Source organism: Azolla caroliniana, unplaced genomic scaffold (assembly GCF_043228905.1).
Source record: "Azolla caroliniana isolate FFs.n. ecotype wild unplaced genomic scaffold, voAzoCaro1.0.p SCAF_12, whole genome shotgun sequence".
NCBI classification, from domain to species: Eukaryota; Viridiplantae; Streptophyta; class Polypodiopsida; order Salviniales; family Salviniaceae; genus Azolla; species Azolla caroliniana.
In genome coordinates, this window is record NW_028230447.1 from 2,059,336 (window position 1) to 2,119,428 (window position 60,093).

The 60,093-nt window shown below is 37.1% G+C and overlaps 4 protein-coding genes across 6 annotated transcripts; 2 read left to right on the plus strand and 2 right to left on the minus strand.

Annotated features, from left to right (window-relative positions):
• The first annotated feature begins 10,051 nt into the window (after nucleotides 1-10,051).
• LOC147856789 (katanin p60 ATPase-containing subunit A1-like) lies at nucleotides 10,052-16,115 on the plus strand. Its single transcript, XM_087328398.1, has 7 exons — nucleotides 10,052-10,877; nucleotides 11,674-12,166; nucleotides 12,832-13,032; nucleotides 14,181-14,425; nucleotides 14,510-14,669; nucleotides 14,799-14,891; nucleotides 15,146-16,115. Exons 1-7 carry the CDS (start codon nucleotides 10,759-10,761, stop codon nucleotides 15,422-15,424), a joined length of 1,590 nt encoding a protein of 529 aa, XP_087184524.1. The 5' UTR covers nucleotides 10,052-10,758; the 3' UTR covers nucleotides 15,425-16,115.
• Nucleotides 16,116-18,348: 2,233 nt separating this feature from the next.
• LOC147856790 (uncharacterized) lies at nucleotides 18,349-25,921 on the plus strand. 3 transcript variants are annotated; one of them, XM_087328674.1, is made up of 9 exons: nucleotides 18,349-18,490; nucleotides 20,574-20,753; nucleotides 22,005-22,080; nucleotides 24,220-24,352; nucleotides 24,503-24,620; nucleotides 24,685-24,776; nucleotides 24,871-24,940; nucleotides 25,030-25,113; nucleotides 25,198-25,921. In XM_087328674.1, exons 1-9 carry the CDS (start codon nucleotides 18,431-18,433, stop codon nucleotides 25,309-25,311), a joined length of 927 nt encoding a protein of 308 aa, XP_087184800.1. In that variant the 5' UTR covers nucleotides 18,349-18,430; the 3' UTR covers nucleotides 25,312-25,921. The 3 variants fall into 3 exon arrangements, with proteins under 3 accessions (XP_087184800.1, XP_087184801.1, XP_087184802.1); XM_087328675.1 differs by having other exon boundaries at nucleotides 24,229-24,352; XM_087328676.1 differs by having other exon boundaries at nucleotides 18,391-18,490; nucleotides 20,653-20,753.
• Nucleotides 25,922-27,645: 1,724 nt separating this feature from the next.
• LOC147856791 (lysophospholipid acyltransferase LPEAT2-like) lies at nucleotides 27,646-38,000 on the minus strand. Its single transcript, XM_087328691.1, has 14 exons — nucleotides 37,167-38,000; nucleotides 31,390-31,570; nucleotides 31,249-31,308; nucleotides 30,998-31,161; nucleotides 30,845-30,908; nucleotides 30,023-30,091; nucleotides 29,839-29,934; nucleotides 29,694-29,738; nucleotides 29,365-29,435; nucleotides 29,103-29,169; nucleotides 28,964-29,014; nucleotides 28,757-28,867; nucleotides 28,290-28,337; nucleotides 27,646-28,210 (listed from the first exon to the last, which is right to left on the minus strand). Exons 1-14 carry the CDS (start codon nucleotides 37,871-37,873, stop codon nucleotides 28,073-28,075), a joined length of 1,872 nt encoding a protein of 623 aa, XP_087184817.1. The 5' UTR covers nucleotides 37,874-38,000; the 3' UTR covers nucleotides 27,646-28,072.
• A 4,833-nt stretch (nucleotides 38,001-42,833) lies between these two features.
• Nucleotides 42,834-51,221, minus strand: CHR24 (chromatin remodeling 24). Its single transcript, XM_087328496.1, has 21 exons — nucleotides 50,949-51,221; nucleotides 49,429-50,099; nucleotides 49,186-49,316; nucleotides 49,027-49,081; nucleotides 48,807-48,944; nucleotides 47,992-48,099; nucleotides 47,859-47,914; nucleotides 47,287-47,377; nucleotides 45,781-45,918; nucleotides 45,622-45,699; nucleotides 45,324-45,533; nucleotides 45,158-45,229; nucleotides 44,987-45,067; nucleotides 44,787-44,905; nucleotides 44,589-44,700; nucleotides 44,400-44,468; nucleotides 44,192-44,286; nucleotides 43,970-44,110; nucleotides 43,812-43,877; nucleotides 43,621-43,732; nucleotides 42,834-43,535 (listed from the first exon to the last, which is right to left on the minus strand). The coding sequence occupies exons 1-21, from the start codon at nucleotides 51,172-51,174 to the stop codon at nucleotides 43,236-43,238; spliced, it is 3,069 nt and encodes a 1,022-aa protein (XP_087184622.1). The 5' UTR covers nucleotides 51,175-51,221; the 3' UTR covers nucleotides 42,834-43,235.
• Nucleotides 51,222-60,093: the final 8,872 nt, after the last annotated feature.

The window sequence follows — 60,093 nt, forward strand, 5'->3', positions numbered from 1 at the left end:
TGGTTTGCTTCTTCTAAATGTTTAATGTTTATGCATACGAGAGATATGTGAAGGCATTTCCCATAAATATTTTTTAAAACAAAACATGTGTCTAGAAACCTTATTTCCCCCTCGTTAACTAGACAACTATGTTGGTACGTTACCCAACCTCAAGTCTCATAATTGTGATGGCATATGCCAATGTGCAACCTAATGGTCAAGCCACACTAGCCCTCTTTTTCGTAGTAGGCCCAATACAAAGCTTGTTATGGTGTAACATATTATATAAAGGAAAACGGCTTTGTACTAGGCCTAGTTTCATTTCAATCCAAGTCTGTCGAAAAGACGGGGGAGGTGAAAGGGGTTCGATGTGGGTGTGGCACGTGGTACCCCAACCATAGCTTCTAGGCGGTGTAACTCACGTTCCATGAACTTCTGAATTGCTTCTACACCACGTTGAGTTACTTTGAAACCCATCATTTGAGGGCGTTTGGTTGTTCTTTGGTTTTCTGCTTCAACAAGGGAGAGGCCGAGTGGTGCAGGTTTGTCCACATTCACCATCTCCCCCTGTCCCTGAAAAATTTCATTAGTTACATGTTGGTGAATATTAGAAAGGTTATTGTTAACGTTTTGTACCTTATTCTCTCGATGTTGTTTTAGCTCTAAGATATACCTACCTAATTTCTTTGTATCTAGAGTATCTAATAGTTTAGAGAGGGTGGGAGAGGGGTCGAGTATGTCTTGGTATTTTCCCCTTATCTCAATGGAAGTCGGACACTTGCATGTAAAGTGATACTCATCTGAGTTTATCTCCATGTGACATAATCTACATATCCTTTCCTCGTTAGAGACTTATTAGTACGACCATTCTCAATCTCAAGTTGGTGAGGTGATATTGTAAGGTGTCCAATGGCAACCCTTAATGCATTTGGTTCGAAAATATCTAGATATTTTGGTTGTGTAATAAAACCTAACTTAGAGAAGTGCATGAAGTGTTCCTCATAGTACACCATTTTAGATGGAAGTGGCTCTATTGGGTTGATCCATATTATATTGAGTGTAAATTTGCCATATTTCTTGGCTGTAAAGAATCGGATATGATTCTTGTGTAGCGGAAGAGATGTGTGTTATGTGTATGTGTGAGAGGAATTAGAGAAGAGAATAGAAACACAAGATAGATAAGCTAGAGAAATGAAATACTCAAGAAGAAGATGTATATTCACAAGTAGAATGAGAAATACAAAATGTAGCATTACAAGGAGTCACAACCGACTACTTTGAAGTATGAGGAGGGTGCTTTATATAGAGTCACCCTCTCTCTTCATTAACTTACAACAACCACTCTCTCTCTCTTGGGGAATGTGAAGACTCATAGTCATGGGGAACACGTAACTCATTAGTTATGTGTCATAGAATATGATTCTATGACACATAGTTAATGTGTAGAGAGTAGTGGTGTGACTCTTGACCTTTGAGTAATCATGGATTCTCAAAAGGTGTGTTCACACATTGTGCTATGTTGAGCTTGATTCTCAACACGCCCCCTCAAGCTCAACTCGGGTTGGTTACTTTCAATTGATGTCCGCTTCGGCTCATACCCGATTCGAACGGTATCTGGTTCTCGTTTGTACTTGAAAGAGCGACGATAGGCTGCTTCTTGCTACTCCATGAAATCGCTACGCTGTCGAGGGAGAAGACAAATCCGGAGGTCGATCGTCGATCGGCTTTGTAGCCAGCCCAATCCGCGTCTGTGTACCCTTCGAGTCGTATTTGTGGTGGCCGAATTTTCCGCAATATCCGCATTCGACCGAGCTTTATCGGTTCGGACCGGAATGGAAGCTCCCCCTTCTTCCTAAGGTTCCTCAATGGCTTCCGTCTTTATGCCGAAATTGCGAGTTGTTTTCGTAAGTCGGGCCTCGTCCGCCTCGTCCTTGGCCGAATCGGCCTCTTCTTGCATGACCGCGTCCTCTTCCTCCGTCTGAATGCGTGTAGAGAATGTGGCCTTCCGAGGCGTTGCTCCTCGTTTGAACATGATTCTTTTCAACCAACAACATGGATTGAAGATCAAAGAAGGAGGGCATATTCTCCCGTGCTAGTACGACGGTCTGCATCGCGCCGAATTGTGGTGCAAGGCCGCCGAGACATACTTGCACCATCTCGTCATCCTCCACGTTTACGCTTATCGAGCCGAGTGAATCACAAAGGTCCTTGATCTTCAAGGTGTAGCTCGTGACAGACATATCCCTTTGTTGGATATTATTCAACTCTTGGTGGAGTTGAAGCTTTCTCGCGGTAGTGTTGACCCTAAACCCTAAATCTTTCGTAGATTCTCCCACGCTTCCTTCGGCGTCTTGGCTTCTTGAATGTACCCGAGCATGTGGTCGTGAACACATGTCGCCAAGCAATACATCACTTAGCTTGCCACTTGCTCCCACGTTGCATAGTCGGCATCTTCCGGGTTGGGCCGATTTTCTTGTGCTCCTTTGATGTAGCTCCAATAGCCTTGGCCGACAAGGTATTGGTGCATCTTGTACTCCCAACATGCAAAGTTGTTGCGATCCAACTTCTCGCTAGGGAGAGCGCTCCCCATTTGAGTATTCATTGTCGATGTAGATTTCTTCCTTCTTTTCTTTTCCTTCTCTCTCGAACACGAGCTATGTAGTCGCACTACGATAGTGATGAGCCGGTTCTTCTTGAACATCAGCGTAGAGCACAACACACGATCACGATGAGGCGAGTGGGCTAGATCGAGCTACCAAATCGCTCTAATACCATGTAAAGAATCGGATATGATTCTTGTGTAGCGGAAGAGATGTGTGTTATGTGTATGTGTGAGAGGAATTAGAGAAGAGAATAGAAACACAAGATAGATAAGCTAGAGAAATGAATACTCAAGAAGAAGATGTATATTCACAAGTAGAATGAGAAATACAAAATGTAGCATTACAAGGAGTCACAACCGACTACTTTGAAGTATGAGGAGGGTGCTTTATATAGAGTCACCCTCTCTCTTCATTAACTTACAACAACCACTCTCTCTCTCTTGGGGAATGTGAAGACTCATAGTCATGGGGAACACGTAACTCATTAGTTATGTGTCATAGAATATGATTCTATGACACATAGTTAATGTGTAGAGAGTAGTGGTGTGACTCTTGACCTTTGAGTAATCATGGATTCTCAAAAGGTGGTTCACACATTGTGCTATGTTGAGCTTGATTCTCAACATTGGCGTATTACTTTATTATAGTCCCTATGAGAATTTAAAGTGTTATCGGTCTCGCGGTTGTACATAATGGGTGGTAGATTAGTAATGTCTAGGCCGCTTGCAAGAAGCTAACTCACCACAATGCTATACCAAGAGCTAGCATTTCCGGACTCATATAGTGATCGAGATGCCTTAAAAGCTTGACGAGATATCCTACCTTGTGGTTGGCTATTTATCATGTGAATAAAAACTACAAGTTCGGAAAGTGCTTCTACTAACATCACGGGTAAAGTGAATCTGCTTGTATAATGTCATGTGGTACTGTCGATTTGCTTCAGAGTTGACGTGATAACATCGTCACCTATGATTTTTCTAATTGCGTCCACATGAAAGACAATGGCCATGGAGCCCAAATCACCGATGCATACATGAGGGAAGGGGACATTAATGAGTCGAAGAGCCACCCCTTAGTTCGTGACTCTTGAAAGTATGCATGGTGACATTGTCTCTCTAAGAGTGAGAGGGATGCATATCCTCTCGTTAGTCGATCTTTGACTGCCTGTGTCATCAAAAATTTACCTGAGCGAGCACTAAAAGTGACACCAAGATATACATATGATCCAACTACCTCAATTGGTCTATTAGAGAGGGTTAGGTGACATTTAGTCATAACTCGAGAATATGTGTGAAAGATAAGGACTTTAGTTTTTCCTAGATTCACTACCAATCCTCGTTGTGCGCAAAAGTCATCTTAGACATTAAGGTGCCTTAGGTCATGTTCATAGTCAGAGAGCAAAACTATGTTGTCTGCATAGAGCGGGAGACTAACTTGCATACCCCCAAGTACTTCTCCGTTACCTCCCTTGCGAGCAATAAAATTAGTGATCTCATCAATCTAGATCCCAAAAAGAGTCGGTGATAGGGGGCCACCTTGTTTCACATCAATGGTGCTAGTGAAGCAATCAGATAGGCCACCTGGGCATCGTACGTACTCGAGGACTTGCTCATATAAAGCATAAATGGCCCAAATCATGTCATCTGTGTTACCCCGTACGAGATGTACGGAGAGTCAAGTGTGATGATCGAGGGTCGAATGTTATCATGATGTTGTTGTGTATGTGTAGGAGGCATAAATGTAATTGTGAGTCTATACGTATGTGAACACATGCACACGTGTGTGCATGTGGATGGATACGAGGAGGTGTGAGTGAGTGTCCAGTATGAATGCTCAATGGGGCTTACACCCCTATGTATCTACCCCCTCTTGTACTATTTAACCCCTTTGGGGAATGAATGAAACATGAATGAACATTTCTCTCTCTCTCAATCTCTCTCTTGTCATCTCTCTCTTCTATCTCCCCTTACGTTGAACCCCCTTGGGAGGGGGGTGGAGCCATTCTTGGCACCACCCCTCACCCCGCAATGCTTCTCAATGCACATGATCTCTCTCGCCATCAATCCCATACCATTCACCATCTCCACCATTCCACAATGCTTATCTCCATCATCACACCCATCATTATAATCATGCTATCATAATCGTCATCCCTAACCCTAAAACGTACAACACCTTTTGGCGACCACTAAGGCGACCCCCCTTTGGAGACGGAGTCAAAGGATGATACGCGTCGATGCAAGACATAGTGACTAAGCGGTTAGAAACGATGACGATGTGCGAGTGTGTGGTTAGCGACAAATGATGGTGGCAAAGTGCAAGACGAAGTTGAAGCATGATATGCGATGACGATGTCCGCAAAGAAGTCAATGAAGGGACGCAGTGAAGGAATGTACAAGAAATCGGATCGACTATGTGCGGCAAATGGTGATCACAATGTGCGAGCGTAAATCACAAAATGAGACATGAAGATACGGATGTGCGAGTGTACGAGAACTAGCAATGTGCGTGTGTAGGAAATGAACAAAGATGGGAGCAGTTGGACAACAGCCGAACCGATTGCCGGAACCGACTGGAATGAGCCGTACTAAGAAAGCTCGATGGGTGGACCAGCGACATCGACAGAGGAGAGGCCGGAGAGCGACCAAAGAGTGGTTGTAGTGGCTGACTGTCACCAGAACAGAAATGGCCAGATGGGCTGGACAAAGAACCGCCAAACAACGACCGCAATGGGCCGAACAGTCGGAACGGTGATGGAGCCGGGACGACGATCGGACGGCGGTGGCCACCTACCAACGGCTAGGGTGGTGGCCGACTAGTAGCCACCGGGTCGAATACAGACAGTGATCGGATGGAGCGGCGGTCTTACAGTTGCAGCGGCAGGGCGGCAGCCGCCGAATAGTGGTTGGATCAATTTCCGGTATGCACAAAGACACATAACGGCCGGACAGAGACGACCTAACGAGCCGACGACGGAAATAGCCGAACCGACGGCCAGACAACAATGAAAGAGTAACCGAACAAGCGGACACAGAGAGGGGAGACGAAAACGGTTGGACATACTAGTGGACAGCGGATGGTCGTACAACAGCCAATGGCCGGAAGGAACGGCGGCGGCTTGAAACCCTAAACAACAGCCAGAATGGCCAAACAACCATTGGTTGAACAAAGAGACAGACACCGTCGACAGAGCTGACAACCATCACAGGAGGAGACCCGAACAGAAAGCCAGATGGGCCGGATGGACAAGTACCAGACAACTGACGAACCGAACGCACGGTCGAAAGAGGACGACAACCGAACACCGAAAGAGACGGAGGAGAGGCCGGAGAGTGACCTAAGAGCGGTCGTAGTGGCCGAACGGAGGCGGCTGGACAAGGACGGCATCAGTGGTCGGAGATGGCCACGGCAGGAGATGGAGACGGACGAGCGACCAAAGAGTGGCTAAGGAACTGTCGAAGCGGCCGTAATAGCCGAATAGTGGCCAGAGTGGCCAAACGGGCTGGACAGACGACCAACCACGACAACCAAAACAAAGACAACACAGAGAAGAAAGAGGTAGACATGCAGAAAATAAGAAGAAGAGAGAAGAGAAATGCAAGGAAGAAGAAGAATAGTGAAGGAAGAAAAAGATGTCATGGAAGAAGAGAAAGACACCAAAAAACCACGGACAGACAAAGAAGCAACTGGGAGAGACAGAGAAGTAGAAATGAAGAAAGAGAAGAGAAGGAGACACAAATGGACCAACAGACAGGAAGAAGAGAAAAAATGAAGAAAGAGAGGAAGACAAAACAGAAAGGAGAAAGGAAAAGACAAAGACAAGGGCAACAAATTTCAAAACCTTGAGGGTACCCATTGCAAATTCAAAAGTTCAAGGGTATATATTAGAGTTTTAATAACCAAAGGGCAACGAGGCAATTTCGAAAACTCATCTACCTAAAAGAAATGGACGTGATCCACACACAACTCACAAGATACAAAGAAGAACACACATACATACAACGTCTTTTTAACGACCCGAATGATGTTACCAAAGTTCGTAAGCCGACAGAATGAGAAGGTTCGTGTCGCGGAAGATTCGTTGACCGAAAAAGATGTTTGAGTCAAGCACTCTGATCGAGGGAGTCGATCGTTGAAAGGACCGATGGAAGTTCCGGTCAAAGAAATATCATCATCAAGGCATGTGGGATCGACGTGCAAGGCACTTTCCCACGGGCGTGCCATATTGTGTTACCCCGTACGAGATGTACGGAGAGTCAAGTGTGATGATCGAGGGTCGAATGTTATCATGATGTTGTTGTGTATGTGTAGGAGGCATAAATGTAATTGTGAGTCTATACGTATGTGAACACATGCACACGTGTGTGCATGTGGATGGATACGAGGAGGTGTGAGTGAGTGTCCAGTATGAATGCTCAATGGGGCTTACACCCCTATGTATCTACCCCCTCTTGTACTATTTAACCCCTTATGGGGAATGAATAAAACATGAATGAACATTTCTCTCTCTCTCAATCTCTCTCTTGTCATCTCTCTCTTCTATCTCCCCTTACGTTGAACCCCCTTGGGAGGGGGGTGGAGCCATTCTTGATCTCCATCATCACACCCATCATTATAATCATGCTATCATAATCGTCATCCCTAACCCTAAAACGTACAACAATCTGGTATCACCTGGATTTTAAGCCTATCAAACAACCGCTCTCTAGGGACAGTGTCAAAGGCTTTGTGGAAGTCCACAAAACAACAATATAATTTCTTCTTGCGGACCTTCGTCTGGTCAATTAAGCTTCTAAGTGTGAATATATGATAAATAGTAGAGAAGGCTCGCCTAAAGACAACATGTTCAGGTGCTCGAAGACTTAAGGTCTCCATGTAATCCCTGAGCTCTGCTTCCATTATGACACCATAGCAAGTGTATGACCTATCATAATGGTTCTATATGTATTTGGGTCCATGGGGTCCCCTCCTTTATGTATAGGGGCCACTGTGTTCATGGTCCACTGTGGTGGAAAACCCTCCGCGAGGGCATGATTGAATATTAGAGTTGACCTTCGTGACCCTAGAGGTCATGAAAAGTGTCCCCATGGTAGGTTGAGGTGTAGAAGGCATGAGAATATGTGGTTGGTTCAGGACTGGGTAAAGTCTCTCTGTATATGCGTGCCAAGTGTTGGGATCCTCGATGTGTGTTTGAGGTCATGGTTCCCGTAGTCTCTTCCACGCAATGGTGCGATCACTACTCATGAGCATATATATGGTAGAGTTCCCAATATTGAGATGCCTCCCATGCTCGTCCCTTACGACGTGTCATCTTGCGCATTTCTTTGCGAGCTTGTATTGAGATAATAGTACCACTGAGTCGCGATACTTTAAGTTGTTTATATAGGTCTCTACAATCCTCATCATACCATCTATTCTGTGGCATGGACCCTACTCTACCTTGATTGGAGTGTTTCGTGTATGGGAAACTGCTAATTGCTACGGAATGAAGGATTTGTGTGAGTTTTGTAGTAAGGTTCTCTAAAGGCAAGGAAGAATAAAGAGAGGAGACATGGCTTAAACATGTCAGAAGTAGATGTAAGAGAGCTCATGTGTGAAATGTATTGTGGTGTGATGGCTTGGTCGACTAGTTTTGGTGGCATTGGAGATACCACATTTTAGCTCAAAGTATAAGAAGCTATGGTCCGCACCAATAGGTAATGGGGCCACCCGAAATGAGTTAATCATGTGGGTAGCTTCAAGACATCCTATTAGATAATCAATTATGCTTTCCCTTCCTCCATGTGGGAAACATGTGAGCTCTTTCGAGCCTGGCCACTTGGCTAAACCATTATATATGATCATCTGGTGCCGACTTCCAAGTTCGAGCAGATGATGGCCAAAGCTTGTGGCATTTGCACCTTGGTCTTTTGATCTACGTGTGATGCCTATGGCTAAGGGATCGACATAATTTCACCATTTCTAGGTTTTTATCCATTTGAAATATTGTGCATTGTCAAGATTGGGTTCTCGCATTGAAATCTCCTATGGGGAAAACTTCCCCTTGAGAAGAATATTGGATTATATCATCCAATAAAGGTTCGTATGGAGAAGGCATATGTGGCACTCCTTCATCAACTAATATCACGTCTCCAACCATATTATAATGCGATCCTTTCGGGGGAAAGTAACAAATGGCGATAAATATTGCATAACCTTTGCTATTGAGGACTTTCAACCACATAAAACGGGTGTATGGGTCCGTCCTTAGTATTTTTATCCTATTATGTAGCTATCTCTGAAACAATATTGCAACACCTCCAGATCCTCTGGTAGTGTGTTGACGTGAGGTTTGTCTAAACACAGACTCCCAACAAAAACCTTCGACTTGTGAGAGTTCTCTATTTGGGCTTTGGTGTGTTTCCACTAAGAAAAGTATATTCGATACATTTAAAACTTCCTCTAGGCGGCCATGGTGTGTGTGTCCAAAGTGCACCTTTACAATTCCATAAAGTCAGATCCTAATTTTATTTTTTGTCACATGGGCCACACGTTCGTGAATTGGAAACAAAACAAAAAAATGCACCCAAAAAACATGAGGTGTTTTGTTGTGTGTATTTCTAGCAATGGGCCCGGTTTCGGCTCAAACCAAACTGAACCGTTAAGCCATGGTTTAACAGTTTATTGGTTCGGGGAAAAAATAAAGGTTTTGTTTGGTTTGGATTTTTGATAAACGGTTTCGTTCTAAAACTTGGGTTTTTAGGTTTAGTTTAAAGGTTTATGGTTAACTTTTTTTTTACCTTAATAGTTTATTAACTTAATGGTTTTTTATTGATTTAATAAATTTAATTTAAATGTTTATTTTATTTAATGTATTTTTATTTATTTAAATGTTTAATTAGTTTGACTTAAATAGTTAGGTATTTAAATTTTTTATATTAAATGGTTAGGTTTGGTTTCAACTTTTCCTTAAAGAGTTTGGTTTACTTTTTCTTAAATGGTTTGGTTTAAATACTCGAGAGTTCATAAACGCTTTGGTTTGGTTTTTGTTTTCTATAGACGGTTCGATTCGGTTTCTTTTCCATTGAACCGAACCGAACTGTGCCCATTGCTATGTATTTCTTCATGTTTAATTGAACCGAACCGAACCGTGGCCATCGCTATGTATTTCTTCCTCCGGAAGGAAGGCCAGATTTGTAATTAAGAGAAACTAGGACCATATTTTTGTACTCTTCTTTCTTTCTTTCTTTCTTTCTGTCTGCTCTGAGAGAGAAACACAGAGACAGAGACCGAGACAGAAACAGAGACAGAGAGAGATCTTGACATCCCTTCAGATCATCACGCAGGAGAATGGAAATGGAGAAAGCTTCCATGTCTTCTGCAGATCATCTCGCTCGCTCTCGGCACCCCTCTGTCCCCCCCTTCCCTCCTCCTTCCTTCCTTCCTCTTCTTCTCCCCCCTCCATTTCTTTGCCGTTGATCTGTTCCCCCATATCCTCTTCTTCGTCTTCATCTCCTTCCCTAACCCCATCTCTGCGTATCTCAAGGTCCGGAAGTTTCTCTTCCTTGCACCCATCTCTATAGGCTAATCTGAAGAACCGGGACGCGTTTTCCTAAGACACTGGGAGAAGGTTTCATCGAAGGTCTGGAAGCTTTTCCGGTCAAAGATTTGGTGCCTCTTTTGTCTCTTTTGGAATCAGATTTTTCTGTGAAAGGTCTTGATTTGGAGCATTTTCAGCGTATCTGTACAAAAATTTGGAGCTCTAAATTTGCCTTCTGAAATCAGTGTTTTCCTGTGGAAAGATTTGAATTGTAGCGTTTCTTCGCCTCTAGAAGACTTGTTTTCTGTGCAAACATTCGGAGAATCTTCAGATTTGTGGAATCAATATTTCTATTCCGAGGCTATTGTGTTTGTATATGAACATTTGAAGCTCTTTTCCTTCTTGTGGAATCAGTGTTTCTCTGTGAAAGCTTGGGAGATTCTGCTATTGGAAATACAAATTCCTATGCAAAGAATTGATATGGAGCAGTTTTTCTCTGTCTAGAATCAGTATTGTTTCATCCCAAGATTCACAACTTTTTCCTTTCAGAAATCTACATTCTGTCAAAGTTTTGGAGTATTTCAGTCTAGGGGACTCAGCATTTCTGGGCAAAGAATCGTATAATCTGGCTTAACATTCTCGTGGCATAGAGGAAAAATGGTCGGAGCTATAGCTGGATTACAGGAGCACCTCAAGTTAGCCCGAGAATATGCCATGGAAGGCCTCTATGACACCTCAGTTATCTTCTTTGACGGTGCCATAGCGCAGTTAAACAAGTATTTATCTGCTCTCTCTCTCTCGCTCGCTTGCTCTTCCCTTCTAAACGTGATTTCTACACACATTTGTGACATCTTTATGAAGACGTGTGATGAACTTTACATTCTTTGAAGCTCGGATATGGTGATATATCTGTTGCATTTCTTTGGATTGTAATCTATCTTTGGAAAACACAGTATGGACATGTTTTCTCTTTCTTCTTCTTCTTCTTCTTCTAAAAGTAACTATCCACATACATTGATATCTTTACATTATTGTAAGTTCATATATATAAAATATTTGCCATATTTTCCAGGAATGCAGTCTTTGTTGGAAGCACTGTTCTGGTCAGAAAATGGAAGTACATTTTCTGAGAGTGTTATTTCTGTGTCAGATTTTGTCTGTTCAGTACCTTTGCTGTCTCTGAAACTGATCTCTTGCTCTGTGTTGTACTTGCTTAATTGGACATAGCTCTGCTGCATTGAGCAATGACACTAAAACAACACATAAGTAGTGTGGAATAACATGTTTTCTACCTCTCATTGGGTGCACATGAGATCATGCTAGCATCAAGCATTTGTCTCTGTAGCAGCATTCCATCACAAAATAATCTATCTATAGGAACCAATCGAAATACATGATTTTTAATTGTTCTTTTTTTCCAAATGCCTCGGTCAATCTCCTCTGGAGCAATTATATGTGCAATTCATTATTTTTTGAAAATTTCCCCTCTATTTTCTAACTTTGTGGGAAGCCTAATATCTTCAATGTGAATCACGATTGGAACAGTTCATTAAGAGCTCTTGTTTGGAACAGGCATTTAAATACAGTGGAGGATCCTGTAGTACGTACAAAATGGCTCAAATGCAAAAAAGATCTCGCAGAGGAAATAGAAGCAGTAAAACAATTAGATGCTGAAAGGCAAGCTTTCAAAGATAGTTCCGGAGCATTCCGCCCAACATCTCCACAGATGTCCTCAAAGCCTTTCATGTTCTCACCAGTGGATGAATACCCATCAGTGTCTGGAGGCTCTGATGATGCTGATGTATGGAGAGCACCTCAACAGCAATATGGAAGTAGAAGGCCAACAAAAGCAGGTCAGATGAATGTAGGAAGGCGAGCTGTTCAAGAAGGAGATAACAACAAGGGATCTTTGTGGGCGCGCAAGGGGGCTTCAGCTGTATCTGGGCGAGGTCCAAAGAATGTGTCGAGCAGCTCCAATAAACCAGGTTCTAAATCTACAAATAATAACTCCAGCCAAGGAGGAAAAAAGGTCTCAGGCCGATCCAACACCAGGAGGGACTCATTGGTATAAATACTTCTGGGCATGGCAATCAATGTTCTTAGCTGTGTTTTATTTGGTCTTGGTATTATTATTCATTAATGGCAATTGATCATGACCTTTGACGAATCTGGAAGAAGTTCTAATAAACTGCCATTAGTAGTAAAAAAACGGCTGCAAATGTCAGATATGGAGTTCTTTCCCTGAAATGCGGCATTAAAATTAAATAATAAATCCATATAATTCATAGTAAAGGGAACATGTTGTGAGCAGCATACCCAGTAGGATGTGCATATGAGACGTTGACACAATGGCCTTTTTGTACATATTGAGGAATGCTGTACATAGGATAATAAGAATGTTGGACGGGCTTCAAACTACCAAATTATTCCCATCAAACAGCTGAGTGAATAATAATCTCAAGTCGTTAGATGGTGAAGCATTCTGCAGCTATTGTATATCTAATCATCACCGTTCTTGTTAAGTGGCACGGAGCTGTCACCTCCAATATATCTCAAAGTTTACTGAACATATAGTAGATTGTCAATTCATGCATTTTATCCCAACTTTTAAGATGATTCTATTCAAGAAAATATGGCCCTGGAATTGGTTATAGATGTTGAAATTAAAGAACTTCCTTTAAGTGAGATACTAAACATCTTATTAACTATTTCGAATGTGCGTCTTTATAGGGTGGTGCTGATGATGAAGATGGGAAGCAAAGGAAAGGACGTTATGAGGGTCCTGATCAAGAACTAGCAGCTATGTTGGAGAGGGATGTCTTGGAAACAAGCCCTGGAGTGAGGTGGGATGATATTGCTGGACTTACTGAAGCAAAACGACTCTTGGAAGAAGCTGTTGTTCTACCGCTTTGGATGCCAGAATACTTTCAGGTATTGGTAACAATACTTTTGAAACTGAATAACTGTAGTGATTTGAATGCTAAAACTTGAAGTTAGATATGATAAAATTGATATAGTAGCACAGCGTTGGACAAAAATATAATACTTGAGCTAGTGGCTACTCTCTACCGAGTCTATCCCTTGTTTGGATAACTCCAATGATGGACTGGAAATAGGCTTCACATGCAAGCATCTTTGTACACCCTTATTGCACTTCTATTTTCTATTCAATGTGCTATGCCATTCATTGTTTCAAATGAATGACATGCATATGTAGGCTCATGTAATTCGAAAATTATAGGTACATTTAATGCTATAAAGATAATAAAGATGTTTGAACATACAGTGAAGAGAAATTTTTGATGTGATGCATAGGCGTTGACTCTAAGGCTAAGCTCTAGATAATCACCTTAATAAAGATTTCTTAATAAAAGGCCGTGAGATAAGCTGTAAGGCTGAAAGCATCAATTCCTCTGATATTGATTAATACAATTGTCATAATCAGGCAAAATTTATTATGCTCATAGCTGCATAACTGGACATTAAGGTTGATTAGAATGAATGAAGTCAAATTGAGGGACTTTCACAATGGATAATGACCTTTGCGTTTCTGATTCATTTTGCAATTCATTGATTTGATATGACAATTATTGAAATGCCTCAAATGCCCAATGCCAAAGTGTTTTTTAATTTTCCTACATGGTTAATTAGATGAAATCTTGGGCATAGTATTTTTTATTCTATCAAAACTTAGGTCGAATCAGTTTCTAGTTTTAGTGAACTTCATTCCTACTTTTGTACTTCCACTTATTTTGTCATTATTATATATATATATATATATTTCTTTGAAATTGTTCCTTGGGATTTTGCGTACCTCACTTAAGCCTCTTATATTTCCATGTTCAAACTTATTGAAGTCCTAATAGATAAGATGGTTTCACATAATGTTGTCTTTGCTGCACAAAGTGCCCACAGTCATGTAAATTATGCTTGCTTTCTATGTAATGCCAACATGTAAAAGTAACAGAACCAAACGCTAGAATATTGATAGAATATTTAATTGTTAAATTGGCATGCTTGAGGAGCATCAGATCTACGATATTGGATTGATGAATGGGATTTTCTTTCCTGTTCTGCAGGGTATTCGTCGACCTTGGAAAGGGGTCCTGATGTTTGGCCCTCCTGGTACAGGAAAAACACTGCTTGCTAAAGCTGTGGCTACAGAATGTGGAACGACATTCTTCAATGTCTCGTCTGCCACCTTAGCATCAAAATGGCGTGGAGAAAGTGAACGCATGGTTCGCTGTTTGTTTGATTTAGCAAGAGCTTATGCCCCTAGTACAATATTCATTGATGAGATAGATTCATTATGTAATGCTCGTGGGTATGCAAATTGCCCTGTTTTATAATTAGCAATTTGTATGTTATTGTACATGTTTCATAGTTTATATAACATAAAACCATGCAGGGCATCTGGGGAACATGAGTCATCACGACGTGTGAAGTCTGAGTTGCTTGTGCAAGTTGATGGTGTCAATAACAGTTCAAGTGGTGGCAATGATGATGGTGAGAAGAAAATAGTTATGGTGCTAGCTGCAACAAACTTTCCATGGGATATCGATGAAGCTCTCCGGCAAGAACTCTATCACTCTTTCTCTCAGCTTTACTCATTGAGAGCATTGCATTCTTCTTTTGTTGTCTGAGATAAACTGGTGTAACAAGGGAGATTGTATGTTTGTAACTGTTTAACTTTTGACTACAGGCGGCGGCTGGAAAAGAGAATCTATATACCTCTTCCCAATGAAGAAAGTAGGCGTGAACTCATTCGTATCAATCTAAGAGGTGTCGAGGTATTAATTTCGTCCACATAGAAAAGATATGACTTTACAAAACTTTGTATATAGCAATCTTAGGGGTAAACAATGCTTTTTAATGTTGTCATACTTGAGCAAGTTTCATGAAATGCTATACAAACAAGATAAGATTCTAGAGGGAAATCAGTGTCCGAAGTGGAAGATATAGAATACAAATACGATATTCCAATATATGATTTATGTGCATCATGCTTACTTCAGTGCGAGGATCTAATTTTTCTCGTAACCAGGTTGCAACTGATGTGGCTATTGATGAGGTAGCTCGTCGAACAGAAGGGTATAGTGGTGATGATTTGACCAACATATGCAGAGATGCTTCTATGAATGGCATGAGGAGGAAAATTGCTGGGAAAACTCGTGATGAGATAAAAAATATGACAAAGGATGCAATGCAGGAGCCTGTCGCAATGTGTGACTTTGAGGAAGCACTCTCCAAAATTTCAAGGAGTGTCTCAGCAGCTGATATAGAAAGGCACGAGAAGTGGTTTGCTGAGTTTGGCTCAGCTTAGAGAATGACCATTGTTGATCCTTATCTAGCCCTTGATATATATAGAGTCAATTTGCGCAGCTTATTGAATAGCATCAGTAATGGATGCTTTTCAGGCATTCGCTCACAGTTTGATCAATGGGCATTATGCATTGCAATGTGGTGATATGTGTTTTCTGGTTGTAAACAACTACAGCAGATGCTAAGGTAGTAGCCCTCAGTGTCTTTTGCTTTCTTGTTCCACATATCAAATGGATATAAATTGGTGAAGCAATCTAACTATGCATCAGAGTGAGTAGCGATTTTTTCCGTGATGTGTCATTACTCTGCGAATTCTCAAGTGACGTTAAAATCGTCACATGCGGTGTGAATTACTTGGAGGAAAGCGAGTGTTCTCAAAAAACAAAATTTCTTATGATTAGAGGATATTAAAAAACATCATTCCAGAGTACAATTTTTTCAGAGTGCTGACAGTTGACATGCTAGAACCTGTGTTCAGAAAGAGTATCTTGAATATGAGAGTTTCGGTGTAGGGACCTTATGAGGTAAACTGTGGATTGAATGATTTATCCAATATGTTATGTCTTAAAGATCTGTCGGATTTGTGTGGTAAGGTGGTAATTTTGTCGTTTATAATTATAATTACTAGGATGGTAACACCTTGTACAATAGTGTTTCCCATTATCAGCTCAATAATAATGGTGATTTGCATACTATCATCTAAATATTGTTATAATTTGTGAAAAGTCAGTTGAATACTTACAATGTTTTTTTGGATTATGGTTACTATCTTCATGTAACTATATTTGAACAGATAAACTAATGTTACTTTTTGATGTTTATTGAACCACGGTGATCTTTTTCTGGAAAGTCCAGACAGATTTGCAGGATGATAGTATATTTGATTATTTTCCTAAATTGCAAAAGCAGAATGGTGCTATAACTTTTTTGCAAAGCAACCCGATTGTTCCAGTTGGAAATGTTGCCACATCAGAAATTGGTGATGGAATTATCCCTATCAATCAGAACTATGGTTGTTTGCAGATTGTAACAGAAAGAGTTGGCCAGTACTTGAAAAACAATAAATCAAATTGAAGCACAGGGTGTTGCGACCAATGCCATCAATCCCCCCAAAATTTATTCTATCTTGAAATTGATAGAGATTGATCAATAATTAGGGAGTAAAACCAAAATATATTAAGGCCCCCCAATGGGCCTTTTTACATTACTTTTCAAAAATTGGGTCGGTTGTCTCTAGATAGCGATGGGCTTGGTTTGGTTCGGATTCTTGGCCTTGAAACCAAACCAAACCATTTATTCATAATAAAAATCGAACCAAATTATTTGAAATTGATGAAGCCATTTAGAGTTGACCCATTTACAAAATAGGAGAAATCAAACCGCTTAATGGAAAATTTAGAACCAAACCAAGCCGGTTTATCATTAATAAAAACTAAACCAAACCACTTTTAACAGATATTGATCATCATATGTATTATAAATTTGTGTTAGAAAATCATCATAAATTTGGTCATCATGCTTATTATAAATTTCGTCATCATAAATGGAAAGGAAACTTTGCATATAATGCATATAAAGTTTAATAAGTTAAAACCAGAGTTTAAAATTTTAGGAGTACTTTTCAACCTTTAAATCGAACCAAATAAATTGAAACCGATAAGCCACTAAATTGTTAAACCATAAAATCCAAAACTGAAATAGAATAGTAACATTTGAAACCAAACCAAACTGTTTATTTATCTTTGAATCAATAAACCGTTAAGCCACGGTTTAATGGTTTGGTTGGTTTGAACCGAAATCGGGCCCATTGCTATCTCTAAAACGCATTGTTAATTATGATGTCACAGTTGAGTTGAGAGAGTAGACATATAGTTTGAGAAAAGTTAAAAGATGCAAAATGCTTGGGATATTCTAATAAATGTACACATGAAATTGTTTATGGTAGTATAACATTATTCTATATAATAAATTAGAGGTAGATGGATTATTAACATCCTCAGAAGTAGATTATGATCAATTGGACTATGAGCGAAACAATTTCATGTAGCATGTGTAGGGACTATTGATTTTCAAGAAATTTAGTTATGGAACGTTATGGTTTAGAGTGCACGTTGTGATTCTGTGTGTGTGTGTGTGTGAGAGAGAGATAGATAGATTATATTATCGTCTTCGAAGGTCAAATATGACCTATGAGACCAAAAATATTACATTTCACGTGATACGTGTGAAAGTGAGTAGTGACTCTTGATGTTCAAGAACTTTACCAATGAGCTCGAGTAGAAGGATAGAGAGCATGAACTCGAGTTCGATTGTTGAAGGGGGAGCACTATAATGGAGTGCGATACGTAAGACTCACGCGCATGTTCAGGGCAAAGGGAGGGGGCTCTCCACTCGTTGAATGGCTTAGATTTGTAGACCAATTGGTTCAAGGGGGTCACATCCTATACTAGCCGTGGGTATGGATAAGATTAATGGATGGTTGGATGGGTTCCGAACCTGTAAGTAGCTACGAGCGCATACAGATAGGCGGCTTTTTGGCTTGTGTTTGGCGGAGGAGGCAACGGTTGGGGCCTAGAGAAGACCCGAGAAGAAGAAGAAGAAGACTCGAGAAGACCCAAGAAGAAGAAGAAGATTTGAGAAGACCCGAGAAGAAGAAGAAGAAGAAGAAGAAGAAGAATTGAGAAGACCAAAGAAGAAGCATTTAGAAGAAGAAGAAGAAGAAGAATTGATCCATCCATCGGTTTTGAGACACAAGTATTTCTGTTGAGACCTTCAAAATAAAGAGAAACAAAAAAAAACAAAAACCCGAAAAGAAAAAGAGAGCTTCCATTTGCTTTTCTATTCTTTTTTTGCTTTTCTTTTTCTTTTTCTTTTTGTCTGTGTGTCTGTTTCTGCTGCATCCATAGCCATCGCTTTCGCTAGCACAGAGATCGGGCGAACGAGCGAGACAGACAGACAGACAGACAGACAGACAGACAGACAGAGAGAGAGTGCAGATAGAGACGCCATGGCTGCTCCTCCGCTCTACACACAGTGGCCACAAACATCCGTCGCTGAAAACGACGAGGTATTCCTCCTCCTTCTCTCTCTTCATCATCATCATCATCATCATCATCTTCTTCTTCTTCTTCTGGTTTGCTTCTTCTTGGATTACATTCCATGTGGATATGCTGAAGGAATGATCGTTCCGAGATATACTCTTTTATGAGGTTTTCTATTTAGCCATAGATTCGATGATACAAGTCATGGATCTGGTATTCGCTCACTTATACACGTTTCAATCTTGTACAACAGGGGAACTGGAAAATGAATGCTAAATAGTTCATCAGATGCTAAATTGATGCAAAGAATACCGAGGATTTCTTTTTTCTCTGTGTTTCATTAAACGTTTGGAAGCTTTACTGTCACTTTCTCTCCCCTCTGAAAAAAAGTTTGTAACAGATATTTATTGATAAAAGAAATGGTGATATCTGGCGTGGAATTACTTGTGTTGTGATAGAGATTTCATTCCCAGTCATGAATTCAAGGATAAATAACGTGGATCTGGTCTCGGGGATCACTAATTTATTTGAAAACCAACAATTAGCATGACGGCAACTTTAGAAAACTGCGAAAGCATGATTCTCGATGCCTCATGATACATATGCTTTGGTGGCTAGTTGAAAGCCTAAAACTTTAACTTGACCTAGAATGTTTGTTGTAGATGCAACTTGCTAATCTGCTTCTGCTGGTTCAAAGGGTAGGAGAATGGCACCTACTCAGCTTTGGGACTCGAATAGGGTCGAGTGAAATGGGGGAGGAGTGGGCAAGAAATCCAGGAAATTGAAAAAGTTCGATAGGGAATAGACAGAGATACTAGTAGGAAGATCCAGAAAGAATCGCATTTATGGAGCAGAAACATTAACATACTCCTTTCTTTCAGTTTCAAACTCATTTAACAGCTATATCACATATTCAAAGTCATTTAACAATATACATTTGCTTAAAAGGAATCAGAAATTGAAGGCATTTTTCTGATCATTGGATTCTATGGTTGCGAAACTCTGAAGAAATATTTCCCTGTGTTGCATTTATAACATTTATCAATATGTTGATGAAACAAGAGGAGAAGTTTAAAGTCGTCAACATTATTTCAAACAAATTTCTCCTAAATAAACGGGGTATCCGCAGACGTCCATTGTGACAACAAAGCTGGGCATAACATGAGTCTTAAATATTCTTATTTATTTAAGTGAGCTTCTGTATTCCATATTTTTGAGTCAATGTCTTGTGAATTTGTTTTTAATGTATTGGCAATGCTTTCCCATAGTATGTTGGAAATCAGAATTGGTGATGTTTGTAACAAAACAGGTCTTTTTTTGCTGATCATGCGTAACTCTTCGAGAAGTCAATGTATATTACGAATGGAATACTAATGATAAGCAATGGATATTTTGATTAAGAAAATAATGCTTTAAGGGTGCAGAACTAGATTTACCATCCCCAAGTGAAGGACAATAAATGAACATAAAATACCATCGGTGTCTCATACCACCAAAGGTTACCTCATGTTATGACTTGGATGTTGAGCTAAGCGGTTGAAAGAGAAGACCTTTGCCTCACCAATAGTGTGTCAACAGCGTCTCACGATGGTGTACTGAGGGAGGCAGCTAAGTCCCCTTTTCATATAGCCCAACAACTAAGGCTCCTTGACCACCACATGTCCTAGGTCGTTATTGTTTTGTTTCAATTCCTAGGATAACTGGTTTCCTAAGTATCCTACCCTTAAACCATTAATATTAGCTTTAGATTTGGTCATTAAGGTTATGCATATAAATTGCCATTCTAATATAACCGTTTTCTTGACAAATCAAAATGTTATAACTCCCATGAAAAATTAATGTTCTTCTGACTCAATGAAGCGGAATAGAATAATGATTCCATTGGCGTCACTGTAAGCTCAACATAAAAGACCATGCCTCATTGTATATCCATTATTCCATATATATTTATCATAATAGTTTTTATAAATGATTTATTTTGAGTTTTCTTGTGTTCTCTCCTGCAACAATAGTCTGTAGCCTTATAAAACTAAAGATTTGACCATCATATTTTCTTTCTTAGGTATCTTCATCAACCTAATATGACTTTATATACATATGTATTTACAGGTGAGAACAATATTTGTGCTTGGATTTCCACCTGATGTCAAGGAAAGAGAGCTCCTAAATTTGCTCAGATGGTGGCCAGGTTATGAAGCATCACAAATGAATTTCAAGGGTGAACAACCTATGGGGTTTGCGCTCTTTAGTTCAGCTGCAATGGCAATGTCTGCGCGAGATGCACTTCAGGTATTTGAATGTCAGGTCTTTTTTGGTACACACCCAATTGTCTCTTTATTTTAAAGGGTGGCTATGATATCTAGGAAGTCCTAAGGGACACAGTCTCTGCTAGCTAAAAAATGATCTCTCTTAAAGATTTAGTTCTGCTCCAGTCCATAGAGAGTACTTGAACTTTAAAGGGTGGCTATGATATCTAGGAAACCCTAAGGGACACAATTACTGCTAGTTAAAAAATGATATCTCTTAAAGATTTAGTTCTGATGCAGTCCATAGAGAGCAATTGAACTTTTAAAGTTTGTGCTGGTTCAGGTTTTTCTAGACATTATTTCTCATAACAATTTAGTTGCTACTGACTTCTATTATAGACGTCCACCTATTTTGGGGACTTTATTGTGGACAGACATATTTATAGATGTGTTTCATGAATGCTGACCTTTATAGGAGATTAATTCATGGCCATTTTATTTTATTTTAGTTTCATCCAGTTGTGTATACGGATGTTTTAGGGCCTTAGAAATAAGCCACACTTATTTGCTTACATTCCAGCCCCTTTAATCTCTTAATTAGTATACTCTTGTTTTAAGCAAGTATTATCTTTGCTCACTCTAGAATTTCTAGCTCCCAATAAAGATTTGCCATCTCGTTTATGTTATTAGAGCTTAGACGATATGAACCTCATTTTGGGAGCTTGTTATGGATTCAATTAACTGATGGCTAGAGATGTGAAAACATTGCATGAATTCAATTAAACACCATAGCTAGCAACCTTACTGATTTGGACTGTTTTCTTGAATATGCTGCACTCACGGCAATCCTTGTCTTAAAACTGTGAAGTATTTTTGGTGCACTTTTCAAGTTCTGTAGTTTTGGAGTTCTCACTAGTTAAACAAATGACTTTGCCCCCAAGAGTTCTAAATTCTATAGTGTATTGCAAGTGGCTATAATGACTTTGTATGATGCATGGTATTCTGTTCTATCATGTTGCTTATCATTTGTGATGGAGATTAGAACAAAACCTCTAATGTCTGACATAGAAAACTGATTTGGATTTGGGCTATGGTATGATTCCATGGTCTACCTCTTAAGCTATGTTTAGTATCTATGTTACAAGACTATGAGTTAGTGACAATGTTTCGCAAATAATGTACTAAAGGCATTTTTTGCCTACTTATAATATCGAACTGATCATGTTGCTTAACATACACAATGACAGCATACATTCTGTAAGGGTAAAACTATGTTTACATTCTTTTTTTGCAGAATTTAGTTTTCGATCCTGAAACAAATTCAATGTTACGGGCAGAGATGGCAAAAAAGAATCTATATGTGAAGCATGGTATGATCTTTCTTCTGGTGTGTAGAAACAGTTTACCTAGGGGACATGGTCTGATTATTATGTTGTCATAATGTTATTCTGCATATGATGATTCACTTAGAAATAGAGCAGGGTTGCATGTAAAAAAAGTTCAAGTCTGAAGAGGTGAAAGTAGGTGTCTCTCTAAGAATTGGCTTGAGTAAGACTTTTGTTCCAGTTAGTGTTTCCATAGGACCCCCTTATGCTACTTTCTACTGATTATTTGTACATATTTTTAGTTGATACTCGGGGAATATCTCTGTGATAGAGCCCATGGAAGCACTGGCAGGAATTGACCATCCATTTTACATAGCATGATATTATTGTTTTAATAGAATCAAAGATTCAGATATAGATAGTCTCTTCACACACAACTGTAGTAAATTAGATTATTTGATAAGTAATGAAAGGCAATCGAAAGCATGGCTACTGCCTTACCTATGCTTCATCAATATTCTGATGGATGTCCTTGCCATATCAAGTTTCAAGTGATTGTTCTCTTGACAGACTAATAGGGTAGCAATCTTGTTTTTCCGACTAATTACGGTATCAAACACAAAACAATGAAGGATTGTGATAGTTATGCATTAAATCAGTGGGGCATGAAATGTGCACCGTTAAATTTTTTATACTTTCAAGTCACATGTCAAGCACAAGCTTTCTACAGTGAAATTTGGTTGTGCTATTTCAGGTGACACATGTCTGTACCTTTTTCATAAATATTTCTTCATTTGAACGGACTGTTTGGTGAAGGTTGACTTGAAATGTGTCTTTACCATAGTCCGTCAAACATTCATATTAATTTCAAGTCTATGTTGAAGCACATGTTCTACAATTTGTAAGCATACTATATGTTTATAACTAGTGTGTTCTTTTTTATTATCTGAAGGCTTATTTCATGTGTTCTTTTATGATTGTTGCTGGTAGTCAGCTTTTAGATGTCACATGTCTGGAAACTTTGCAATGATTTTTGTGAGGTTATTGTAGAAAAATTACAAAATTAATTTTTGCAAATTCCAAGATTCAATTATTAATGGCTCTTTAATTAGACAATGGCCATGTCTTAATTAGTGAAATTAGAAACAAAATTAGCAAATTATGTCTTTGCTTTTTATTTACTAATATTATAATTAGGAACCTTGACTATGAGCAAGCATATCAAGGTAATCTTGGAAACAAACAGAGATATTTTGTTTTCAACCATGTTATAAAACAAGCCTTACTAACATAGGACGCAATCCATACTATCATTATAGAATTCTTGGTGTAAGAATCTTCTGGACATGGCCATCCACATCTCCAAAGACGCCATTGGAAACCCATGGCTAAACAATGGTGTCTCCGAGTGGTCATTCGCCTATGCAAGGTAGCTGATTTGGTAGCATCAGCCACAACAAGATCTCGCTGTCACTACGTGAATGAAAATGGCTCAGTGTGGCGGGGCTCAATGGGTTCTGATACTAGATCCCTTTGATTCATGCTTCTAACCCAAGTGTGTTTATCCAGATCATGTCAGAAAAATTGGATCACACTCTCTTATGCAGAAATGATTTGATATAGACTCAGTACTAAGCAATTGTTTAGGTGGTTCTTGCTCCAAAGTACACATGTTGAAAGCCATCGAAAGCATGTTAGAAGCAACTGATTAAAGCATACATCACTAGATTTAGCATATGTCAAGGACTAAAACGTGGTGGACGAGGAGATTTGGGAGCCTAAATAATATAACCAAGGCAGCCTATTTAGTGAGGTGATTTTATGTCTACTATAGACACTAAGGAGGACAAAGAGGATGATTGTTGTGAAATGTTGTTATCTTCCATCATTAATCAGATAATAAATATAATAATTAACATCTATTGTCTACAGCAGAAGTTAAAAGGCATTTTCTAAAATTTTGAATATCTAAAACTTTGTCTACTTTCCAAATTCTTGGATTTTGTTGGTATTTCAGTCTATTTGAATCATACAATTGATATATTTCTATGCATAAATTTACTGATTGTATTATTTATCATATCATACAGTATATGTCTTAGAACACCATAAATATCTTGTTCCCACACCACACATATTGCATCACACAATATGACAACGTTTGCCATTTTCTCTAATTATTAGCTGTTACAGGAAATGGTGTCGACTCAGCTGGGTTTGATCAAAGTAAGAGGTTCAGAACTATTGGGGATTACTCTCAGTCTTATGCACCACCTCCTCCGTATCCTGGGTCAACTCCTGGTTGGGTTCCGCAAAGGTAAGGTACAGTGCGAATATCAATGATGTATTCATCATGTCTTTGTGGCTTTCGCCCCCCCCACCTTTCTTGAAGTTTCCCAGCAGGAATGTCAGGTTCAATGCACATGTATATGTATCTGTGTGTTCATTATTAATGTTTTCTTGGCAGCTACATTCCTGCAACTGTTCCATACGATCCTTACAGTGGTTATGGAATGCAGCCAGTCCAGTCCTTTGTACAACCAATGTTGCCATCAGTATCTCCAGCTGGATATGCAGTTGTTCAGGTAGTTTGAGGAACACGTGCATGCTTTTAAGAATTAAGCACATCTTAATGCTCTTATGCATCAGAATACCAAAGATAACCCACCATGCAATACTTTGTTTGTTGGCAACCTGGGAGAATCTACAAATGAAAATGAGCTACGAGGCATATTTAGTAGGTAAATGATATTGTATTTTACTGAAGCGTGTGTTCCTTAAAATATTAAGCTTCGTTCTTGGCATTGATATGGAGATTCTACTTGTATATTTTAGCCAGCCTGGATTCAAACAAATGAAGGTTCTCCCACAGGCGAGGAATACTGTATGCTTCATTGAATTTCTTGTAAGTATTTACGCTTAGGTAATGGTATTTCTAAGGTACTAATGGTAGTTCCTGTAAAAGTTCAAGAATTTTTTTGAGGGGCCTTGCAGGATGTGAACAGTGCTATTGCAGTTCACAATAATTTACAAGGGGCTGTACTAGCAAGTTCAGATCGTGGTGGCATGCGCCTACAATATCCTTTTTTTCAACAATTTGGTTGTGCATAGACATAAGCCTTTATGTTTTGGTATTGGTGGTTTGACTTAACTTTTCTTACGTATTCAAAGAATCCCTTCGGTAAGAAAAAGGACTCCGTGAACTCGTCGGATGGTGCACCAGGCGTGTCGGATACAGATGGGGTTTCTTCTAGGCCTAATAACAGAGATGATTAAAATCATGATGGTCTAAACGAGATAGAAAGGGGCGTAATTATCTTTGCTTTCTGAATGTACTCGTTATAATATTCATGCCATTCAAGGTAGATGGTGCATTATAGGCCATGTGAAAGGTATCAGAGAAATGGGCAGTTACTAGTATCAATCATTGCACCAAGAGACCATGTGGGGAGATGCATTGGCATGCAGCAAAAGGAACATCATTAAGGAGTCATCATGATCAATCATGTTGTCATTTGCACTCCACGTAGCAATTACATTAATAGAGCAAACTGTCGCTTGCCATGATGTGCTCAACTAGTGAAACAGACTCTTATATGTCATTAGCATCTACTGCAAAGATGGCATGGTTATAAAAACATTGAAAAGCATACTGTTGCTTGTTTGGGAGTAAAAATGTGCTGCATTTGATGACGTCTTGCATAAAGAATTCTAATGTTGTCAAATCACATTGATCTGGAAGTATGGTCTGATTCTTTTAGGTGACTGCATGAATTTCTAATTCACATTTGGGTTCAGATTGACAGGCCTAAAAGTGTGTTTTAGTGTACCTTCCAGGTTCCTCAGCTATATTATTTTTGACAACTTAATGTGGATGTTCTCCTCTTCACCAGCTTCCGGCTCTTTGCCTTTTAGTACCAATTAGATGGATCACCACAGCATTTTTTAGAAATGCAGCTGATTTAGAACCAGGATGGTACACTTTTATTTGTCTGAATGTCAGTTGAGGGAGAAAAGGTAAGTCTGCTCATTTATAAATAGGATGGAGGTATTTACTGAGAAATTTGTAGGTTAGGAGCAGCAGATTTATCTATGGGATCAAATGCCAAAAAGATGAAATCAAGGACACAAATGGTGTTTCCTGATCTTATGTTTAATGTTCATCAATTTTGATACGAGCAATGTGGTGAACTAGAGTGCAAGGGAGCTTCCTAAAATCATAAGCTCAAAATCCCATGACTCTATTTGCCATGATGCAAATACATCAACTGCTGTCAAGGTTGATCGTAGATGAATCACATCTAATACTGGTTCAGCGAAAGCTGTTATAGGTCTACATCTAACCTGTCCATTGTGATAAGGTTGATCGTTGGTTTGTGGACTTTCTAATATAGTCTTTTCTAAAGCTACCTTCTATTTCTTTGAGATTTCGCTCTTGAGAGATAATTGGTATTTGTTTGTCTTTTGTTGATTGATGGTTAGTGGTATTTTGTCTTTTGTTGATGCGTATTTTGACCACTTAATGTTTTCTAATGAGACTTCCATTTCTACTTTGTGTTAATAGAAATGCTTATTAGACTACAAATCAAGTAAATCACCAACTAATAATTTGCACAATAATTTGTTTATGTGTTAGTGGATAGTTTGGTTAAGGAAAAGGGTGACTGAACAAACACATGAAACCCCTATATATGATTTATTGGTTTTTCTTTGGGATTGGCTAGAACCCTAAATATGCCTGTTTTGTTAAATTTTCTTTTAATAATAGGTTAGTTTTCATCAGTGAATGTTCGACTTTCCTGTAGACATCATCTTGAACTAAAGAATTAGCTCTGTTAAAACTTTAGACATTGATCTTGCACTGTCAGCGTGCACATCATTTTAACCTGGAGCACTAGTTGATTGGTTATTGGATTTTCCCTCACCTAAACCCTAAAATTTATGCTGATAAACAGTGACTAAATGTTCATTTTATGCCCAAATGTATAAAAATTAATTTAATGAGCTGATGATTTAAAGCCTAAAAATATTCTTAACCCGTTTGTGAGCAGCTGAATTAGAAAAGCGAAGTAGAACCCTAAATATGCCTGTTTTGTTAAATTTTCTTTTAATAATAGGTTAGTTTTCATCAGTGAATGTTCGACTTTCCTGTAGACATCATCTTGAACTAAAGAATTAGCTCTGTTAAAACTTTAGACATTGATCTTGCACTGTCAGCGTGCACATCATTTTAACCTGGAGCACTAGTTGATTGGTTATTGGATTTTCCCTCACCTAAACCCTAAAATTTATGCTGATAAACGGTGACTAAATGTTCATTTTATGCCCAAATGTATAAAAATTAATTTAATGAGCTGATGATTTAAAGCCTAAAAATATTCTTAACCCGTTTGTGAGTAGCTGAATTAGAAAAGCGAAGTAGATGTAATATTTCACGCAAATAATCTATTTTTGGATTCCCTGAAGTGTAGATGTAACACTTTGACCATATCATCCATTTTCAAATAGAACAAAATATGTCATTTACATAAGCATTATTGTTGAATTACATAGCTTTCCTGCTAAGATACTGTGGGTTGCAATGCTGTTGTCCCACTCAATATCCTCATCTCAACACTATAAAATGTATGTATATGCTCTTGACGGGGAAAAAATACATATTGCCGAACCACAACTTATATTCTCATCTCAACTTATACAAAAAAGTTGGTGTATCTTTTCAATGGAAAAAAATAGATACAGCTGAATCACAATTCTTTGAACAGTAAAGAAACCCCTCCTGGATTCCTAGGAGAAGATCTTTTAGATGGATGGTCAGGCTGTCCACATCCTCCATTCATTATCTCAGTTCAAGCATTCGTACATAATTGATCTCAGTTCATGATATCTTGTTTTATTCCCTGATCACTTTAATGGGGATTCATGAGAAAATTTCGTTTATGAATTACATTCAGGTTACAGCAGCAATCCCCCACCTTCCAATAAAAACACCTGAAAATCCTTCAATAAGGTAAAAACTAACTTCTCGACGATAGCTTCAGACTATGCTTAAGCTCATGCTTTGAGGAAGGAAGAGTGCAAGCAGTTCTGGATTCTTTCCCAAGAAAGTTCTGAAGTCATCCCAATTCACTAACCCATCTCCATCAAAGTCTAATTTCTTGCACATTTTTTGAACCTGTTTCATATAAAAAGAACATTATTTGTAAATACACATTTAGACATACACCTCATTAAATTCAACACAGCACAAGTACCTGCAAAGGAGAAATCTCTGGAAAAACAGAGCGCAGAGTTTGATCTACCTGTGATAACATCACCATCGATAAAACACTAAACAATCATCATCATTCCAAAGTGTTCCTATCAAGCATTCGGTTTTATATACTACACTTATTCATTAGATTATGGTTCACACCAAGTCTCAGTTGAGTGGTTCTGGATTTATGTTTGACTCCAAAACCATAGAGATTATGTATTTATATATATATATATATATATATATATATATATATATATTTGATTCAAGGAATAGCAAGATTGCTTCATCACACCAAAGTGAGTCTAAATTTAGGCTTTAACAGATAGTTCTTACAAATCCATGAGATCGACATCCAAATTTTAAGATTATATTTGACATAGAAATCAAGGTAATCTGACATAATCATGCTTCATGTTCATCATATGATTAATGGGTTTAGATAATCAGGGAAGTGAGAATTACCTCAATGTTTGAAAGGTAGCCTTGGTTCTGCAGGTCACATGATTTAAAGGCTATTCCACAGAACCTTTCAAAGGAAGGATGTTTTGAGATGAATGCTGATCCCTCAAGAAACTGCAAATTCCCATCAACGATAGAGTTGAGATATCTGTCCCTCATTAGAGGCACATAATATACAATAAATACAATGTAAAAGTTCTTAGTATGCACCCCTTGGAAAGACATTGCGCTTTGCTCTTCTGTATCGAAGAAGTCAAAAATCTAATAGCAATTCAAAATGTCAAGTTAATATTAACTGGTGAACTAGAAAGCTTAGTTACTGCGCATTAATAAGAAGGCAGAATTAAACCTGCTCAGAAAATGTTGTTTTGGGTAGTTCTAATCCTTCTAAGAACTGATCTTTTGACACCCAACCCCTGTCATCACAAATTTAAAAAATGTAATAAAACAGAACCATACAGTTAATAGCCACCATCTATTAGTGTACTAGTTAATATTGAGCTTAATGACGTGTAAGCATCATTTGCATTTGACAACAAGATAATTAATTCCAATTACATCAATCATATAGCTTACTGTCAGAATACATGGTCGGTACCCAGAAAACCAACCTATTATCTGAATCCATTTTTTGAAATTTCTCATAGAAAATAAGAGCCTCTTTTGCGCTGATACAGAACACCTAAAAAGTGAACAAAAAACTTCAATCAAACTCAGCAATCAAATTGAAAAAAAGTAGACATTCCCACCCCCTACTTTTTTTCCTGGAACGAGAAAATTTCCATGCCCTTTGCAGAGGCTTGGTACAAACACATAGATATCTTTCTCATAGATGAGATTTGGCTTGTCCATAAAGGATTATTCTGCTGCAATAAATATGTTCATATAGCCTCGGAATTCAAATGCATAATAACGAGAACACAGTATATTCATTATATACCTTCTTCCACCATGCCATTTCCACAACGCAAGGGGTATCTGATGCCTACAAAAAAATATATGTATATGAACAATATGTCAAAAGAAGAAAATCTGATAAAATATATGTCAAGTTTCTCATGTGATGGAGTCATGCAATATCTTACATTCTTATGCTCATTCATTTTTTCAGATAAGATGAGATCATTAAAAGAATACTCAGTTTCTGCCACATTTAATGCCTTCGCCATGACATTCTTAACCTGTTCAAAGAAACATTTCTCACTGTAACAAAATGCTTCCTTAGATTATTCAGCACCAATATTGCTGCAAGGAACAGATCATCTTGACCTTTTTAGCAAAGAGTCTTGGATGGTCTTTCTCCCTAGGAGATGGATAGACAACAGGCAAATACTCAACCTGGAAGAAAACACAGTATTATCTTTAGTACCAATTATACAATATATTATCCAGCAAAATCATGGATATGCTGTGCTATATGCTGCCACCCAACTTAGTTATTTAAGTTTTTACACTTTAATGGTGGCCTAGCCATCCATTTCGGATGAGACAGAAAGTCATTCACATAAATTTTGCTTTTCATGAAGATGGTTTGCAGGTATTCATTATTTGGTTTTTTACCCAGAAAATAATCAAGATCTCTTATATGAACTATAATAGTCATGACCAAAACTTGCCCAAAACTCTTTTTCTGGAAATGTGGAAAAGAAATTCGAATTTAAAATTCTTGGTTTCATTTGGAACAAATCAAAATGTTTATACCCATTTAAAAATGCAGACCAAACTATTTATGTTCAGAATCCTTATAATAAGACCCTCATTCATTTGTTGATGAAAATGTTTTCCCAGTTTGCTTCCTTCTCCTGTGTGTCTGAATAACATTCTTGCACCTACACAGATTGTTAGTCAGTGTCTTATATCAAGGGTTCATTGAAGTGATCTCTGCTGTGTTCACTTTATGGGGACTGTAAACTCCATTTTCATTTACTATCCTAGCATACTTATCTTTATTCATTTCTTATCTGCTTTCTTCAAAATCATCAACATCATAATTATCTACATTTATGTTAACAAACATCACTTGCACAAACGTTAACATTGCCATGAAATTAATCACTTATCAAAAATCCAACTATCCATTTGCCTACTTACTTCCATAAAGTTGTGAAATTGCGTAAACATCCGAAAGACAACCTTTAGGATGGAAATCCTACCCCTACATAAAAGGAATCAAATAGCTCAGACATGGATACGAAATTTCAATCTACTCCTAACTAACTTTCTATGATGGCACATGAATGTTACCAAGAATTGTCAAAATGAACATATGGATAACGCAAAACAACAGGTTGTACAGGTAATCCTGGAATAAATGCTCCAAGTTGGAAAAATATCAGTGACCTCCCATTTGTAGTTGTACCCTCAGGAAACAGCATGACATGAGGATAATCATTGTTCATAGCTCTATTCTGCGATAAAATTGTATTGGATAATCATGACATCTGCATTTGCACAGCAAGTTCTACAACAAGCAGCAACAAAAAATTTGTACTTACTTTAATTTCCTTTAAGACATCTTTTTTGGATTCAGAGGAAGACCTGTCAACATTTATGACCTGGTGGTAAAGGAAGTATTAAGAAGATATCAAGCTTTTTACATAATGTATATATGCAGATGTACAAGATCTTGACATTACCTGCATTGGTCTGATAATCATTCCAATGCCCGGTAAATCTGAGTGTGATGCTGAGCTTACAAAGCTAGGAAAAAATTCATAAAAGAAAAAAATAGGATCGATAAATGAAACATGATTCGAAACGATAATTGGGGCTACTTCTCGTTTTGATCGTTTTCCATGGCGGTTTATCCAATGATACCTATACTTCCAATAAAAAAACATCAAAGGATTAATGAGCAAAGGGAACAATATGAATCTAAGATTTTACAGTGACAAGCATCAGAGGATAGGCAATATTAGCAATTTAAGATTTAAGTCACAAATTTTGCAAAAACCTACATATATCAGTAAAGGATTTTATTTTAGGATCATCCACATTGTATCATCTTGACGATGGTTTGAAGAGTCAGTACACAATTAGATGATTGGGTGCAGGAGCGTTTGAAGACGATTTCAGAAGCACAGACATCTTATCTACTTTGGCATATCAATGCCCTGATAGCCTCTTCTGGTGCTGGCTGGGTAATTTCAAGTGACCATTTGCAGATGATCAAACTCAAGCATGGAGGCAAAGACCAAGTAGAGAAGCCTTCTACGCACAGAGGAGCTTAGGATAATCAACCAGATTATGCACAAAGATGAATAAATCTGATGCAACTTCAAACGTACTAAACTAGAAAACGAGTTTATATTATTTAATATTTTCTAATTCTTCTTAAAGTTGTACAGTCTCGTTTTCAGAGCTGTACTACAACTTCTAAAAGAATATTTTTTGTAGTTTGAATGGGATCCTTGTACAAGATTCCATTCAGAATTAAATTGGTATTTACGAGGCCATAACTTAGCTGCCACATCAGTATTTAAAGCTCTTCTTCTAAGAGTATATTCTATGTATCTTGGATAGCACATATGTGTGTGTGTGTGTGTGTGTGTGTGTGTGTGTGTGCAATCCTACCTTGTATATTCCTTTTTAAGTAGTTGGCTTTTGTTTTGCAGAACTACTCCTATCTCTTTAATCCCTCCGATGTGTTAAACCCCATAATTGTTTTTAGTTTCTATATCTCTGCCTTTAGATATTTCAGAAAACTGACATTCTATCTTCTACTTCCTCACACCTTATACAGGTTTATATGTTACTTTCCTTTGAGTACATACATAAATAAATGGTAGTGCTTTAAGATGGGACATTAATTCTCAGACAACACAATGTCATTAGTACAGGGAAAAATAGTTTACGAAGGAAAACTAATTATAAATATGAGTAGATTCAGGTTAAAGTGGATAAGGAGGTATAGAGTGGATATTCTCTAGCTTTGACAATTCCAATTCAAGTAAAGTACTTGCCGTCCATCTCACTTACCATGTCTTTCCAATGACATTGACATTAGCATACATACCGTAATGTGAAAGGGCCTAAAGAATGTAAAAGACTATAAAGGTCAGTTTCGGTGCTCTTTTGAATCTCTTCACTTTCATGCTAGAGCCTTCTGTTACTTTTTCCTTCAGGACCATGGAGTTTCAGGAAACCAAGTACTTTTATTTTCATCTCACTATGGATGACATGACTTCGCCCATATCTGTAATGATGATTTGTTTCATAGGCCGATTTTTGCCTCTAGTAAAAGACTATTAACGGTCATTTTTAGTGCTCTTTTGAGCTTCTTCTTCAGTTTCGAGCTAGAGCCTTCTCTCTCGTTTTTATTCAGATAACCATATAGTTTTAGGAAACTGACCATTTTTAATTTCGTTTTAACATGGATGACATGAATCCAGTCATATCTGTAATGACGATTCGTCTCATAGACCAATTAACATTCCCAATTCTTTTCTCATTATTCCTTATCCTTGTGTCTATCTGTGAGCTTGAGCCCTAAGCATCCATCTTAAATGCCTAATATCTGCTTCTATTAGTGTCAGTTCCTGAATGGTAGATATAGAAAGTAAAGAACTCTTATATGCAACTAGAATTTCATTCAATAAAAGATGTTGGAATAAAGTAAATATAGAGTGAGACAGATGTGTGGAAGGGTGATATTAGTTCTAAACAAATCATATACTAAACATTGCTCATAGAACTTCGTGATAGTATCGAGCATGGATCATAGGACATCCAGTTGAAGTTCACATTCTTTGTCCATTGAAACAATCGTAGCCATATGTATGTCTTTACAAGAAGCAATTATAAGATTGCAAAATGAAGTACATGCTCATAATGTAAGGGAAATGATGCTTCAATTTAGGATGTATTCACAAGCACTATAAATTGAATATTTTGAAAAACTTACTTCCTATAAGGACAATAGCATTGCAAATTGAAAATACTCAGATGCCCCAACTAGAAAAGAGAATGAAAATATTAGAAGCCAAGAAAGAATCACAATCGAAGCAAATATTGAAATGGGATATAGCCATGAGGCAACACCTTAGAGCTTACATGCAATCTGGACCAGCCGACTACAAAATTAGTGGGGACAGTTAAGAGTCACAGCCACTGTGTAAGAGATAGAGGGAGTGGATTATATTCTCAGTTTGGTCTCAGTGTCACATTAAATGTGCAAGTCAGTTAATAGTGTGGAGATATTCCTTTTCTGTTAACTGACTTGTCATTTAATAGACCAAGCTCCCTAGATACAAGCTACAAGTAAATAGTACTTATCTTAAAGTCAATACCACATACTTCAAGACTAAGTACATGTAACTAGTCAATCATATTACCCTATTTCCCTCTTTCCTAAATATATTCTGTACTACTCATCTACGGTTTCCTACATTGACACCTTATCGACCCATATCATCGGGTTGCACAATAGCTACTCCTCATTTGGCGCGCTATCACAAAATGTGTACTCTAAGAGTACATATGGGGATAAATTGACAACTTGGAGTTGATCATTGATTATATCTAACAAAGACATACACATGGTTGCAATTTTTCATTGGACTAGGAATGCAAAAGACATACACACAGTGATAGGGCAGCTGTAAACTTCATCACATCAGTTAGACATTGAGGTAGGGAGATGTATGAATACATCTAGAAGAAAGAATTTGCCAATTTTGTCATCAAGAGTGTGTTGGAGAGTGGCAGCTCCAGACCTGCACTCTCTTTCATCTTTATTATCTTTGTACTACATCCTATCTAACCTTTTGCAATCCAATGAAACAATTGCAACCATGTGTATGTCTTTGTGATAGTCCAATTAGATGGACATACATTGTGATAGGGCAGCTGTAAACTTCATCACATCAGTTAGAGATTGAGGTAGGGAGATGTATGAATACATCTAGAAGAAAGAATTTGCCAATTTTGTCATCAAGAGTGTGTTGGAGAGTGGCAGCTCCAGACATGCACTCTCTTTCATCTTTATTACCTCTGTACTACATTCTCTCTCTTCCCAGATTCTTCTCTCTCTAGAATCTGCAACTCTTTAAATGCCTTCTCTCTCTAGAACTTCATCACATCAGCTACAGATTGAGGTAGGCAGATATACACAACTACCTCTAGAAGAGAGAATTTGCCAATTTTGTCATTAAGGAGTGGAATCTAAGGAACACTATGTTTGTCATTGTAGTGTCTTTTATGAAATCAGAGGGAGATACCATTGCCTCTTTAAACAAGGCTTTGGCCCACTACGCAAGGTAATGGAATATGAGGACCAACGATGCCTAAGACTTTTCTTGCTAGAGCTCAAGAGACATCGGGAAAAGTTGTTGAAGAATACAGCCACACAAGTTCATCCACAAAGAACAATCACAACTTTCTTTAGCCCTCCTACTACTCCTAAGGGGAGATGCCATTGTCTCTTCAAGCAAGGCTTTGGCCCGCTATGCAAGGTAATGGAATATTATAACCAATTGTGCTTTGCACTTTTCTAGCTAGAACTCAAGAGAAAAAGGGAAAAGGATTTGAAGGACAATAGTATAGCACACAAGCTCATCAACAAAGAACAACCATAACTTTCTTAAGCCCCATCACTCCTAATTCTACAAGTCAATCAAGGGCCACATAAATGGGCTCCCCACAAAGAAATAGCAAAGGGATTACAATAGATTGGGCAATAGCAATTTACAGTCCTCGTAGGCCCTAGTCTAATGGGCCACAATCTCACTATTCTTGTCATCGACAGATAAAGGCCATTATCTCCCACCTTCGCACGTGTTATAAAGAAGTGGAAGATAGAATGATAGTTTTTTGAAATATCTTAAGTCAGAGATTTAAAGACTAAAAACTCCTTCGGGGTTTAACACATAGAAGAGATTAAAGAAAGTAGAAGCAGTTCTACACCAGAACTTTTTAAAAAAATGTACAAGATAGGAGTGCACACACATATATGTCAAGATACATCGAATATGCTCTTAGAAGAAGAGCTTTAAATGCTGATAGGACAGCTAAGTCATGACCTCATAAATACCCATTTAATGCTGACTGGGAATCTTGTCCAAGGATCCCATTCAGTGTACAAAATATTCTTTTAGAAGTTGTAGTACAGTTCTGAAAATGAGACTGTAAAACTCTAATAAGAAGTAGATAATATTAAAACATATAAAACGTTTTTCTGGTTTAAATGGAGAAACCTAAAGGGCCTTTAATCCCAACATGTTTTTCCCTCACTTCAAAGACCTCTCTATTCTGGATGAACATATGCTAGAGATCGTTCGACCACAAACATTACAATACCTTACTTGAGAATGTTACACATACTAATAACAAGATTCTTTAGTCATATGTTATCTTATTTACTTTTTTTTTTACTTAGCAACATTAATTTGGTTTGTTGTTCTCAAAGACAAAGACAATATTTAAGATGTTATCTCTTGTTTGGTCTTATAGGCCATTTTGGCCTCTTAAAAGACACTAATATCTTTCTTTCTTTCTTAAAGATCCATCATAATGATCTTAATGCATTTAGTGGAATAATTCTAGAGATGTTTACTAGCATGAAGTGCATAACTACTATGTATGGGCCGAGCAATTTCCAGTTCCATGGAAAGAAGAAGAGCATACGTGATTGATCTTGATTCAGATATCCACAGATATGCATTGAGAAACAAGCTCATACTCACATAATTTCACTTTACATCTACTCTCTACCTCACCTTCATGCACAGTTTGCACCCCCAAGTCATTCAACATTGTTTAGCATATATATGCTGATATTTAAAAAAATGCAATTGATCAGTTTAAGTTTACAACTGGTAAATGCACCCAGCATAGTGAACATGCTTTCCTACAAAGTTGTTTCATGCTTTCCTACAATGAGGATGTCATCAATATACAAAACCAAAATAATAGGTCTGCTATCAGTTTCCATTTTAAGATAGCGACAAGGATCTGCCTTACATCGAGTGAAGACATTTGAGCGTATGAAAGAGTCAAATTTCTTATACCATAGACATTGGGCTTGTTTCAGCCCATAGAGGCTGCATCAAAATTTACAAACTAAATGCTCTTTTCCTGGAATCATGAACCCTTCAGGCTGCAGCATATAAAGCTCCTCATCTAGGCTTCCATGAAGGAAAGTCATCTTCCACAAAGCCATAGGATATAAAATCAACAATGTTCGAAATTTCTGATGTCTTCTAAAGATAGCCATCCTATACCCATAGAAGATGGAGGAATCTCGAAACTGAGGAAATTGCCTCCAAAATTATATTCAATCTTACTTACAAGAGCAAGATTGGAGAACAATTTACAATCCCCAGACAACAATACGTTCCTCAAGGATATGAAGTCATCAATAAACAGAAGCAAAAACTAATATTCACAAAACAACATAGAAGTAGATAAGAATTACCCAAGGAAGAACAAGAAGGCTCGCGCGAATAACCGAGTAATGTATACGAATCGCCGACGCCATTTTGGCATCGGAAGGTGCTTCTCCGTCCATCCAACAAGGACGAGTTTGGCAAACAAAACTCCAATGACAGTTATGAGAATGATTAGCAGCAATCTAATGATAGCTAATGGAAGACATAAAAAAGTCTTGATCCATTCATAAGTATTCGAGATGGTTTCAGTGTGGTTTCGGAAAGGGTCTATGGTTGGCATTGGGGGTGATGCGGGCCGCTCACCAAGAAAACTGTAGAGGCCACCATTGATCCCATCATTTTGAGCTAATTCGCTGGTATCAGTATTACTGTTCATACGGGTCTCCTCTTGAATCTCTTCATTTTCTTCTTCATATTCATCCTTATAGGAAGCATTCACAGTTGAATCAATTATGCCAATTCTATCTTCAGATTCAGCCTCTTTTCCGAAGTGAACTTCGTGAGGGATATCAAGAGCAATATCTGTCCTACCATTCTCATGACCATTTCCATTTCCATTTCCATTTCCATGTTTATTTCCATCTCCATTTCTAATTCTATATCCATTTCCAATCTCATGTCCATGTCTTGGAATGGATTTGAGTGCGGAGGAATCCGCGAAGTGGCCCTGAACTCGATCGTGATCATATTCATGATTGAGTAGAGGTCTTTGAAGGTCCTCCACCTCAGTCATGGTGAAGCAGAAATGCGATGAGAAAAATATATGCTCTTTTGTTGGATGAAGGATAAACTAAGAAAGACAGAAAGATCTAGAGGACAAGATGACCCAATAAGGTAGAGAGAGAGAATGAGTGTGCAGGAGTGTTTTGAAGAAGGAATAGCTGGAGATGGAGATGGAGATGGAGATGGAGATATACAAAGTAAAGAAATAAACGTGTGGGGAGATTGTGGTTTCCTTCTTCTTTAATCGAGGAGAGAAGAAGCCAAATCAATGTGGGTCACACGCAGAAGGAAAAACAAAAAAAAAAAAAAAGCGAAAGCGAAAAAACAAGAATTAAGAAAAAGAAAAAGAACAGAGAAAACTGTGAAATTAGGGTTCTCCCTTTCGTTTCGCTTTTTTTTTTTTTTGTTTCCTTTTGGGAAGAAGGTTTTTTGTGGCTGTTGGAATGTGTATGGAGGTGTTGTGGTGGAGGAATTCTAGGGTTCTGCTTGGGGGAGAAGCAGAGACTCAGAAAAACGAAAAACAAAGAACCTAAAACAGAAGAAGAAGAAGAAGAAGAAGCAGAAACAGAGTAGGGGAAACGACCGACCCCCCCGTGGGTGACGTGGCAGCCCCGTGCCGACGTGGAGCCCCTGCCGACGTGTCCCACTGCTGACGTGGAGCCCCTTATAGACGCCATGTGGCCGGCCGGCCGGACGGACGGACGGACGGACGGGACTTTAGGCTTATATTCTCATAATGCCTTTCTTCTTCTCTCTTTCTTTCTTTCTTTCTTCTTCTTCTTCTTCTCTCTTTCTTTCTTTCTTTCTTTCTTTCTTTCTTATACCTCTTCTTCTTTCTTTTTTTCTTCTTCCGCATTTTTGTTCACAAGTCTTGCCTGGACACCTCCTGTGATCACACACGTTTTTTATTTGCCGCCATATACATATACGTATATACATACGTATACATGTGTGTGTGTGTGCCCTTCCTATACGTATGTATATACACACATGTATACGTATACATGTGTGTGTGTGTGTGTGTGCGCACCCTTCTTATACGTATGTATATACACACATGTATATGTATACATGTGTGTGTGTGTGTGCACGTGCCCTTCCTATACGTATCTATATACACACATGTATACATATACATGTGTGTGTGTGTGTGTGTGTGCACGCGCGCACCCTTCCTCTGCCTCCATTGATGATGATACTCTTGTTTTGTTCTAAAATGATGGTGTCCTGATCCATAAGTGTCACGTGGCCAAATAACGTGGTCATCACCCTTTCGGGATGTTCCCTTATAAGATTTCCATTCTCCTCGGCAAAAGACTCTTCTTTATGATCGTCCACTTGGCTTTACACCTCATGACATAAAGCTAGATATTAAAGTGTGGATCACTTTGTCGTCCTCTCGTGTTTCCAATGGACCTCACGATTTCCTTCCGAATCTCTCTTAGTTTGGATCCTCATCTTTCCTTTTCGCATTCATGTTGTGCTAGGAGTTGGTATACAATGCTACAAACCAAATCCACGAATCCTAATTCTTTTATCTTAAATTCGCAAAATCATATTGAAAACGTTGTTTGCCTCACATGTTTATGAGATATTGCCAAAAACATTGAAAAAGCTTCGAATTTTCTCGCCAATACTACGGATTTTAAGAGAATTAAACATCGGAAAACTTGTCAGTGTTTTTTTTAGGTGAAATGCAAACGTCCTTTTTTTATCATAATTGTCTTTTATATCCCAACTTTTCTAGGATGCTAAATTTTAAATTTTGTTTTCATTCATAATCTTATTAAATTCTAGTGAACTATGTCATCCACATACCCTTCTCTTTGATGATAGATCGTTAATGTCACTAACATTATATAAATATTGTGCTTTCTAGCTTGAGAAGTAACTAACTTTGGTTACTTTTTAACAAATACATGAGGTATTTTAACTACATTATTTATCTAATGAAACGAGTAACAATTGCTTAATGAGAGTGAGTTAACAACTACCTTTTGAGTTCATGTGCCTCGACTCCCTTACTATCCACTCGTTGTGGAGCATTCGTCAATATTTGCTCCATGACATTGAAGCTAGATAGAAGAGTTGAAACGTAATGGAGGCTTGGCAAGCAACAATTTATGTGTCAATGGAATATTTGCAAATCTCCAATCGAATAGGGAAATGTTCTAAAGACCCCATGTCCCATAGAATCGTAAAATCAAATGATGTTGGCATGAAGGAATCACGGTTCATCATATACATTCATTATAGCTACCTCCATGTCTATCTAAGTTGTAAAGATTAGGAGGTCAAACGTCAACCATCCTAATCCACACATCTAGCTTTAGAATCTCAATCACCAAGGAATCACATGCGTTTTGCTAAGGAACATCCAAGATTGAATGTGGCACATGGATTATGATGCACCAATACGTATGTTAAAATCACCCATAAGTAATCCTAGGTGGTCCACGAATAAGGTCTAATGAAGTGAACCCCATAATGTAACACATTGAGCAGTATGGTTAGGGGCATAAATCCCCACCTATCACACGCATATATACAAAACTTCATTGACATGATAGAGATTAGGATGATATCATATTATGTTAACATGTATTGAAACATTCCATAGTTAAGCTAGAGCATATGCACGATATTATAAAACATCGCCACATTGCAAAGCGAATGTATGATCGCCAAATGGAATGCTTTCATGAATGTGCCCATCATGCATGGTTACAAGATGTAAGCATGCATGTATCCAAACCATGTTAGATAAGCACGTGTTCTGGTGAACCATTCCAATTAAATGACAATATTTGGTATATTATTATATATCTTGCCTTATTTATTGTTAATGCAATGTCATTCTCCTTGTACTCTCTTCTTCAATTTGATATTATTTCTCACCAAAATATTCTCTTCAATTTGATATTGTTTCTCAGCAAAATGGGTGATTTCTACTATTAAAAACAAATGAGAAAGATCATTATGCACAACTAAACGACAATACTTGAATTAATATTACATCGAAATAATGATTGTTAAATTGTCTTGCATAGAATGAGGATGAACAATGTGGATCCTACTAACTCCAAACATTTATGCTCAACAATGCATGATATATTCCATTATCTACTTAATAAAGTTTGCCATTCTATAGGAGAACATGCCCCTCCTTCAAAGCCACCAAGGCCATGAGAATAGTCTAAGCATGTTCTAAAGTTGCATATGGGTTTTCATACACCACATCCCTGTGGCTGTCTATGGGAACCTTTTGTTTAGATTTTCTATCCCAAAAAAACATTGACTTGATGGAATTTCAACTCGATCTCCTAAATCAAACCGAAATTAAAGGGGGTATACCTTATCTTTTACTTGTCATTGCCAACTAGTTTTCTCAAACTCTCCCTTATTTTTGAGCTACTTTGCGAAGTAATATCACAAATACTACGAAAACTGCAATGTTGAAATTGCAAATTCACCTGTCTCCCCTTCAAATTACCTTTAGCAAGTTGCTAATTTCTTTCTCTCTCGGAGCCTTGATGCATAGTTTTTACCTTAAGTCTCCATCTTAAGTGTTTGAGCTTGGTTTAATGCATGTGAGTGACGTCGGACATATGTAAATGTCAAGATCCCTACACAAAATAAAAGGAAATTTGAATATACAAACTCTTGGAGTGTATGAAACTTTTGAAGTTGATAATTAAACTCAATTTGTTTTACCATGTCTAGGATAGAATAAAAGAGGTATTATGAATATATTTCAATATTTAGTGTCTATTGCTTGTACAATGGCGTACTATTGGCAAAAACAACCCATAGGATTAAAAATGTACCAAATCTCAAAGAAAGGCAATGATAATTGACTTGTACAACTAATATTACTTTTTGTGACTATTTTTGAGGAAAAGTTGGTAGGCTTTATATTACTTTTACCACACACATATATGTATTGCACTTCGATGTAGTTTCAAATGATTTATTATTCTTTCTTTTTATTCAAAAAAAAAGATACTACATACAGTAGTATTAAGATATGTCCCAAGGCTATACATACAAGAAGTACCTTTCATAAATGTCTAAATTCTAACCGTTAGCTTAAATAAATACTTCCATGTAGAGTAGAACCACTCCACCTTATCAGAAATCCATCTATAAAATATGTCTTTGTCCCAAGTGGCATGAAACTACAATCGTTTGAGCTCCACCTGTTGTGTATTACCATTTACATTATCCAAAGAACCTTTGAGATTATTTACAATCTCTATCAAAATCTCAGAAATGATTTGGGCAAGTCTTTCAATCACATTTTGAAATTAATTTCAAATCATTTTTTATTCCATGCTCCAACCACGCATTTGCATCTAAATGCTACGACTTTGACACAATGTTGAAGGGGCTTCAAAGAGTATTTTCTTTTTTTGGAAAAAAGAACTTGTAACCCATACATCAACACTAAAACTACAACCTCAATATTACAAAGCACAAGCTTTTCGATTTTAGACATAAAATTTGGGGATATAACAAAAACTTGGGACCTTCAAAGTCTATCAACTTCCACTGGCCATTCAGCAAATTTGCCATTTTCAAGCGCTAGAGAGACTTTGCCTATAGATAAGCCAAGTATTGGGTTAATTGGTATGTGGGTCTTTCAAGGTCCTTCATATTGATACAAAATAATAGCTATGTTATGCTACATACTAGGTATGATCTGAATTATAAGTCTCAATATCCATCATTACATCATCCCATACGTTTCATGTTTAAATGGAATAGACTTAGATTACCATCAGATGGGGGATTATTTTAAGAGCATTAAAAAATGAAAAAATGAAAATTGAGACAGGATTCAGAGAAATTATGATATTTATCTCGATTAAATGGTATCTTCAGTACACGAAGAAAACAAATGTAATGGCAGTGAGCAATTGCAAGTCTGCCAGAGATCGAATCTCATCATAACTATCGGTACCAAAAACTGAGCAAGATGAAATGTTCCATTGAGAAAATCCTATTACTGTGTGCTACAGACTTTCGTAGCATTAATGTTGACCCATAATGTTGTAGCATAATCCTATTACTCTGATCCAAAATCTTGATAGAGTATTGGCATGCTAACAACTTTTGGAAACTTAAATAATCATGAGGACATCCACTTTACAATTTTTTTCACCTGTGTATTTGGCAAATGTCTTTCGATGACAAGCTAATAATTACACAAGATCCTTCACGTTTGTATTGACAAAACATAGTCAGCCAAAATGCTGATATGATCTGGCTCTTTTATAAAGCCTTTGAGCATGCTCTTTTCTAGCGTATTCGCCATTTTCACCTTTGTTAAGGAAATACAGCTATATCGCATAAATCTAGCTCTATGTAAATCACAGGTTCAAACCTGCCAATATTGAGGCCACCTCACTAGCATCAGGGTTTGATTGTGACTCCTTTTTAGCCATTTGAAGATCCTTAAGGGCTTGAAGCTCCTTCTTGACTAGTTTAAGATCCTTCCTCGGCTTCTCATTGTCATGTTCAACTCTCGTAGATTCTTTATTAGTCAATGATGTGGCATCCTTGCTATTTTCCACAGAGCTTACATGTTCAAGATTCTCTAGCTGATTCGTGAGATCTTCTAGTTTTCTCCTCAAGTTCTCACCTTTGTCAGGAAGCCTAGAGATGAGTGACTGCAAAATTAACAAACAGAAACGAATGTACATGAGATGTATTCTTCATTGTCAAAACAATGAGGTAGATATTTTGAAATGTCACCATGTCTTCCAAAGTGCGCGAAAGGCGTGCAATGTGCGCACAAACTTCCAATCGCTGCTTCTCTAATAGTGATTCCTTGGACTCGGTCATTGCAGTTTTTTGTTCATTAATTCTGCACAACAATGAGAGCATTCTCCTTGTCAATGAGAAGAAAAAATATTCAAACCGCGTTATTATCGAGCTTGGGTTACCTGTTCCATTCATGTGGAGGATGGCTTTCTAAACCAGCTCGATTTTCTGACGTCCCATATCGCCAACTATTGTACAACAAGGTTAGCATCCAGTCACAATCATTACTTGCTGTAATGAAATGAGGTACATAACAATAGAAAATGAAAATGTTACATACTGAGCATCCCAGTTCAACAAGCCATCTTTCTCAGTTGTATCTACATCTGGCGCTTGCTTTGAGAACAGGAGATCATGATGGCTAACTCCAGCAATATTTAGAGTTTCCAAAAACTTGATATGATCTCTTAATTCTTCATCTCTGATATAAATATTATGATATTTGAAATGCCTTATAAATGATAAACCTCCAATCAAGATTTGCGATAGTGATCTTGATTACCTCACATATTGAGTGCTGTGTTCTTCATGGAGTTGCTGCTGTGTGACGGAAATATCAAAACCGGTCTTTGGAAGTGTCAACAACTCTTTAAGTTCCTGTATTGTATTATAATGCAAGTGTTAAATATATATATACCTTCATAAGATAAAACTCAGAGACAAGCTTAGGAATTCCAGATTGAAGAAAATACAAATAGCTACACATAAACCTGATTAGAAAAGTAGCGAAATTGCTCCTTCGACTCTGTTGCAACTTTGGATAGACCCCCTTTGAAGACCTGATTGGAAGTAAAGAATGCAATAAAATATTAGTGGACACATTATGATAAACTATTACATCATTACAACAATACAATCCGGAAACAAACAACAACACTGCTAGGACATTTAATTTTTACTTGTTTCCTGTATATCTTTTCCTCAATCGTCCCACTAGTCATTAGCCGATAGATGATCACATCTCGCTTTTGTCCTATTCGGTATGCCCTATCAACACTTTGGTTATCCGTGCTGTCATAATATGGAATGTCAGTATAGTGCACACCACGCACACGAAGTCTCTATTTTATTATAATTTACATATACTGCGCACAAACCTAGGGTTCCATGCTGGATCAACAATAATAACTCGATCCGCTGCTGTTAAGGTGAGCCCAAGCCCACCAACTTTTGATGTCAATAGGAAGATGGGGATGGAAGAACTGTTTTGAAATTCCTGAACGAGGGAAATATGAACAAAAATGCAAAAGAAAACATAAAATGATTGGAATAAATTAAACCCAATAATAAATGATACCTGAACATATTTTTCCCTATCAGATGCTTTCATGGTTCCATCTATGCGACGAAATCCATAGTGTCTGCGTCCAACTTCATTCTATACATGGTTGCATGAAACAAATTAGCCAACACGTGACATCTTATGTCAGATTGGAAAAGGAAACCAAAGAGAAAGGCTGTATAACACCTGGATAATGTCCAACATCTTTCGTGTCTGAGCAAACACAAGTGTTCGATGCCCATCATCAACAAGCCTTTCCTGAGTATACATGTAGAAATATTTCAGCATTCAAAGACACACATGATTTCTTATGTAATTATTCACACTCTCTAACAATTTTCATGTATCTTACCAACAAAGTCATAATGAATGCAATCTTGCATGATAATACATCATGTGATTCCGTATCACCATTGTTGTCCAAAAACTTTGCAATTGATGCACTCATGGCCTCAGCCGCTGCTGAATCTTCAGCAGTCAACATTGTCTCCATGCCTTCAGCAATATCATCCGCTGCACGTTGTGTCAATAGACATGGATGGTCACAGATATTTTTTAGCACCTAATACAAGACCAAAATATCAAGATTCCTTCCTGCCCTCCAATGAATTATTTTCAGTTACATGCAAGATGCTATTTTAAGAACTTGCCGTCAATGCTGCTAATGCTGACCCTTCAAGTGATTGATGGACGCTTTTACTCTCAAGAAAAGCTTTGTACAATTCCCTCTGCATTAATTAATAAAGAAAATTCATTATCAGTCCTAGAAAACAAGTTTTATAAATTTTGTTAATTGTCAAAATTTCGACCTGTTGTTTTGAAAGGCGAAGCCAAACTATGATATCAGTCTTCTTAGAGAGTTTACATTCTTCCGTGTTCTCAGAACATGGGAAAACATCGCTTTTCATGCGCCGTAGAAAGAAAGGAGCGATACGTTTTCGCAACTCCTGATTCAAAAAGAAAAATAAACACTTTAGCACCAAGATATAAAGTATGATGATACATCAGCTGAAGATAAGAATTTATTGATATCTATATGTTATTTTCTCCTTTTATCGATGGTACTGATATAGATGTCAGAGAGAACAGCTTGATATAAATAATCATTGCCTTACTAAAGCACTGAATGAATTGATCCCAATTTAAAATAAAAAACATGCACAAAATACTTCATTTAACAATCCACCCAGTTTCAGCTTCTGGTTGAGTTAATTGTTTTAATTCTATCCATCTATCCTTGGTTACCACTAGCTGCAGTAATGAGCTGTCATATGTTCAACCTAATTTCAGTTCATGTCCTGGCCTTAAACTTCCATGCACATTGTTGCTTGATTTTGTCTATTTCCTCTGCCTATTTGTTCACACACATTTCAGTTTCAGTTTGCATATCTCCGTTCTCTCAATTTCTCACTTTGGCCACCACCAATGTCGAGGTATCAAAGTATAGGTTTTGAAGTTCCTGAGATTAAGGTTCATGACAATCTCTTGCCGATGATGGAAGTTAACCTGTGGGGAATTGTCTTTCATACAGAATGACCCTAACAAACTATTATTCCAAAGCAATTAGGTTGACAGATAATCTAAAAGTTGACCATTGGCACAATCAACTAATTTGTAGCGTTGGTTGATTAATACCACAAAATATAATCAAGCCAAAAAGGGTAAGAAGCAGTTAGATGAAGTTCTATTTGCTGCTATGATGTAGATTTGCATTCCAGATCTATGTGGTGAATTTCCAAAGAGTTGCTCACGGGCCACTAGCATGAGACCTACGGAAATATACTGTTTATCAAATTGCATTTTCAGTGACAAATATTTCCCATGACATTAAAACAGTGGTTGGATGTTACTCCAATCTCACATTTCTTTTGATAACATCAACTATATCTTGGAGGCTCTAAATGTTCTGCACTCTCTTGCCCATAGAAAGCACAGTTCCATAGGTGTTAAGAATGGACATGCTACATATTATAGCCTGGTTATTTGAAGGATGTGTTTAGAAAGTAGATTACAAGATATTATAGACAGGTTATTTGAACATGTTGACAGTATGCATTCAATGAAATTTAGAAGAATTCTCAAGAAACCTTGATTTAAAAAGGGTATTTAATTTTAGAATACTATCTAATATCTATATTTTGCATCCAGAGAAATGATAGACGAATCCCTCAATTCAATGTGGACTCTGGATATACGAATTTTAAAACTGTCTCCAGTATTGCACAAATTGTTTTCCTAAAGCACTACCACTGCAAAGTCTTGGTAAATGCAGGGAAAATCCAAGGGATATTTATACCCAGAATATTAATACATACCTGAGCAACTGCAGACCCAACTCGTTTTTGTCTGTCTGTAGAGTCTTTGCTGTTTGCAATTAAAATTGTATCTTCATAGCGAGCTTTAAATCTGCATTATCAGACAGTCTTCAGAGAGGTAACAGGGAATATAAAAAAGAAATTTGCAAGAAGAAATATCCTTCTCAATAAAGATCTATATTAAAACAAAAGCATCATGTTAAGATGGGAAATATATAATAATAAAAATTTATTCATAAAAGATAGAACCAATTTAAAAACCTTTCTATATGTTGCCACAAAAGATTACATATCAAAATATAAATAAAACCACTATAACTGATAAACCCAAATTCTATACAAAACACAGGATCCAAAAATATAGTACAATTTCAGCCAAAACATTATTGAACTGATAAGCTTGAACTCAGAGGTAAACAAACATAGTACATGCAGCATAACATTTAAGTTGGAGAGATGGAAGTCAATATGAAGGAACTTAAAGTGTGCATAAAAACATTGATTCCTCTTTTCATAGAAGTGTTTCACAATTAAAACAAACGTCCACAGGTTAGAGTTATAATAAAGCTCACTCTTTTTTGTCACCCAGTAGCTTTGGGCAACAGAAATCAAATAAGGCCCACATCTCCTGTATCATAATTGGGCAAAATGTTAGACTTAGAGAAGTTTATCAAAGGCCACGAATGTTTCTGGAAAGCATTTTACCCTCAGGTTATTTTGTATTGGAGTACCACTGAGGACAACCCGGTGTGCACAAGGAACTTCCCTTAAACTTTTCGCACGTTGAGTAGATGGATTTTTGATTAAATGTCCCTGTAAAACAGTCAATTAACAATATCTTCTTAGAAATGGATATTTTTATAACTTTCTGAGGTCATTAAAATTCACAGTGAAGAGAACAACTATTAAAATCTTGTATGGTTTCCCAGTGCTTGAAAGACAAGGGTGCAAATATCAGCTTATTTCTAGGCAAGAAAAAAATACAGTACCAAGTTTATTGCATGAATCAATGAAGTCAACAATTCTGTTGCTGAATTATCACAATACTTGACGCACTGCCTTAGCAATTACATACTAGCTACAAAAAATTTCAAAGCATATTCAACCCTAAATACATGAACAGTGAAAGCATGTGGCATCTTCACTTGTTCTTATAAGCTTGGCCCATTAATATACACAATATGGGTACTCGGCTATTTTCACCCAAGTTTTCATTGTTTTGGAATATGGTAAGCTTGTTCTAAATTTTTCAGCTGATTTTTGGTTTCTTCTGAAGTTGGCATCCCACTAAGACAAACTAAATAAAATTAATGAAAAATAAACAAAGGCACATTGATATAGGAACATTTCATTCATACTTTCCATGTAAAATCAGTTCCAAAAGTAATGGTTATCAACTTCATGTCTACCAGCACCACCAATTTCTACCATTTCTATTCAGGTATTGTTTAAGGCTCTTTTATAAAGGAACAAATCATTCCAATTGAGAGGACTAAAAAATAGAAACCACCAAAGCATACCTCATCCAGCACCATGTAATCCCAAGTTGTAATATCATCACTCGTGTCTCCAAACCCATCTCTCCCATGAAAGTCTCCTCTCAAAGCTTGCCAATTATTGCGGACCACATCATATGTTGTCAGCAAAATTCCACCACACTGCAGATGGTATGGATGCGACATAATAGTCATTCGCGACCATTAACAATCTTTAATCCCTGAAATGTGAACATTATCCTACCTGTAAAATGTGCTGAAGGGCATAACCACGCTGACTTGCTGAAGTTCCTGAATAGCTGGTTAATGAATCCAATTGATAGCAATACATCTCTATATTAGCTATAATTATTGTCTGCTGATGAAACTAGACCTTATATTCTCTGAATATGGGAATACTTACTCTCTAGTCTTTTTCCCAAGACCAACAAAAGTTAACTCTTTTGACCAATGTGCAATCAATGTCTTGGGCGCAACAATCAAGGCCCGTTTGATCAAGTCCGATGCAAATAAGCCAAGAAGAAATGAGGCCATCTGCATTGAGGAACTCAACGAAAATGCTCATGAGAACTTATCAAACTCTCGCAAGCCAATATTTACTAGTTTCAAGAAATAATATTGCACAGATGAACTAGTTCAGATATACCTGCATTGTTTTTCCAAGACCCATGTCATCACCCAAGATGCCACCCATTCCTTTGATATGCAATCCCCACAACCATTTTATTCCCTCAAGTTGGTGAGGAAATAAGATCTTTGCTACTTTTGGAGGTAACTTAAAAGTCATATTACCATGTACAAAAGTGACACTAGTTCCATCACCCCCATTTTCCTTCTCATTTGCACCAGTATCCCAGGAAACCTCTGTTGACTGCCCTGTTGCGACCATCTTTGTATTAACAATTCCATAGTTCCCCGATGTTGAGTGTTTACTATAAGAAACTGCCTCAAAATCATCATCTTTATCAGAGCACTTGCTAGTGTCAGTGTCAACTTCATCATTATCCAAATCAGTAACTTCATAGCTTGCTTTGACTGTTCTCATCCCAAACTTGCTTACTTCATCCAAGACAGAAAAACTGTCCAAAATCTTTGATTTCTGCCTTTGTGAACCTATTAATTTTGGGTCATTAACTAAGGCAATATTGGTGTGGTTATTTCCAATAGACATTTTGTCTAAGCTATCAACTAAGCTTTCTGTTAAATGAGCATTGCTTGAATCTTCAGAATCATGCCATTCTTCAAGATCATTTCTGAATCCATAGGTAGACTCGGGTGGTGCCATACTTGATCCAGATTTATGCAATCTCCGCTTACCTGATAAAGTGTGTATATTCCAAGAATTATTTATTAAAAATAAAAAGTACATTCCATACATTGATCATTGCATCCTCATTGCTTGAAAACAAACAAGAATGCAAAGTGTTAACTCGCACCATCAAGACTAAAACATACATTGCCAAATTGATTTATTGTTTCCTTCTTTTCATACCAAATTACAGGTGTTTCAGAAAACTAGATGAAAGAAAAATGATAATGCATATTGCCTTATGATCGCCATCAAATAACAAGCAAGCATTACAGAGCAGCCTTCTAGTTTCCTTCTTTTCATTCTATATTACAGATATTTTGATGAAAACTAACACGAATTACGCCACAAACATCAACATATTTTCTGCTTCTTTCTTTTTCATTGTGCATTATCTATCCTACATTCAACGAGAATCAAGCCACAAAAACAAACATCACGAAACAAATGTTTGCTTTTTTCTCTTTGTTCTACTGATATATCCCCAAGTGAGCGAGCATCGGTCACAAATAAACATCACCAAATAAATTTGTGCTTTTTTCATCTTCATTCTCCATTATATATGTGAAGATGACTGAGAATACAAGCCACAGAAACAGGCATTATAGAGCATATACTTGCAACCTCTCTCTTCATTCTAAATTGAATAGAAGAACAAGAATCCAGATTCATTCTACTCTAACATCAAAGAAATAAACAAACCGATATCCAAACACAAAAAAAAATTATTTTCTTTTCACATCCAGGCTCATTACAAGAAACCAAGCAGAATGGAAGCGCAGATACCATAATCCGAAAGCAGTGCATCTGAGACTGAAAAGAGAAGAAGAAGAAAAATAAAGGAAAGAGACGCACACCTGAAGTATTGGAGGATCGTTGGGAGGAGGAGGAGAACGAATGAGAGTGATGATGTGACGACGGGTTCCTGTGAGGAGCTGAAGCTGAGGAGGAGGAGGAAGAAGAAGAAGAAGCCGCGGCGATTCGCTGTTCTCTGAGCTGGGCGATGGTGTGAAGGAGATCAGCATTAGAAGAGCGAGAAGGAGCTCGATGCGGGCGAGAGGGACGGGGCTCAGGATCCGCCATGGCCACAGAAACAGAAACAGAAGAAGAAGAAGAAGAAGAAGAAGAAGAAGCTTGTGTGGGAAGCTACTACTGCTTGTCTGCTCTCTGTATATGCAAATTTTGAAAAACAAAAAATAAATTAATTAAATTAAATTAAAATTTTAAAAAATATATATATATATATTGAAAAGAAATATGAAAATATATACTACTTATTCAATTCATTTGTTTATGTATCCTTTTTTTTTCCAAAAAATATGTACATATCTACAATTTATTCATTCATTTAGTTATATATTTATTTTTAACTGTTTTTTGGTTTTTTTTTCATTCTTTTGATTCATTTGTCTATTTATTTACACACATTATTCATTTATATTTTTTTCTATCTATTTGATAATTTCATTGATTTATTTATCTAATTTATTTATCAGTTTATGTATACTTTTTTTTTCCCAAAAATATGTATCTACAATTTATTCATTCATTTAGTTATATATTTATTTTTAACTGTTTTTTTTTTTTCATTCATTCATTCGCACCTACATTCATATTTATTCTTTTGATTCATTTGTCTATTTATTTACACACATTATTCATTTATATTTTTTTCTATCTATTTGATAATTTCATTGATTTATTTATCTAATTTATTTATCAATCTGTTTATTTATTAATTTATCTCCCTTAGATTCATTTATTTATGCACTCATTCATTTTTTTGATGAATTCATTCATTTAAATTCCTCTTTTTTATTCATTCCTTCAATTTATTTATCTATTTATTCATTTATTTTTATCTATTTCTTCACTGGTCCATTTATTTATCAATATGTATCCTTTTTTTGTTTTCAAAAAAATATGTATCTACAATTTATTCATTCATTTAGTTATATATTTATTTTTAACTGTTTTATTTATTTTTTCATTCATTCTTACCTACATTCATATGTATTCTTAGATTCATTTGTCTATTTATTTACACATATTATTCATTTATATTTGTCTGTCTATTTGATTTGATTTATTTATCTAATTTATTTACACTTACATTTATTTATGAATCTGTTGATTTATTAATTTATCCCTTAGATTCATTTATTTATGCACGCACTCATTCATTTTTTTTGATGAATTCAATTCATTTAAATTCCTTTTTATTTATTTATTCATTCCTTCAATTTATTTATCTATTTATTCATTTATTTTATCTATTTCTTCACTGATCCATTTATTTGTCAATTTATTCATGGCTTTATTTATCTATTTATTTATTCTTTGATTTATTTCTGCATTTACTATCCATTCATTTATTTTATGTATTTATTTATTTATTATTGAAACGAAAATATTCAAAAAAACAAAAGGGACCCCTCTTTCTCTTTCTTCTTCGTTCAGAGCCTCATATGGATGGATATAGCTATCGAATAGAAAGAAAGAACGACATATTACGTCTTCTAAGACCAAATTTGGCCCATGAGAAACTCGATGAAGCAAAATGTTTTGTGAGGTTAATTGTCACTTGTTTGTTAAAATATCGAGCTTGGTTCGTAAACACCGACCAACTCACAATTGTTCACTCATGAATTAGGTGGTATGCGTAATAATCAAGTGATTAATTGAGTTTGCGATATCTCCATGGCCACGTAATAATTGAGAAGACGACAATAACTCATTCTGCAAGGATTTACAATGTTCTCTGCAAGATGATAACAGATAGTGTTAATACAAATGACGTGAAGACATGCTTCCTTCCACAAGAGAACCAAGTCTTGATCACATGAAGATGAGGAATTTTAAGTGGAATACTTTCACCATCATGATCGTTGTCCTCTCGTGTGTTATTACAACCTCCTTCTAAGTGCATCCATGGTTTTGAGAACACATATTGTAGTATATTGAATATATGCTTGGCAAATCTACTTAGAATTGACTTCCACATCATGCACATCATTGTTAAGATTTTGTTTTGCTTCATTTGTATTCACTTTTGCTGAATCAAACAATAAGGCATAATATATAACAATCTCCCATAAATGTTCCCAACTAGAATTATCCCTATTACCCTCTCTTTACATGTACATATTGCATAACGTATTACATCTATTACACTTGAACAATGCATGAGATAATGAAATTAACACGTGTGCATGTGGGAGCTCAGTGGAACCATCGAGGACCTAGACCAGACAGGATGGCATCCTTTATGAACAGTTGTGATTTCAGCTATGCAAGTGAACATGTCCATTGTGCTTTTGATGAACTTTTCCTTATTGCTCAACGTGAGTCCACTTAGGGGCATATGATCTACGTGTGAGATAATAATGTTTTATTCCTGGCATCCTTTATGAACAGTTGTGATTTCGACTATGCAAGTGAACATGTCCATTGTGCTTTTGATGAACTTTTCCTAATTGCTCAACGTGAGTCCACTTAGGGGCATATGATCTACGTGTGAGATAATAATGTTTTATTCCTAGATCAAGTGTGTTGGATATGTGTAAATTTGAATGAGTACCGAGAGAGCAACTACGCGCTCATTTAGAATCAAATTAATGCAATTTGAGCAATTGGGTTATATAATTAAGGGGTTGATCTCGATATATATGTGCCATCATCTATTCTTGATGGGTGTATGTGCGTGTGTATGTCCCTTCACTTTTATTTGTAATTGTGCATTTGTGCATATATGTGTTTTTGGATAAATGTGCTTATATATGGAATTTATGTGTGAGGAAATAGTGGGTGCATGTGCTTATTTCTGTTTGTATAAGTCTTCTTTTTGTAACTCGGGGTTGTAGACTTTACGAAAAAGTAAAAGTGTATATTTGATTTGAAAGTGACATGTATTCAGGGAACAAAGAGTTCCTTGTTTTTTTTTCTTTTGAATTCAAATTTGAAGGGTTTAAATATGAGTGTGAAAGGGGGAATTTTACTTAGGGCTCCAAACTTGATTGGTGTGTGTCAACATGCGTTGACCACTGTTAGTTTTGGCGAGGAGCGGTTAATGGGTTGCTCCTCCTCCTCCTTTGTTGTTCCTCGACAAGCAACAAGGAAGCACTTGTTTTCCTCTGCTCCTTTCGTTCCCTCACGTGAAGGTTTCCACGAGGGAGTCCTAGTTGTGGAAATCCCTACGACCTTTTACCTCCAGGATAAAAGAGTTACTTGATTGGGTAATGCCGAAAACCCAAAGGCCTTGGGCCCTTCAGGCAATTGAAATTACCCATACATTCAACCTCCGGGTAATTAAATTGCCCATGGTTTTTTTATTACCTTTGTGGAATTTAATTAACAAATTCTTTTTTTCGCCCTCTTGTAAAAGTTTGTTGGTCCAAACACGAACATTCTTGGTCAAATGAGGCACAAAATACTTAAAATCTAGTGTTGAAGGTTCAACTCCTGTCTTTGTCAAATTCTTTTCCTCATAATTTCTTCTCATGAATTTGATTTGGCAATTTGGGATTTTTGCCACGAACCTCATCAAATCATCTCAATAGCGGCACACCAACACTCAAACGTATGGAACCAAAAGTTGTCTTCTATGATATTAAGACAATTATGCAAATAGATTTTCACTTGATGCTCGTATTTTTTAGGCCGAAAATTATGTTGTAATCCTTGTTCGATCCAAAATCACATGAAGAAAATTTCACAACATATTTTTTAAATACACAAAGTTTGGTACATTACGTCGAAAATAATTCAAATCATAGTATGAACCATACATACCATTTCGTGTTCGAGAATGATTCAATCATTCGAGAATGGTAAACACCCTCGAAGAATGATAAATACCATACTTTTGGATAAATGATTTACTATAAGGTAAATATTTTTTCACGGTAAAATTTTTTTTTAAATTGCAAAAAAAAAAAAACAAATTAACTTCTTAATAACAATATGTTTTTTTTTCGTAAATTCTAATAACAACTATCCAAAATGCCTAGTCTTCAAAAAAATTCTCAATGAGGTGTTATATCAAAACGAACATTCCTAATCTTCATTCAAGGTGATATCATCATCTTCAAAATCATCATCCTCATCTTGTGCATTATCATCAAGATAAGCCATCACATTGGTGAGGCTCTCATTTTCAAAATTATAGAAATTATAGAAAAATTAAAGCAATTACAAGCTTTATAGAATAATTACAGAAATTATAGAACAAATAAAAGAAAAAACACAAAGAAATGATATAGAAATTTCAAAACTTATAAAGAAATTACAGAAATTTTAGAGAAATTACAAAAATTACAAAACATTTACAAAAAAAAAAAAATACAAAAAATACAAAACATTTACAGAAATTTCTATACTACATAGTACATACTATGACCTAAAGTTTAAACAACTTTAAACCCTATTATTAACCCTAAATATTCTTGAATCTCGTTGGTATGTAGATCGTTCAAGGCTAGGTGGGAGAGGAGAGGAGAGCGTAACGTTACGTTGATGTGCAAAGGAAAAGGGGGAAAAGGGGGGAAAAAAGACAGAAAAAAGGAGAGAAAAAACACACAAATATTTGAATATCATTCATGTTCGTTTTCCAACATAGGAAAACGAATGATATGGCAGACAAACACGAATTTTATGTACTATGATTCAAATAGTATGCAATCGATTTTAGAAAGTCAGGCAAGACGAACACTCCATCGAGGAAAGAATTTCCACTTGCTCCAATAAAGAAAATTGCCACATTAATACTCCCTTCAATTTTCGTAGATATGCTTTCACTCCATGTCTACCATCGAATACAAAAGCGTTGCGCATGTTCCAGTTATGACGCAATCCCCAATATCTCAGAAATAGAAAACGATCTCCATCTTTGATTTTGGGTCAATCTATGTAGATTGTGCAAACACCCATTGTCTAGGTGTCAAATAACACCATGATAAAACTTACCAAACTCGAGAAATGTAACTACAAATCTGACAAGCAATCAAACATTGTATAAATTGATGAGTACTATTTTCCATTTGAATAGTGCAAAAAAAACAATTACCCGTTGCTAGTCCACGACGCTTTAAAGCTAATCCCAAAGGCAATCCTCCTGGAATCAAAACTCTCCAAATGAAGACCTTTGCTAGAAGTGGCAATTTAGAATGCCAACTAAGTTGTAAGATCTGCCACCACCCATGATCAAATTTCTGCATTTTCCATTCTTCTTTAGCCTTAGATGATAACCATCCAAGAGACTCAACATAGCAATGATACAAAAAATTAATAGTCACTTGTAACAATGGTGTTTGACCCCGGAAACACTAATCAATCCACAGTTGTTCTCCTATTTGTAGAGGTAAGGGACCTTGCATCAATGCAATATTTTGTAGGTGTTGCCAAATAAACCCATAATTAGGTGAGATGCGTAATAATTGTCATGCTTCAACAAACTCCAAAATTCTTTTAGATGGAGCCTCAACTATATCTCGGACCCACCTCTTTGACCCCCAAACGATTAAATTGAGAGCGCAATCTCTCATTTCCTAGCCAACATAATAACCGAGAAGACACAAGTAACTCTTTTTGCAAAGAATTACAATGCTCTCTACTAGATGTTGGTTTCCATACACATAACAAAGAGCGCTTCCTGCCATGAAGTAACGAAGTGTTCAACACATGAAGAGCCTAGAATCCTAAGTGAAATACATCCATTCAGTAATTGCCACCATGAAGCCTTAATCGTTGTCCTCCCATGTGTTAAAACCCTTGTTCTCAATGAAATATTAAACAATAGATATCCATGGTTGAGAGTTTGAACATATGTCTTGTAATAATGAAAATCTACAAGCCATCATATGCAAAAATAAATTCAATATTCCAGCTCCCCCCCAAGCGCTTAGGGGTTGCTAGATGATTCCATGCAACCCAAGTGATTCTCAGCTTATCTCTCTTCCTCCATCTTATTCTCATCCTATCCCTCTTCTTCCCAATTGAGAATGGTCGTACTAATGGAGTCCCTAGAGAGGAAATGTTATGTAGGTCATGTCACATAGAGATAGAGGATGAGTTCAACTTATGCTAAGATAAGGGCGAAATACCAAGTCATACTAGGACCCTCTCCCACTCTCTCCAAATTATTGGATACCCCAGATATAAAGAGACTAGGTAGGTATATCTTAGAGCTAAAACAACATAGGGAGGAAAAACTACAACATAGGGAGAATAGAAGGATATTAAAACCTGGTAGTCATACCTCCATGGCTAGTCATTGGGATAGTCCTTTTTCCTCTTCTTTTTCATCTCTTTTGTAGTTTGTACTTGATATTTTGTTTTAGAAAAAAAATAAAAAAATAAAATCACCAACATGTAACTAATACAATTTTTCAGGAACAAGGGGAGTCAATGAATGTGGACACACCTACACCACTCGGCCTCTCTCTTGAGGAAGCGAAAATGCAAAGAACAACCAAACACCCTCGGATGTCGGGCTTCAAAGCAATTCGACATGGAGTAGAAACAATTATTAAGAAGATAAGGGAACGTGAGTTGTGCTGCTTAGCAACTATGGATGCAATATCTTTTACATTGGGACCACGGGCCACCTCCACATCGAAACCCTTTGACCTCCCGCTTCTTTTCGAGAGACATGGATGGAAATGAAACTAGGCCTAGTATAAAGTCATTTCCTTGTAGAACATGTTTTTTTTGCTAGAACTCTTTAGCTTATGTTCTATTTTATTTTTATTTTTACTTTCGATGAATGGGTAAATACCCCATTTTTATTGTAAACCAATTGTCTCATGGGCCAAATTTGGTCTTAGATGACGTTAATCTCTCTCTCTCTCTCTCTCTCTCTCTCTCTCTCTCTCTCTCTCTCTCTCTCTCTCTCTCTTTGCACGAATTTCTCTCACAACCACAATGTGCACTCTCGATTGCAACATTCATTCGTAAAGCTCTTGAACATCGAAACTTGCTACTCACTTTCACACATATCATGTGAAATGTAATATTTTTGGTCTCATAGGTCATATTTGACATTTGAAGATGATAATAGAATCTCTCTCTCTCTCTCTCTCTCTCTCTCTCAACCTCCAACGTTGTCCCCAATACAACCGAAAGTGCTAGAATATATCCAACCACATTGTATAAACCGCTATTAGCCTTGGTTCTTGGATAGTCTTAACACTTCTCTAAGGTAGGTGTTGAGTTAGCATCGTGGAATTGTCACAATAGAAAGAAGACATGAAAGGTTGCAATGAAAAACTAGTGGGGGATGAGTATCACTTACTTCCCTCATGCTCAATGTACGAGGTAATATGCGAGAAGTATGATGACTTATTCGATGGACAAGATAATTTAAGTGTCATACTCACATCCCTAGTAAGAAGGGGGAGCACATATGCATTATTTTCACTTGGAGGGTTTTTATTATAGAGTAGTAATATCCCCTCAGGAAGGAGTCACCTACAAGATGATATGTTTATTGGGTCCCATAGGTCAAATTTGACATCCTCATGGTTGACAAAAAATATTGTTTATTATACCATGTTATTCTCTATGTTTATTGTCTCGTTATTTTAGCCAAAACTTGATTATACGAGGCCCAATTTTTATGACCTGAATTACGGTGATTGACAAGACCTACAATATGTTTTCGGAAGAAAAAATTTGTGCTCAACTAAATCTACACAAATTTCATAGCTATACTTTTTGTAGGGTTAGGTCACACAATGGCAAACACTCGCAATGGAACCACATAGTTCAAGAGTATGACCAATAATGAGCCAAAACAACAAAGATTCTTGATGTCAATGCAACAAATTCAACCACAATGGAAACATTGCTTGAAATGTAATAAACGAGCGAGTGAAGATATTAGGGCACTCATGAGGGAGAATGTGAAATTACATTGAGAATGAGAGTCTTAAAAAATGTAGAACTCAAAATTGAGACTAGAGAATGTAAGCAAGAAAGCTTTGTTCAAAACAAATGAGCGTTTGAACAAGATTAAGTTGCATGAAGCATTAAAGGAGGGAATAATGGACACAACGAGTTGGGATGTGGATGAATTAAAGAAAGTATGCAGCAACGATATTATTTCTAATTCACCTATCATGCATGTGGTGTTTTATGAAAAGAATGTGGAAAGTATAGTTGCCCAAGAATTGGAAATATGTGAATGACAATCGAAGAACTTTCTCGTACATTGGATCAAAGAGAAAACCACAAAAATTCCTACATCTCTTGGATTCTTTGGTATGCATTGTGGCATGTCAGGTATGAATGTGTATGGGACACAACAAGGTGCTACACATTTGGAAAGAAGGCCTACTATATGCACAATGGTAATGAGGATCATGTTCGAAAATAGTTGGATGTATCTCAAAAGTACACAATTCGTTGTGTGTGAATATCATATCATTTCACAACAAAATGTCCGTTGTAATGTATATGAAGAAAAATGGAAAAGTAAGGTTTAGGATGTGTGTAACAATGGAAAAAGAGGAAAATAGGGACACTAACCCATGGCTATGGGGCTACGACAATGTTTTTAGAATTGCAATGGACACACATAAAAAGGGGGATTTAGCATTGAGGAGTTGAACGATGTATCAAATACCACAATTCTTATTGAAACTTGGGAACATGATGCACAAAGAAAATCAAGGTTGGGACAATTTTATTTTTTATTTTGTGCACAAGAAGAGCACTTTTACTAAGAGAACTTTATATATGGGTGAGGACTAAACACATAATTCTAATTGGCGAAAGATTATATTTCTCATGCTCGATAGAGTCAATTATTAATAAGTATAGTATCAAACCAAATAAAGCCTATCATCTTCAAGGTAATGTCAAAAGTAGCCCTTGAGTCAAGGAAAACACCACATATCTTGGGTTAAACAAGTTTAGGAGTCTTATAATCATCCCTTGTGTACATTAGTAATACCTAGTGTATGCTACTGCATTAAGGAGTTGTGAGGACATTGTTGGTCTAAA

Bases quoted from the DNA above. Each gene is read 5' to 3' on its own strand.
- LOC147856790 (XM_087328674.1), top strand. From the start codon at position 18,431: ATGGCTGCTCCTCCGCTCTACACACAGTGGCCACAAACATCCGTCGCT. The intron at 22,081-24,219 runs GTATGATCTTTC...TCTAATTATTAG, and splicing joins GAATCTATATGTGAAGCATG to CTGTTACAGGAAATGGTGTC. The intron at 24,353-24,502 runs GTAAGGTACAGT...TTTTCTTGGCAG, and splicing joins CCTGGTTGGGTTCCGCAAAG to CTACATTCCTGCAACTGTTC.
- LOC147856789 (XM_087328398.1), top strand. From the start codon at position 10,759: ATGGTCGGAGCTATAGCTGGATTACAGGAGCACCTCAAGTTAGCCCGA. The intron at 14,426-14,509 runs GTATGCAAATTG...AAAACCATGCAG, and splicing joins TCATTATGTAATGCTCGTGG to GGCATCTGGGGAACATGAGT. The intron at 14,892-15,145 runs GTATTAATTTCG...TCTCGTAACCAG, and splicing joins TCAATCTAAGAGGTGTCGAG to GTTGCAACTGATGTGGCTAT.
- CHR24 (XM_087328496.1), bottom strand. From the start codon at position 51,174: ATGGCGGATCCTGAGCCCCGTCCCTCTCGCCCGCATCGAGCTCCTTCT. The intron at 47,915-47,991 runs GTAAAATGCTTT...ATTATGATACAG, and splicing joins CAATACAAAATAACCTGAGG to GAGATGTGGGCCTTATTTGA. The intron at 45,230-45,323 runs GTAAGATACATG...ATGTATACTCAG, and splicing joins CATTCATTATGACTTTGTTG to GAAAGGCTTGTTGATGATGG.
- LOC147856791 (XM_087328691.1), bottom strand. From the start codon at position 37,873: ATGACTGAGGTGGAGGACCTTCAAAGACCTCTACTCAATCATGAATAT. The intron at 29,015-29,102 runs GTTTAATTCTGC...AATTGCTATTAG, and splicing joins AAACAACATTTTCTGAGCAG to ATTTTTGACTTCTTCGATAC. The intron at 28,868-28,963 runs GTGCATACTAAG...GGGAATTTGCAG, and splicing joins GCGCAATGTCTTTCCAAGGG to TTTCTTGAGGGATCAGCATT.